The 69,882-nt window shown below is 51.5% G+C and overlaps 2 protein-coding genes across 2 annotated transcripts; one reads left to right on the top strand and one right to left on the bottom strand.

Moving 5' to 3' along the window:
* Positions 1–23,126: 23,126 nt before the first annotated feature.
* Positions 23,127–56,123, top strand: Znf362 (zinc finger protein 362). Its single transcript, XM_028855810.2, has 9 exons — positions 23,127–23,293; positions 34,497–34,620; positions 39,099–39,162; positions 39,299–39,545; positions 43,302–43,629; positions 44,357–44,581; positions 51,796–51,874; positions 51,995–52,153; positions 54,372–56,123. The coding sequence occupies exons 2-9, from the start codon at positions 34,583–34,585 to the stop codon at positions 54,486–54,488; spliced, it is 1,257 nt and encodes a 418-aa protein (XP_028711643.1). The 5' UTR covers positions 23,127–23,293; positions 34,497–34,582; the 3' UTR covers positions 54,489–56,123.
* Positions 56,124–62,393: 6,270 nt separating this feature from the next.
* On the bottom strand, positions 62,394–68,751 carry A3galt2 (alpha 1,3-galactosyltransferase 2). Its single transcript, XM_028855807.2, has 5 exons — positions 68,508–68,751; positions 67,062–67,145; positions 66,816–66,905; positions 66,394–66,531; positions 62,394–64,083 (listed from the first exon to the last, which is right to left on the bottom strand). The coding sequence occupies exons 1-5, from the start codon at positions 68,618–68,620 to the stop codon at positions 63,396–63,398; spliced, it is 1,113 nt and encodes a 370-aa protein (XP_028711640.1). The 5' UTR covers positions 68,621–68,751; the 3' UTR covers positions 62,394–63,395.
* Between the last annotated feature and the right edge of the window lie 1,131 nt (positions 68,752–69,882).

Raw genomic sequence — 69,882 nt, 5'->3', positions numbered from 1 at the left:
CTTTCAGGACCTCCAGCATCCTCACTCACACAGGCTCTTTGGAGGTCTTTGTCTTGTGCTTCAACTATACTGCGTGTCTCAGGACCTGCTGTGGCGGCCTTTCTGGGCTCTGGCAGAGACATATTGTCCTGGGTTTTCTTAGTTGTGTTTTTACACTAGTGTTTAGGCAACTGGGTTTGGAATGATTGTTGTTCTAGGGGCTGCTGTCTTGTCTTGTCTTTGTTGGGTGTGTGTTCCATTCCTCGGTTTCTGTTGCATTCTCTGAATCTTCAGGAGAGTGTGGTGGCTATGGGTTACCTGGTAGGTGTCTTTATTAGGGTTTTATTGCTGTGAAGAGACATCATGGCAACTCTTATAAAGGAAAACATCTAATTGGGTGGCTTACAGTTCAGAGGTTTAGTCCATTATCACAGCAGGAAGCATGGCAGCGTGCAGGTATGGTGCTGAAGAGGTAGCTGAGAGTTCTGCATCCAGATGGGCAGGCAGCAGGAAGAGAGAGAGACATTGAGGGGTCTGGCTTGGACTTCTGAAACTCCAAAGCATATCCCCAGTGACACACTTCCTCCAACAAAGCCATACCTACTCCAACAAGGTCACACCTCCCAATAGTGCCACTCCGGGTGAGTTCATCAGGGCCATTTTCTTTCAAACCACCACAGTAGGGAATGCCTCTGAGATCCTGCCAGGTTTGGTCACTGGGGGTTCCAGTTAGAATGTGTTTCTTGGTATTAAGAGATGACACTTGGGGGAGGGAGATGGGGTAGAAGTGAAGTGGAGGGATATGCTGAGGGGATCCGTGGAAGGATGGAGGCAGGGTGTGCCACCAGGACCTGCTCCCCTGCCCAGTGTGTTCCCGGAGAGTGGCTGCAGAAGTTGGCAGCTGAGACAACGGGATGGGGTGGTGAGGGAGGCTGCAGGGAAAGAGCTGGTCTGCTGGAGATGGGAAGAGGGAGGGTGAGAAGGTCGCTGCAGGTGGGCTGCTACAGAGCTGGGGATGATTGGATGTGGAGGCGAGGAGGGAGAGGAGAGGTCTGAAAATAGCCTACCTGCTTCCCTAGCTTTATCAGGTCCCACGGCTGGCTAATCTATAATGGGCTCACGGCTCTAATGCATGCAAAGTCTGATATTTGTAGTCAGATTTTTCTTTGGGCCAGCAGCTCACAAATAATGACACAGAGACTTATTATTAATTATAAAAGCTTAGCCATTAGCTTTGGCTTGTCCCATTACCTCTTATAACTTAAATTAACCCATATTTTTATTAATCTATATTCTACCTCATGGTTTTTACCTCTCTTCCATTCTGTGTGTCTGACTCATTCCACATCTCCATGGCATCTCCTGTGTGCCTCAATTATCTCCTCTTCCTCTCTCTGCCTGGAAATCCCATCTATCTCTCCTACCTAGCTATTGACTGTTCAGCTTTAAACTACACAGTCATATCTTCACACAGTGTACAAATATTCCACAACTTTCCCCCCTTTTTGTCTAAATAAAAAGGAAAGGTTTTAACTCTAACATGGTAAAACTATTCACAATAAGAACAATTACCAGGTAAGGATTACATTCACAATGTCCAGTCCATTTGTATTTGGCAAATTTGGAGAAATTATTATCTATTTTACCTTGATGAATCCAGTGTTTCATACCTAAACTATTTTTATCATAACTTGTATTACCATCCTAAAAATATCCTTTTAGACCTTAAAACATCTTCTTTTTTTTTTTTTTTTTTTTTTTTTTCGAGACAGGGTTTCTCTTGTGTAGCTTTGCCTTTCCTGAATCACTTACCCAGCTCCTCGAACTCACAATCCACCTGCTCTGCTCCCGAGTGCTGGATTAAAGGCGTGCGCCACCACCGCCCGCCCGGCTTTAAAACATCTTCTTAGATAACAGCTTCAGCTTAATCCAGCACTCAGCAGAGCCAGATCTCTGTGAGTTCGAGCCAGCCTGCTACCAAGTGATCCAGAAAGCGCAAAGCTACAGAGAAACTGTCTTGAAACCAACCTTCTGAGAGTGCTCAGAGTTAAGACACTGACATCCTTTCATTCAGCAACCACATGGTCTCACAACCATCTGTAATGAGATCTGTTCTTCTGGTGCAGACATAACAGCAAGAACACTGATAAAAAAAAAAAAAAAAAAAAAAAAAAAAAAAAAAACAGCTTCAGCTTCTATGTCTCTCAACCTTTATAAACGTTAGGTCTCTTATGTGAGTTTTTAGCATCCATGAGAGCAGTCTTGAAGCGTGATAATACAGTGGAAGGGGAATGCAGAGAGACCAGCTGCCTCTTTTATAACAGTCCCCCCATGACCCTCGAAGCCCCTGAGACGTCATCACTTCTCAAAAGTCTCACCTCTTCATACTGGTTACAATGGCAATTGAAGTCCAACTTGAATTTTAGAGGGAACATTTGAATCATAGACTCTAACCCATGCCAGGATCATTTATTATCTACATTTTTAAAGTATGATTCCTGTTTTTTAATAAATAAATAAAATCCTTTAACTAAAAATATAAAACAAAACAGAATTCCCCTTGAAACTGGACTTGCCGTCTCTGGATCTGTGGAAAGCCGGCTTGAGTCTTGTTTCCTTAGCTAGACCAATCATGTTAGCTGAAGAGAAGTGAAGTGCAGTGATTGGCTACCCTTGGCTCGGGGTATACTGGATCATATAGCTAGAGCAAAGGGAGAGAGATACTAAGGACTCTCGTCCCTTAATCATATATTGAAGTCCTAGACCCAGGTAATTATGGCTAAATGAGGTCACAAGGATGGGGTCCGGATCCCACAGGACTGATGTGAGTGGGGCTGTCTCTGACTCTTTTGCCTGCTCTTGGGACCCTTTACTTCTGTTTTAAGGTATCGATTGCTGTGAAGAGGCACCATGACTATGGCAACTCTTATAAAGGAAAAATATTTAGTTGGGGTGGCTTACATTTTCAGAGGTTCAGTCCATTATCTTCATAGTGCAACACAGTGGCATGCAGGCAGGCCTGGTGCTGGAGAAATACCCAAGTGTCCTACATTTTTACTTGCAGGCGACAGGAAGTGGTCTGAGACACTGGGCATGGCTTGAGCATATATGAGACCTCAAAACCTGTCTCCACACCGACACACTTCCATCAACAAGACCACACCTACTTCAACAAAGCCACACCTCCTAATAGCGCCATTCCATTTGGGGGCCATTTTTTTCAAACCACCACATCCTCCTACTGGGTTCCCTCATCCAGCCTGATACGAGGGGTTGTGCCTAGTCTTATTGCATCTTGTTATGCCATGTTTGGTTGATATTTCTGGGAGTTCTGCTCTTTTCTGAAGGGAAAAGGAGGAACAGTGGATCTGGGGGAGGGGAGATAGGGGGAATGGGAGGACTGGAGGGAGGATGGAGGAGAGATTGGAGGTGGAGGGGAGATGGGAGGCCTGGAGGGGAGATGGGAGGACCGGAGGGGAGATGGGAGGAGGGGAGGGGGGTGGGGGGGGGGGGGGGGGGGGGGGGGGGGGGGGGGGGGGGGGGGGGGGGGGGGGGGGGGGGGGGGGGGGGGGGGGGGGGGGGGGGGGGGGGGGGGGGGGGGGGGGGGGGGGGGGGGGGGGGGGGGGGGGGGGGGGGGGGGGGGGGGGGGGGGGGGGGGGGGGGGAGGGGGATGGGAGGCTGGAGGGAGATGGGAGGACCGGAGGGGAGATGGGAGGACTGGAGGGGAGATGGGAGGACCGGAGGGGAGATGGGAGGACCGGAGGGGAGACTGCAGTGGGAATATACTGTATGGAAATGACTAAATAGAAAGCAAAAGAGGGGGAGAAGAGAGGGTGTGTTGCTCACCCCTTACCCGCCTCTGTGCATAAAGAGAAGGGGGAAATGAAGAAATAATGGGACAACTTTCCTCACAGGCTGCAGAGACGCCTCCTCAGAATCCAACCCTGTGGGACCTTGATACTGAGTTTCCATCCTCCAGGCCTGTGGAATGGAACACTTGCTGTCTAATGTACTTGGTCTGTAGGTTTTTGTTATGACAGCCCGAACAGATGGATATAGACGTGGTTTCCCAAAGTGCATGGGTCACCTGAGGGCGGGGGTGGGGTGGGGGTGGCAGGGGTGGGGTGGGGTGGCACAGGTGTGCTGGCTTAGGGCTGGGAGAAGCACTGGGAGCCAGGCGACTCTCTACTCCAAGTCTGTGCCCTGCAGCACTATCGCCAAATGCTGCCAGTGGGGGAGTACATCCGGGAATATGGGTAAGGTGAGGCAGTACCACACTCCAATAGGGGTCTGTAGAGGAGGTGGCCCTCACTTGCTTTCCCCCAGTGCTCCTGCACATGGGCTCCCACAGTGACTCCACACACTTCTGGGGTCCTTTCCCCACGGTGTCGGGCATATACACACGGTGTGCTCAGACACACACTGGTTCACACTAGAAAATCAGGAAAGTGTTCAAAAGACTGTTGGGAACGTGTCAAAGGGCAGAGGCGCTAACCCGAAGGGGTTTCCACTGGCCAAATCAAAGACAGCTTGAAATCAAAATTAATAATGATAGGGCCAGGGAGATGGCTCAGGGAGTAAAGTGCTGAGCTCACAAGCGTGACATGAAGTTTGTCAGAATTCCCCATAAACCTGACACACAGAGAAAACTGGAGGTGGTGGCACACACCTGTAATCCTAGCACCGGGAGGCAGAGACTGGCAAACCCTCAAGGCCTGATGGTCAATCACCCTAGTGAGAGACCCTTCTCAGAAAAAAAAAAGAAAAGAAGAGAAAGAATGAAAAGGAAAGGAGAGAGAGAAGAGAAGGGAGAGAAGAGAGAGAAGAGAAGAGAATAGAAGAGAAGAGAAAGAGAAAAAAACAGGACCTGAGAGACGGCTCATCAGGTTAAGGTACCTGCGGCTGTCCCTGACCTCCTGCACCCCATCTCCAGAAGTCACACGGTAGAAAGAAAGACCAGTCCCGGCATACAGTCCTCTGACCTCCACATGTGTATGGGGCATGCATAACCCCCCCCAACAAAAACAAGTAAATTTAATCTTAAAAATGGACAGCATCTGAGGAAGGACACTGTGGTTGTCCTCGAACCGCCTGCTACACACTGACATGGACACACATACCTGAACATACACATTCACACACACACACACACACACACACACACACACACACACACCACATAGAAACAAATACACAGTGATAGCAATGAATTAGAAGCTACTGTAAAAAATAAGGATCTATAGGCCCACAGTGGTAGAAAAAAGTCAATAAAGGGAGGGGAAGAGTCCTCTGTGTAGTGGCACACAGCACTCACGAGGCTGAGGAGCAGGATGACAAGTGTGAGATCAGCCTGGACTCCACAGCAAGACCCTGAGTCTTGCTGTCAATCAAGGAGCAAGAAATGTTTTTCCCGGCCGGGCGGTGGTGGCGCACGCCTTTAATCCCAGCACTCGGGAGGCAGAGCCAGGAGGATCTCTGTGAGTTCGAGGCCAGCCTGGGCTACAGAGAGAGTTCCAGGAAAGGCACAAAGCTACACAGAGAAACCCTGTCTCAAAAAAAAAACCAAAAAAAAAAAAAAAAAAGAAATGTTTTTCCCTTGCAATGAAATTCCAACTACTAACTACAGAAAGACTGAGTCAGAACGTCTCCAATGGACAGGAGAACTCATAGGTGACAGACTAGCATGGGACAAGATATCAGAGTGACCTCAGAGGGTCACTCCGTGTTACTAGCTACAGAGGGGAACATGGTGGCTTTAGAGAGGACTCCGCCCTCATCAAGGGGCCAAGCCAATATGACCTGTCTTGGGTCAAACTCCCATCAGCACTTCCAGATAGGTACACGGCATCATGGCTGTGCCGAAGGGAGGCTGCGCTTGGGAGTCCTCTCATGTCCGTACAGCCATACTGGATCCACGGTGCTTTCTAAGAGTTTAGAAAATGGTCTTATTTTGGTGCATTGTGTGTGTGTGTGTGTGTGTGTGTGTGTGTGTGTGTGTGTGTGTGTGTGTCTGTGAGTGCTTGCACGAGTCACCAGAAGAAGCCAGATTTCCTGCTCTAACTCGCCACCATATTCCCTTGGGACAGGGTCTCTCACTTGAACTTGTTAGGTTTCTAGCAATCCCACTGTCTCCATCCTCCACAGCCCTGGGGTTCCAGCCAGGGGTGGCCAGGCTCAGCTCTTTCGGTGGGTGCTGAGGATTCACACTCAGGTCCTCCTGCTTCTGCAACAGGGAGCTTTACCCATCGAGCTATCTCTTCCGGTCTCAGATTTTAAAAAATCTAACAAAATGGACTAAACTTCACTTGCTTTTGATGACTGGCGTGTGCCGAGAATTTGGTGATAGAACAGCTATCCTTGAAAACATGAAGCAATTTCTATAAACGACATGCACACAACCGCATCGGAGCGCTCACAGCCCACACAAGGGTTAGCAAGGGTTTTGGTTGTTGTTTTCCTTTTGCAGTGTAGGTTGTAGGGACGGAGCCCAATGCCTAGTACGTGCTAGGCAATGCTACCCTACTGAGCTCTTCCCCAATCACCACTGGTACATTTTTTTTCTTTTTCTTTTTTCTTTTTCTTTTTTTTTTTCTTTTTTCTTTTTTTTCTTTCTTTTTTTTTTTTTTTTTTTTTTTTTTTTTTTTTTTTCTTTTTTCTTTTTTCTTTTTGGCTTCTTGAGACAGAGTTTCTCTGTGTAGTTTTGGTGCCTGTCCTGGATCTCGCTCTGTAGACCAAGCTGGCCTCGAACCCACAGAGATCCGCCTGGCTCTGCCTCCCGAGTGCTGAGATTAAAGGCGTACACCACCACCGCCTGCCTAAATTTTAATTACGTATTTAGTAAATGCTGTACTCAAAGTGCAGGTGTGAGTCTAGCTTGGTATCTTTGTGCATCCCATAGTCCCAGCAGCCGAGGCTCATGCAAGAGCAATACAAAGTTGAGGCCACTGTACGTTTCTTTTCATAGTGAGACTCTAGCATTAAAAACAAAAACAAAGAAAAAAAGCCAGGCAGTGGCGCAGGCCTTTAATCCCAGCACTCGGGAGGCAGAGACAGGCGGATCTCTGAGTTTGAGGCCAACCTGGTCTACAGAGTCAGTTCCAGGACAGCCAGGGCTACACGGAAAAACCCTGTCCGGAAAAACCAACCTCCACCCCCCAAAATCATGAGGCTATGATAAGCCCAGATTCATAGTCAACTGTGGTGGCATATGCGGATTCTGCAGAAAGGCCTGTGTGCTTTTCATCTGCTTTGTGACGTAGCTCAGTTGCCTTCTTTCGGGCAAGCCAGCTCGGGTGCAGACTGTCCCCAGCCCCTGTTGGTTATGCATCCCTGTGTGTAAAGAGGACACTGGAAAACAGGCTAGCAGAATGATGACCAAGAGACTGAAGATTCTAGCATCTGTGTGACCTGGAGTTTTTTTTTCTCCCACAGGTGACCTCGCGTTTGAAGTGCGGTGTCGTCTGAAGGGAGAGCCCTTCGAGTTTGCGAGTTTGCGCTCTGCCAAACCAGATGGCTTTTTCCACCCACTGAGCTGTCTTTTTTTTTTTTCAAGTGGGAAGTTTCAGGGGAGGTCAATCAGACACAAAAATATTCGGGATCCACTGCAATCAGCCATTTCAGTAAAACAGCAAGCTTTGACGAAATTGCTCCTGGGGGTTGGTTCCAGCGGTCCGCTGGCTACGCACTGGACGGCAACGTGAAGGAAGTGAGCGTTTACACAGTAAGAACAATCAGCCGGCAAAGGGAAGCTGCAGAAAAACAGCAGTGCTAGCCTTAGGCTGTCCGAAGAGATACCAGGGAAGTCCTGATAGGCACAGGCATCCCCAAGAACTGGATCCTCTTAGAGACTAGGGAGGATCAACTAATCCAGGCTGGCCTCAATTAATAACCAGTGTGCAGCCATTTTTAATGTTCTTGAAAAAGAGAAACACAACAGTCTTTTTAATCTATTTATGCATGTGGGAGTTTTGAGTTAAGAGGACAACTTATAGGAATAGGTTCTCTCCTGCAGCCAGGTTGATCCTTGGGATTGAAATCAAGTTTTCAGGCTTGGTGGCAATATTTTTGCCCACTGAGCCATCTGACTGGTGTGTGTGTGTGTGTGTGTGTGTGTGTGTGTGTGTGTTTTATTGTTTTTTTTGTCATTTTTAACCATATAATAGAAATAGTTGATGAATTTGTGGTGTACATTAAATTAATTTTTTTTTTGAGACAGCGTTTCTCTGTGTTGTTCTGGTGTCTGTCCTGGATCTCGCTCTGTAGACCAGGCTGGCCTTGAACTCACAGAGATCCGCCTGGCTCTGCCTCCCAGAGTGCTGGGATTAAAGGTGTGTGCCACCACTGCCCGGCTATTAATTAATTTGTGTGTGTATGCATCCGTGTGTGTGTGTGTGTGTGTGTGCGCGTGTGTGTGTACACAAACACTTGTGTGTGTTTGTGCATGTTTATAGAGGCTAGAGGTTGACATTAGGTTTATGTATTTATGTTTTATTTGCTGAGACAATATCTCCCACAGAACTCAGAACTCACTGATTGCTGTTTGAATCTTAGGCAGTCTTTTAATAAAAAACCCAGAGCCAGATACAGGGTGAAAGCTGAAAGATCAGAGAAGCAGAGCAAGCCACAGCTACCACCTATCACCTCACCAACTCCACGAATCCTCAGACTGAAAGCCTCTGAGTCCTCACCCGAAAGGATCTCAGCTGAACTGCTTTAGTTCCTGTCTCCTCAGCCTTATAGACCTTTCTCTGCCCTTCTGTCACTTCCTGGGATTAAAGGCCTGTGTGCTTCCTAGTACTGGGATTAAAGGTGTGTGCCACCACTGCCTGGCTCTGTTTCCAGTGTGGCCTTGAACTCACAGAGATCCAGACTGATCTCTGCCTCCCGAGTGATAGGATCAGAGTGATAGGATCAAGAGTGTGTGCCACCCCCGCCTGACCTCTATGGTTAACCTAATGGCTGACTCTGCCCTCTGATCCTCAGGCAAGCTTTATTAGTGTACATAATATATTACCACATTTCCTCTTTTTTGTCTAAAATAATAAAAGGTTATAACTAATATAAGAAAACTATATACAATAAGTACAATAAATATATACAATCAAGACTTGCATTAACAATGTCCAGTCCATAAACATTTGACAAGTTCAGAGAAAATACCTATTTTGGTGAGTCGAAAATGTTGTTCCTAATTCACTTTCTATCCTAACTTGTATTACCAACCAAAAACTATCTTTTGATGTCTTTCAAACTTATACACTTTATACATCCTTAGTGAGTTTCTTTTTTTAATTTGTTAACAAGGAAAACTATAACTATTTAATCTTCAACTCCCTCAGAGACCCGAGGAGGACATAATATTACCTAAGTAAGCAGGAAGTGCAAACAAGTGACTTCCAAATAATGTGAGAAATGACAGAAACAGCTGGCGGCCTGGACAGTCCCCAGAGGTTCCTCTGCAATGTTGGGGCATCCATCTTTGGGCTACAGGCCTAGCATATCTGACAGACTCATCCGTGAAGCAGGATTTTCTAAAGGGTCTTCCTACCTTGTCTTGACAAGGTTCATCAGTCCTTTCTTTTGTGTCCTGCTTGCCCGTTTGGACAGCATACTGTCAGCAATCGAGGTGAGGGCACTTTTTTGCCCAGTGGCTAACTTGCCACAAAGAAAGTAAACTCCATAAGGAGTTTCTTTGATGCTCATCATCTTATCTGAAGCAGATTGGAGCAGAGATGTCTAATTGTCATTAAAAAAAAAACTATGTTATTAAAATATCTTAAATACCATATTCTGTAGACCTCTGAAGTGTTTGAATATGACCTATTTATCTTAAATATATTTCTGTTTAACCTTGAAAACATACCTAATATGACTATAAGTTTGATTGCAGTAACTACTAACTTTCATTTCTTTATATCCTAATTAGTTGGTAATAATAAGTTTCAAGGACTAACAATTTTTATTACATTATTAAGTGAACTATACAGGTACAATACCTTGAACAAGATTAGAAGTATATGTACAGTGTGTTCTAACAAAATTAATCTCAAATTTGTATCAATATACAAAATCTGTATACAATATACAAAAATCCAATTCAGTGTAAAATATTTAAAACAAGTAGTTGTTTTCTAAAAGTAGATTCAATAATCTACCCTTTTATTGTATCAACTGACCCCACTATAAGCCAGACATACTTTGTCTGGCTTATAGTCAGACATACAAAATGGGACAGAGGTAAAGGCAACAAGCCTTGAGACAGTACACGGATTATTAAAAATGGGTTAAGTTATAAGAGCTAGTTAGTAATAAGCCTGAGCCAGCGGCCAAGCATAATTAACATAAGTCTCTGTGTAGTAATTTGGGAAGCGACCACCAGGTATAATCAAGTGTACTGGACAGAAAGTTCTGCCTCCGTTGGTACAGTTTTTGAAAGGAGTGAGTAAATGTAGACCCACCAGTCTGAGAGACACGTTACACCTTGTTGGTACAGTTTTTGAAAGGAGTGAGTAAATGTAGACCCACCAGGCTGAGAGACACGTTACACCTTGTTGGTACAGTTTTTGAAAGGAGTGAGTAAATGTAGACCCACCAGTCTGAGAGACACGGAATAATCCCACACACTCTGCTTCTGTGCCTTCTCCTCTGAATTTCTCATGCTTTCATCATAATTGATATTCACACTGAGTAAAAAAGCATGGTCACATTAATGATCTATATTCTTGGTTGATATGTTTTTTATTTAATTTTAATTTTCATGATTCATTTCACACGAACCTAATTGTTTGATGTATAGACAAAAAAAAAAAGAAACCTTAAACATTGTGGTGAGTCTCAAAAACTTTGATAAAAATTTCCTTTCAAGAAAGGCATGGTGGCTCATGCCTATAATTCCAATACTTGGAAGGCTGAGGCAGGAGGATTGCAGCTAGTCCAAGGACAACCTGGGTTACATAGTGAGTTCCAGGTCAACCTAGACATTGTGTGACACTCTGTCTTAAAACAAAACAAAAACTCCTTTCAAAATATTTATTGTTGTGCTTGTTAGTTATGATTATTTCTGTGATAGGGACTGACCAGGGCTTCTAACATGCTCTACCCTGAGCAATACCTCCAGCCCCTTTCCTATTAAATGGGGAAAAAAATATGATGCTGCTCATGGCTGTTTCTTTGAAACTGATACTGATTCAAACACTCCCCACCCCCCCACCCCCCCACCCCCGCTAAGCAGTTTCCACTAAAAATACATTCACTACCCAGCACTCAGGGGGCTGAGGCAGGAGGATCATGTTTTAGAGGACAGCCTGGGCTACATTGTGAAACTTTGTCTCAAAAATAAATAAATAGGGAGCTCAGTGGATAAAGTGCTTGTCACTGCAAGCATGAGAACCAGAGTTTGGATCCTCAGCACCCACATAAAAAGCCAGGTGGGTATGGTGGCACGCTGCCCTGCCACTACTCAGTGACCATGCTTTTTTTCTCTGTCTGGCTTGCAACTCCTCTCCCGGCTCTGCCCTCTTCTCTCTGTATCTTTGACTTTTCTGCCCAGCTTCATTCTGCCTGGCTATTGGCCAAATCAGCTTTATTATCAACCAATGAGAACAACACATATTCACAGCTACAAGGTTGAGAATCATAAATCTGGGCTGGGGAAATGGCTTGGTGGGTAAACCATTTGCTGGGCAAGTATGAAGACCTGAGTTCGAATCCCCAGAACCCAGGTGAAGTTGTATGGAGTGGCATGTGTCTATAGACTCAGCATACTCCCGGGGGAGACAGGAAGGGGAGACAGGAAAATCCCAGGAGCTCACGGGCCGCTTCTCCTGGCATATGCATGAGCGAATAGTAAGAAACACAGTGGATACCTAGGGCTGTTCTTTGACCTCCATGCTGTGGCTCAAGTGTGCCCACACTCACACACACACATACACACACCATACACAGGTGAGCACACACACATCATAAAACTGTAAAACATCACAAATCTGTTATTTTGTGTGTTTTAAAAATATTTTACTTTCTGCTGTTGTTACTGGCACCTCTGTGTTTCTGTTGTAGCCATTTATCAGTCATGTAACTTCATGATTAGTTCTGAAAATATTGGTGTCATATAGAAGAGAGTCTCTGACCTGGGTATTGAATGCCCTAGAACACTCACCAAGGATGCAGTTTTTGTCCAATACCTATGAAAAGTGTACAGTCCGCTTCCCTTCTGAACACAAGGACAACAAACTGAAGGACATTTATAAAGTGACTGGCCTAGAGAACCTTCAAAATGTCAAGTTCGAGAAAGACAGAAAAAGGTCAAGTTGAAGGAAGATAGAAAAGGTCGGTAACTGTTTCAGATTAAAGGCGGCCAGAGAGAGTTCAGGAGTAAACGTGGACACACCGTCTCGGATTATACTCTCAACAGGAGACCGATCGTTGGCCAGGGCTGTGCTGAGTGTGGGCTGTGGTTTAAACAACAGCGCTGCAGCCCGGCTCCGACTCCCATTTTCTGTGATTGTATTTTTGTTTCTTCTGGGAACTTTGTTCTTAGGGAACACAGTCTGAAACAGTTAGTGGAAAGTAAGCACGACGCTTTCCTATGCATATTTTTATGTGAAAAATATGTGTTTAGAGAAAGTTGGAGTGAATGAGGCCAAACCCGGATAAAAGACACTCGGGGGTTCTTACGCTAGCTTGCAACTTTTCTATAAAATCGAAATTACCTTAACATGAACGGTTAAGTCTTCCACAAACGAAAGAAAACAAAGCAACCCAAACCCTAGACAGACTGTCCTCGGTGGTGTGTGACACTGAGCCGCTTTTGTTTGGGTTCAAGGGGAGGGGGGTACAGGCTGGCTACAGTGGGTTCTGCGGTTTTTCCCCAGATACGTGTTCACATCCTGCCTCCCAGAACTGGGGGAGAAAAAGTGAATTTATTTGGTAAAAGGATCTTTGCAAATGGAATGAAGGTGATCTTTTAAGACATGTTTTATTTATTATTAGTGTGTGTCTATAGGAGTACTCAGTATATGAGCGCAGGCATGTACATGACAGACCACATGAGGTCAAAGGTCAACTCTCAGGCGTTGATTCTCCTCTTCTTTCCTGGGGCTTGAACTCAGGCCACCAGGCTACCAGTAAATGCTTCTACCCACTGGGCTCTCTTTCTGGCAGGAGTTTAGGGAATCTTAAGATGAACTCATTAGGGAGGGTACATAGCTCAGTGGCAGAGTATTTCTCTAGCACATGCAAAGCCCTGGGTTCACCCTCTAGTACCATGAGAAAGAAAAACAAAACAAAACAAAACAAATCATTCTGAATTTCCCATTTGAATCCTAACCCACTGACTGGAGTCCCTAAGAGTAAAAAGATGGAGTGGGGCCATGAGGAGACGAAGGTCAGAGGTGAACCCACGTGAGGGCTAACGGACTCTCTTCCGGAGCCAGAGGCTTGAGACACCTGCATCTGGCCTCCTGGCCTCCAGAAGTGAGAGAATAAGTCCCATTGTTTCCAGCTGCCATTATGGTAACTTACTGTAACAGCCCTCGGACGCTAACCCAGCCACCCATTGGGAAATTTGAATGTAGCCAAAACAAGGGAGAAGGACTGTGGCGTGGCCGCACTCTGGGGCAGCTGCAGCCAGGCAGGGAGAGACAGCCTCTCCATCTGTTGTTTCAGATGGGTGCTTCTGGGCCCGTGGCTTTGGGCGGCTCCAAAGGAAAAGCCAGAAAGATGGCGATGGCTACCGGGCTGGCCTGTGTCCCGGGATCCACTAGTCCCCACCAGAGTCATTCCTGTGGGCCACAGGGAAACCCCGAAAGTGGTTCTCTCCACAGTGGGTGCCCGGCTAGGAGGCGTGGCCTCCCTTGGAAGCCTCTGCTCCCCTTCCGCCTCCTGGGTACGCCTCTGGTATTTCTGCATTCCTGGAAGTGTCTGTTGTCACTTTGGTTTAATGACACTCTGCCTTCCCCAATGGGCAGGTCACAGGCAGAACATTTATTTCAGCTGTGAAGACCCCTACCTTCGGGCTCCTACTTCTTTTGGCCCTGGCCTCTTCTCTTCCCACGGTCCTGAAGGGACCATAGGGCACTCCAAACGCTGCCCAACTGGCTGCAGGTGGTCCCCGACTCAGGCGCCAACGACAGCAGACGCCCTAAGGTGTGGCTCTGAACTGCAGTTTTCAGGTAGAGAGTGAGAAGTTTCTCTGAATCTCGGGCCAGGAGAGTTCAGTTCACGGTCTGATGGACGCGGGGCTTTTGGACCACATCATGGCAGGAACGCAGGGCGGGACAGCACTTCCCACTCCCGGAGAAGAGATGGTGGGACCAAGGTCTCAATATCCCCCTCAAGAGCACACACACAACTGCAGAAGACCCCTCACTAGGCCTCACCTCAAGTTCCCACCCTCCCCAAGAACACTGGATGGGACCGAGCCTTCACCGAGGGCCGGGGGTGGGGGGGAGGGGAGTCCACATCCAAACGGGAACGTGGGACCCTCGCTTTGTTCACGGCTTTGCTGTTCACCCCCCTCCTCCTTTTTGGATTTCGCTTTTTGGCCACCATAAGAGATTTCTGTCTTCTGCAACATGGAAGGTGCAAAAAGATGGTGTGTGGGCAGAAAAAACCCAGCACCATCCCCGGTAGCTAGGGAAGGTGGCCGGGAAGCCACCATGGCGGCCTCAGCTCACTCTGCAGGTCAGGGAGCCGAGGCCCAGAGCTCGGAGTTGACCTCCCCAGGCCACAAGCATTTGCACAGGGCACCTCCAACACAGGTGCTCACTTGCCTGCCACTCTGAATCTCTTTTTCAGGACTTCCTCTAACTCAGGGATTTGTGTGTAACTTAGGGTGGCCGGCTATTTTTCTCTGCCTCGGTTTCCCTATCCTGTCCCTATGGGCTTTCCATTCCTGGTAGAAGGGAGCCAGATGTGAGCGGGCAGGCTGTTTTTAGTTCTCTGGGGACAAAGGCCATTATTATTTAATTACTGTGAGTGGTAATTAGAAGGGAAAGTAATTGCCTGTCCTTTCAGTATGGCACTTGTGCCCTTCTCCGCTCACAGCCCCAGGCCAGCCATAAAAGGGAGCCGAAGCTCTGCTGGGAGACTTCCTCCAGAGGACATGGCCCCGCTCTGGAGAAAGCTGTGAAGGTTACTGCTAGGGGCCTCACCTCCCAAAGGTGGTTTGTGGGTGACCCACCCTTCCGATGCCCAGGAGTTCCTCCAATCCCCTAGGCATACATAGGGGGCCCTGAGCATGTCCAGGGCACAGGCATAGGTACCCCTTTCTCTGGGCAAGATCCTTCCACCAAAAGCCCAATAGATGCCTTGCTTACAGCTGATGCTTGGCATATGGTGGTGTGTTCTAATCCCCCGCTGCCTGCTGATCACTGCACCCATTTACAGACTAGAAAACTAGTATCTCAGGGCTGGAGGAAGAGCTCCCTTGGCACAGTATCTGCCTAGAGGCACAACATAGCTTGCCTTGACTCGCTCAGGGATTTAACAGTGTTGGGGCCTAGTGTCCCGCGTCCTGCCCTGTCTGGATGAGGCTCTGGCCTGTCGCTGGCTCTGCTCTGTTGGTCTGCCTTCTCCCCAGCCACTCATCTCAACCCCCAATCCCAGCCCTACTGATGTCGGAGACAGGAGGATGACTAAAATGAGAGCTTTGCTTCTGGGCAAGTGAGAACCGAGCTGAACTACAGAGCTGGAGTCAGGGACTCCTGGTGGCTTCTGGGCGGTCACTGCAGGCTGCAGGTGGCAGCCATCACTAACCGGCGAGAGCAATTCCTCCCGTTCCAGCCCTGACTCCTCAGCCTTCCAGATCTGGGTAACAGTCAACTGGAATTTCTTACCTGTGCCTTGGTGGAAATCCAGTAGCATGCTCAAGTGTGTCTTCAATTTCCAATGATTTACAAAGTCCTGATCACTTCCGGCTCCTACAGCCCGTCTCCACCTGTCTTTAATCTCAGCTCAACCTTCCCACTCCACTCCCCAGCGCCAAGCCAGGCCACCTGATGCCACCTGAACACAGTGTGTGGCTCATTTCGCTAACTATTCAAGGCGACAGGTGCCGCTTGCAGCTCATCCAGGCAAGGGGCAGCAAGCTGAAGAAGAGATCTGCTCTCTCTTAGAGGTCACTGAGCCACAGACTCCAGGCCACCGGTCTCCCGGTCTCCCCTTTCCCAGTCACCCCATCAAGTCAATGTTGGCTCACAGATTTCAGCTCATTCATTCCGAGCCCCTTTCCCGCTCATGGTTTTGATACCGATCACGTTCTTATGAAACGAATGAGCACAGAAGTATTGAATGTGTGATCTGAGGGTAAGTCCAACTGCTAGTGATCTATCTGAAGGCGGAATTACGGATGGAATAGTTGTGCAAGAAGAGGAGAGGCCTGTGAAGCTATGGGAGCAACCTGAAGGTGGTATAAGGCTGCCCTTAGGATGCAGCTATGGGCCGAGATACGGTGGAGGAGCAAAGGTTCCCTAGGTCAAGAGACTGTGGGTGTGGTCAGGTGGCGCATCCGTTCTGAGCGGAGGAGGGAGGGCTGCACGTGGAAAGCCTTGCTGTAAAAGGAAATGATATGCTTTGCTCGGGTTTGGCAATTGTAGACGAAGACAAAGAGATCGGTAGGGGCCAAGGTATGAGATTTTTGAGGCCCATCGTGTAAATCGATGTAGATCTTTTCTCGTTCACCCCGCAGACAACAGTGATTTATCCCAAGTTCTGAAGACGTGCCTGCCTAATGAGGGGCCGGAGGGGTGGGTGGGGTCGGCTCAGTGGGTGAAGAGCCTGCCCCATGTGATGGTGGACAGCCTTAACTGTCAGCTCAAGCTCATCACAGGGAAGAGGTTCGCAGTGAGGGGTGGCCCGCGTTGACTGGCCCCTGGGCATGTCTGTGGGAGGTGTCTTGACTGCCTTAAATGACGAGGGAGGACCCACCTCAACGTGGGTGGCACTTTCAGCTCCCCTGTTTCTGTCCAAGCCGATTCCTTTGCTGATATTAAAACTGGCTTCTTCAGGCTTCCAACGTGGACTGAAGGCCAGCAGCTCTCCAGGAATCTCCTAGGCCTGGTTTATCAGGCTTACTCACGGGAGTGTGGGTGAGGGGCCCATTGGTGATCCCCAAACAGCCACATCACGAAAACGCCCTTCTCGACCAAGGGTGATGCTCTTTAAAAAAAAAAAAAAATTAAATTAACAAAAACAAAGCTTTATTGGAGTGCCCATTTAGCTAGCCATCACCTCTTATGAACTCTAGGTGGCACCTCCCAAGGCCAGACGCAGCTCAGGCAGGATTGCATGTATCTTGGAGGGGTCAGGCGGGAGTGGGTCTCCTTTATCTATTTCCTTATTTCTATAAAACAGAAGCTCTAAGCCCTCACCTCCCGGGGCCCACACGAAGCATCCTTCCCTTGGTATCATGTCACAGTAGCCTCACTCAGTCTCTTCCCTGTGACAAGCTCTTCCTTGCTCTGGGCCTCCACATGCCATTCCCTCGCCTAGAATCACTGTTCTCTTCCTGGTTTCAGTTTAAACCTCTTTTCCTCTGGAAAGTTCTCCATGACCTCTTATCCTGTCCCCCAGGCACTTCAAATCTCTCCTCTGTAGCGCTCATGGGCCCTAAACATAACCAAGTAAAGTAATTCTTTGCTAAACCCTATCTATGTCTGGGAACAGACTTTTGGAGAGTTCACTCACATCACAAATACCTACCTCTCTTTCTCACAGGGAACTCTATCTCCCAGCCTCCATTGTGGTTGGGCAGGCCATGTGACTAGTCTTGGCCAATGGATAGTGAGCAGTGATGAGTCACTCCCAGGCAAGAGCAGTAGAAAACCCATGCGCATGGTCATTGAGACAGTCTTAAGTTCCAGTGGGTACTGTTCAAAGATGTCAGTGACTGGCCAGTCTAAAGTCCTAGGTGAGTAGTACAGAGGATCCATGTGGGTCTGTGGTACAAGCCAGCAGCAAACTGCTGTTATGTTCAACACCTGAGGTTTGGAGTTCTTTGCTACTGCAACACATTCTGGCTAGTACTATGTTCTATCTGAATGTGTGTAGCTAGAGGTTTCCTGCCTGGCCCACAGTCAGGACAAATCTTTGTCACCTGCCTGTCCCACAGCCACTCAGACGCAACCAAGTAAACACAGAGACTTATATTGCTTTATAAACTGTATGGCCATGGCAGGCTTCTTGCTAACTGTTCTTATAGTTTAAATTAACCCATTTCTACAAATCTATACCTTGCCTCGGCTTACCGGTGTCTTCACATGCTGCTTATTCTGGCGGTGGCTGGCAGTGACTCCTTCTGCCTTCCTGTTCTTTCTTTTCTCCTCTCTGTTAGTCCCACCTATACTTCCTGCCTAGCCACTGGCCAATCAGTATTTTATTTATTGACCAATTAGAGCAACACATTTGCCATACAGAACATCTCACAGCAAATGTGGACCAGGGTTTATCTTCTGCTGCCTTGGCAGAACCTGGGTTCCTGAATGAGACACCTGAGTAAGCCCTTCACAAATGTGTTCTGGATTATTGAAGATGCAAAACACGTTTCCTTCTTCAAACATTTTACTGTGGCCTGGTATGAGGGCACGTGCTTTTAATCCTAGCACTCAGGAGACAGAGGCAGGCAGGTTTCTGTGAGTTTGAGGCCAGCCTGATCTACATAAAGAGTTCCAGGTTAGCCAGGGTTATACAGTGAGATCCTGTTAATTTTTTTGTTCTCTTAGACTCAGACTCAAGGAACAAATACATCTACACAGCAGATAGAATGTAGTTAGGCAGTACACTCTCTACATTTGAGAAATGGGGGATCTACCTCAGCCACAGAGGGCTTACACTAAGGGAGAGTAAGGAGACTTGCAGAATCAGAGAGAATGTGCATAGGTTTGCCTCCCCTCTCATCATTCACCCATCGGTTCAGTGATCATTTATTCTGATGTACCACAGGCAGTTTGCTAGCAGGATGTCTAGTGGCCCATGGAGGTCTGTAGAACCAGGGGAAGCTCTTCTTCCACGCAGGAGATCTACAGTGACTTCACAGAGAAGATGCTATTGAGCATAGGCTTGACAAATAGCTGTTTACCAGACAGAAGAAATGGAAAAAAGGATTGAGATCCCAGACAGATGGAGGAGCGTGCACAGAGACGGAGAGGTGAACAATGTGTGTGTGTGTGGGGGGGGGACAGACAGACAGAGAACCACCTACCTGGGCTTTAGCGGGAGGAGATTGAAGGCCAGTGGCAAAGAGCTGAGCATCCTCATCCCTGGCTGCCATATGTCTTGCCACATCATGTACATTCAGGCCACACTAATAGCATTCTGGAAGGTCCTGGATGGATTTTATTTTGTCAATTTTGTGTACAACAAGTGTGTCTGCGTGTGGGTTTATACGTATGAGAGTGCAGCTGCCCACGGAGGCCAGAAGAGGGCAGCAGATTCTCTGGAGCTAGAGTTACAGGCAGCTGTGAGCCTCCCATATTTGATCCTCTTAACAGCTGAGCTCCCTGCCCAGCACCCCTCCCCCATAGCTCTTAAATGTCTCAACTGTAATCTGAAGGATGAGTTGAAGGTAGTGAGGGAGGGTGTTGTGGAGAGACAGTTGAGTGAGTGATTCCCAGGTGGAGGGAACTACATATGAGAAGGGATATGGCAAGGGTGGGTTGGCAGCTTGTGTTGGCTGAAGCAGCTTTCTAGGCCGTCAGAGAGGAGGCTGGCAGGGCAAGGATGAGGCAGGCGACAAGCCCTGCACTCCACAGATCTCCAAAGGCCCCAGCTCAGCGGTCAATGCCTTTGGTCTTCTGTACCCTTGATTGTTGGCCCTGGTACCAGGGATGTTCTGAGGGCCGGTGATGGTGACACAGTCACTTTTGAAGCCTCCAGAATGTTTAGCGCAGTGGCGAGTTGAACCTTTCAACAATGCCACAGTTATCTCACTCAGGATTTCTTTTCCTTTTTGGACTTAATATTTATTGATTTGAGATAGGGTCTCACTGTGTAGCTCTGGTTGGCCTGGAATTGGCTATGTAGATCAAACTCACAGAGGTCCTCCTGTCTCTGACTCCAGAATACTGGGATTAAAGTCATACAACACCACCCCCAGTTAGACGTTATTTTTAAAGGATTTTTTTATATTTACCAAAATTTTGGGTATATGGTAGAAGTTCTCCCTTTATAGACTTTTATACACTCTCCCCATTAGTATCATATTATGACTATGTGATGCAATTTTCCACAGTTATTGGTAGATACTTTTATTGACATAATAACTAGAATCTATAGTCTATTTAGAGATCTGCTCCCATACCTCACCTAGGCCAATCACATTACATTTAGATGTCACTGCTCTTCAGACTCTTCCAGGCTGAGAGTTTCAGACTCTCCTTGTTTTTTTTTTTTTCTTAGATGTTTTTATTTATGTATATGAGTGGTGTTCTACTTGCATGTGTGCCTGCGTGACAAAAGAGGGCACCCGATCTCATTATAGATGGTTGTGAGCCACCACGTGGTTGCTGGGAATTGAACTCAGGCCGGGCGGTAGTGGCGCACACCTTTAATCCCAGTACTCGGGAAGCAGAGCCAGGCGGATCTCTGTGAGTTCGAGGCCAGCCTGGTCTACAGAGCGAGATCCGGACAGGCACTGAAACTACACAGAGAAACCCTGTCTCAAAAAAACAAAAACAAACAAAAAAAAAATTGAACTCAGGACCTCTGGAAGAACAGCCTTAACCACTGAGCCATTTCTCCAGCCCCCCTTGGTTTTTTTCCTTTGTTTGTTTTTTGTTTTTGTTTGTTTGTTTTTAATGATCTTGACAGGTCTGAGAAGTAAGCTAGGTATTTTGTTTTTCACCACTAGTGGAGTGTCTGATATTTTTTCTCATAGGAAGAAATACTACAGAGGTAATTATTTTTAAAAAGATTTCTCTGTCTCTCTGTTTCTGTCTCTGTCTCTCTGTATTTTTTTTTTTGTGTGTGTGTGTGCTCGTTCGCGCGCTCGCAAGCACCCATGGAGGAGGGCCAGGGAGGCCAGGAGAGCGTCAGATCCCCTGGAACTGGAGTTACAGGCAGTGGTGAGCTGCTGAACATGGGTGTTGGAATCTGAACTTCAGTCCTCTGAAAAAGGAGCAAGCCCTCTTAGCCAGGGAGTCATCTCTCCAACCCCTAAAGTGTTGCTTTTAAAAAAAGAATGTTTACTATTTTTAATTATGTTTAGGGGGGGCAGTGTGTATGCACATCGGAGTACAGGTTCTGAAGGAGTCCAGAAGAGGGCATCAGATCCCCTGGAGCTCAAGTTCCAGGCAGTTTTGAGCTACCCGACCTGGGTGGTAGACACCACTCACTCAGGTCCTCTACAAGGGCAGTCTGTACTCTTACCTGCTGAGTCATCTCCCCAGCCCCCAGAGGTGTTGCTTTTTATCACACGTCAAGTGTACACACTACCAGCATGATTCATGACTGTTGATGTGGCCTTCATCGATGATTCATGACTGCTGATGTGGCCTTCATCCCTCGGCTGAGGTGGCAGTGGGCAGGCTTTTCCACTCTGACGTCACATTTCCCTGCCCTTCTCACACTGTGCTCCTCAGAAGGAAGTCCCTGTGAAACCCACACCTGTGCACCCCCCCCCCCCCCCCCCCCAGCACTCATTCTCCTGAGGGGGGATTTGTCTCATCACTCTGGTTACTTGCAGGCATGTTTCCTCACAAAACTTCCCAACCACGGGCTAGTAATTTTTTCACCCTTGTTCTGGACACCAGAAGGCCTTCCTCTCTCCTCCACCAGGCTCACCCCAGAGCCATGTTTGAAAACAGGCCCCATCTCTCCAGAAGAGTGGCCTTTTCTGTGTTCTCAATACCGTATCATTCCCGCTAATTCGTGTCACATGCTTATTGTGCCTCTGCCTAATGCCAGGAACTAATGCTTGAGAAGGAACTAACTACCTCTGTGGGTCCCACCCTCCAGCTGTCTCAGCGTGTGACATCCTGTGCTAGACTGGAATCTCCAGGAGGGCAGGGACTTTGTCCGGTCTTCAGAACTGTTGCCCCCAGCCAACTAGCCGCGTCTCTACACTTTTACTTCCTAGAAGACAGGATGGTTGATGTGTCCATCTTTCCCTGGGGTGCTTCCTCGGGGGCAGAGGCAGCCTTGATCTTCTAGGCCTGCAGGTGGATGACAGACTGTATTCAGAAATCTAAGCCGGTTTGGAGTCAGGAATGTCCGCCTCTTCAGGTAGAAGTGAAGTTTAGAAGTTGACACAGCCCGCGAGACCGAATCAAGAGGACTTGGTGACTGATTGGCTGGGGAGGGTGAGGCGGGAGGAGGAGTCACGCAGATGGCTCTGAGGTCTGGAGCTGGGGGACAGCCGGTGCCACCTCTGATAGACTTGGAGAACTGCTGTCAGCCCCAGGCCGCCCCACGGCTGCGGCTCGGGCCTAGGGCTAGGGCAGCGGTGTCCTGGCCTGTGCAAACTTCTGCACCTCCCGCCCCACCCCCGCCCCCATGGCCTTGTTCTTCAAAAATAAATAACATTAATCTTAGTCTGCATTTTGAGCACGGCCGTTGGTCACTAGGTGTGGGGGGCCATCCTGGAGGGGGGGGCCCGCACCAGCCTGCGGTTTCCCAGGGAGGGATACCCTAAGCCCCCACCCCGGGGGCAGCCTAGCTTGCCAGTCCGGATCCCCAGGCCACCGCCACCCGGGAGCGGAGTCTGGGCGGGACAATGGCCGCGGCCGCCCGGGCCCCGGGAGCCCCCGTGCTGGGGAAGGGGCTGTCCTAGGGCCGGGCGCCGGTGCCCTCCCCGCGCGGCTCGGGCGGGCGGAGGGGGGCGCGGAGTTCCTTTGTGGCTCAGCCTCCGGCGCGGCGCGGCGCGGGCAGGGGGCGCCGCGCAACTTTGCTTGGCGGCGGCGGCGGCGGCGGAGAGCGAGACGAGGCCCCGGGCCGAGCGGGGGCCCCCAGCGCGCGGCCCGTCCCCGCCCCGCCGGCCCCCTCCCCTCGCCGTCGCCAGCGCCGGGCGCTGCCCACTCGCCAGAGCCCCGGGCCGGGCGGGCTGCGCAGCCGAGAGGCGGGGGGCCGGACGCGGCTCGCTCGCGGGGCCAGCGCACCGGGGCCGCGCGGCTGCACACCGGCCTCCACCGCCGCCGCCGCCGCCGCCGCGGCGCCTGCAGAACCCAGAAGTGAACAGCAGGCGACCCGGAAGGTTTGCGCGCCGCTCCGCACCGAGCCCTAGCCGCGCGCCGCTGCCGAGCCGGGAGCCCCCAGCCCGGCCCTGCTCGGGCCGCCGGGCTCGGGCTGCGGCCACATCCCGGAGCTCCGCCAGCACTGCCAGGTCCGTGCGGGCCCGGGGCGCGCGGGGGAGCGGGCCCGCCCGCGGGAAAGTTGCGCCGAGTTGCGGGGCGGGGGCCGGGCCGGCGCGAGCGCTGTCAGCGCGGGGCGGCCGCGCTGCGAGGGCCCGGGGGTCGCCGGTGCCTCGGGCCCGGCCCGGGGCTGCCGCGGCGGCGGTGGCGGCGGCGGCTGCGCGCGCGGGGTAGGCAGCGTCTCCCGCGGCGTGTCTGGGGCTAGTCTCCGAGTGTGTGCGTGTGTGTTTTCCTAAGCCGGGCTATTCAAACCTGCTGCAATTCTCCGGTAAACAATGATTCATGGGGCTTAATGCAAATAAACGGATTGCAAACGGCGCGGTTCGCGCACTTTGCAGCCGGCCGGGTGGAGCGGCCAGTGCCGGATTTCTCCGTTTTTTTGCAGATCTGCAGAATATGGCGTCCCTGTCCTGTTTTAAAAATAAGCCAGGCTGCCATTTTTGTTTTTCTTTTGTCTGAAGATTTTAATAAAACTGTCTGAGAATGTGGGAGAGGCGGCTGGAAGCAGAGGGGGCACCCGAAGGGTTGGCTTTTTTCCTTTTCTTTAGAGAGAGCCGGGAGCCTTTCGGGGAGGTGAGACACAATACAATTACACTTTAAAGGAAAAATAAGGGGGAGAGAAGCTGCTGGGTGATTTGGGGGGAGGGGGCTGGGAATTTAAAGTTAACTCTGAAAGTTTTCTTTTTCTTTTTTTTTTTTTTTTGCTTTTTTTTTTAAGATTTTTTTTTCTTCCCCCGAGGGCTGTGAGATGCCGCGAAAGGATGTGGGGGCCCATTTCTCTGTTTCTTCTCCTTGCTAGCCGCCTTTGCAGGGTTTTTTGGAAAAGTTAACTGCCGGTTTCCCCAGAGCTGCGTGGGTGGGGGTGGGGAGTGTGTATGTGTGTGTGTGTGTGTGTGTGTGTGTGTGTGTGTGTGTGTGTGTGTGTGTAGGGTTGAGGTGAGAGTTTTTGGGAGGAATCGTTTGGACGAGGCTTTCTATCCAAGGGGCATTGTAAGGAACTATACTCTTAACCCCAGATTTGGGGGAGGTGGCTGGCACTGGGGATTTAGAGTGGACCCAGGGTTTGAAGTTAAGACCCCTGTCATGACGACATGACCCTTCTCTCTCACCACCCTGTCCTCCAGCAGGGTGGCTCTTTTAGGAGTTGTGTGTGTTGGGGGTGGAGGGAGGCTTGTCCCTTCATGGGTGGCCAGAGCCCCTTGTGGACAGGAAGTTTTGGTAGGCCCCCTCTTGGGGCAAGTCTGGTTGACTGCAGTTGAAGAACCCTCTCTAGGTATGGGTGGCCTTCTTGGCCTCCAGAGATGGCTTCTGGCGATGAATGTTCTTGGTGGTGGGTTTTTGGCTAGGTGCAGACCTGCAGCTCCCGTGGGTCCCAGTACACACGGGGGTAGCTGGTTGTCTGGCCCCTGTAACGTGGGCCTGTCCTCTGTTTGTGTTCTTAACCCCTTTCTGTCACCCTGCCTGCCACTTTTGAAGTCTTACTGATTGGACATCAATTGAGTTTCTGAAGTGTCCGGCTGGACAGGTCCGAACCTGCTGCCTCTGCCGGCAGCAGGGTGGCCTGAGGCCAGGCCTATAACATCTGAACCTGGGCTTTTCCCCTTTTGGGAGAATCTGCCCTAGGGAGGATCCTGTGCTGTGCTCAGAGCCTTTGTGCTTATCTAGTGCCCCCTCCCCCCCATTTCCTGGAGGGAAAACACTCAAGTCTCCCTCTAGATCTGTGTCCTGGCTGCACCGGACTGTGTGAACTCTCTCCCTAAGGACAGAATCAGGGGTGCAAGGTCTGGGAATGTTAAGCTGCAGAGTGCAGCTTGCCTAGATCACAGGGTTCTGAACCAACAAGGTTCTAGATGGAGAAACTGAGGCCCAGAGTCACAGTATACTGCCCAGTAAGAAGAGAGCTGCAGCCGGGATCCGCTTGGTTCCCGCCACTGTTCTCTCTTCGGGAGCTCTGACACCAGGATGTTTTGTTTCAGACAGACCTGAACAGGAATGGGAGGACAGTGTGACCCCTTCCTTTTCCCCAGGCCCTATCACCCTAATCTTTCAGGAAACTGAACTTTACAGTTTGCACAGTTTGTACAGTGTCAGATGTGGTTACTGTGTCAGGCTCTCCCCAAAACTGAGTTGCAGACAGACGTTCAGGTAGGGACAGTTGACTCCCGTTCTAAAATCTAAGAAACTGAGGCATGGAGAGGTTGAGCAGGGTCAGAGGAGGGCTTTAACTCAGGCCTGCAGACTCCCTGTGTGGGCCTTTCCTAAGTGGGTGGTGCTGTGGGCAGGACCTTTCCCAACTTCTAGTTTTTGGTCTGAAATTCTTCTGCTGACCCCAGTGGCTATGTAAAAATCCAGAGGCTCACCCCCACCCCAAAGAATGTCAGAGATGGAAAGGTCCTGGGAGGTCATCTGGAGAGAGGAAGCCACTGGCTGTAAGTCTGGTCCTGGACTGGAGACTGGAGCCTTGGTCTCCTGTGAAGAACTCAGACCCACTGGGCCCTGAGGAGTGGTGCTAGCTGGCTTAGGGGTCAGGGAATAAGGGCCACACTAGATGGAGACATAGGTTGGTCCCAGGGGCTAAAGGGTCATCTGCATGTGACCCTGGGGAATGGAGGCCAGCCTGGTCGAAGGTGGGAAGCTGGTGTGGGAGTGAGCTGGGGCCTGGGTCTGAAGCTAGCATGGCCCCCGGCCTTTCCCTGGGCGAGCATGTCCTTGTATCTCTCCGGGGCTTACAAAAGTCTTGCCATTTGTAGATTCGTTCATTTGTTGTTAGGCCATTCATTTATCCTCCCACTGTCCACTCATTGGTTTATTGGTTAGTCGTTTCAGTAGTCTGCCTGTCCGTCTGTCCGTCCGTCCATCCATCCATCCATCCATCCATCCTCTAGCTCTCCCAGCCCAGGCTGGACAGATAGGAGATGCAAATGTAACCCTGTGATTCTCTAAAGCCAGCAAGGGAGAAAAGCCAAGGTTTCAGGTGAGTCCGCAGGGATTGTCTCCCCACAGATCAGAGTTTCAGAGACTCTCCGCAGTGGGCCTGCGTCCTAAGATGAGGTCCCCCTTGTGTCTCAGGGCTCTGAGCATGCTCCTTACTTCTGTGAGCTTCCGGCTGCGCACCTGTAAAGTGGGGTGCTCTGCTTGATCTCACTGATAATGGGGGAGATAATAACAGCATCTTGGATGTCTCCCACCCCTGGCCAGGCATGTACTAGGATCTCTGGACATGTGCCTTGACCCATAAGGATGGTCACCTACTTTTCTAGGCCCTGTCTTGACATCGTAAACCATAGTGGGGGTTTTCAGAACACCAAGTGATCTGGGGACCCTGACTAGCGGTTCTGTTTCTTTAGTCCCTTGCTGAAAGTTCTGCTGTTTCCTAAACATTTAGAAGAAAATAAATAACTGAAAATCCTCTTTGGGCCCACAGGGCCTTTCATGGTCCCAGCTTTGCTCACTTCTCAACCTAGGCTTCCCTGCTCTTGTCCTGCCCTGCCCTGCTCACCCCCTTCTCTTAGCACCTCTGGCCACGCCAACTTCTTTGTGCACCGTCCCTGGCCTGGCATGTTTTTTTTTCCCTGAATCCTTGCCTAGCTGGTGGCACCATGGGACATCACCTCCTCAAAGGGGCCTTTGCTGACCGTTTGCTGTGAATAGATTCCCCACTGTCACATGAGCCCCTTCTTATTTTCTTTTGTGGCTCTGGGCATCTGAAACCTTCTCATCCGTTTGTTTATTTGTGTTTCTGACTGTCTGCCCCCCCCCCCCCCCGAACGTGTTTTAAGTTCTAGGCAGGCTTAAGCTCACCTCGAGCTTCCAGTGAGGTGTGGCTGGGGCTTCAGCAGAGGTGAGGAACAGCTGTGGAGCCAGGTGTGGTGGCAGCCCTGGTGTCCTGGCAGTGCCTGGGAGATGAAGTTACACTGAGGTCTGCCATCTTCCCCTGGGAGTCTCGGGGTTGTTGTTAGGAAATAATGAGATGATTAAATTGTGGAATCTCAGAATCTTAGCCTCTCCCAAACTCAGACCTGTAACATCTGAGCAGCACCTTCGACACTTTGACCGTGACCCCATCTTGGACTGTCACAGGTGTGGTTGGAGTGGATGCAGGAGTGTTTGCTTTGGGCTAGCACATGCCCTCCAAGGCTTTGTGCACATGGAAATGTGTAGTCGTCGTTGTTATCATCCTCTTTTGCAGCCTAGGAAGTGTAGGCATGGAGAAGTCAGGGAACTTATCCCTGGGGAGGCGAGGGTGGGGTGGGGATGGAGGTGGGGGCACTCCTGGGTCTGGAAGTCAGTGCTGTGTGGCTGCGTAAGATCCCACGGCTGTTGTGGAGAAGGCCAGCCTTACCCGATCCCTGCCCACATCCTGACCGAAGAGCCTCTGCTCTCTCATAGAACCCCCCTCCACTGAGCTCCCCCCGCCCAGGATCCTTGTCACTGCTAGGACACTTTACTTCTTTCCAAACTTAGAGTTCCCGAACCTCCCAGTGAACGACCCTGGGAAGCCAAGTTACAGGAGCAGCTTCCGGGAGCTTTGACCCTGTGGTTTCATGGGCTTCGGTGGCTTCTTTCTCTCCCCTGGGCCAGTCTCCATGGCCTTGGTGCATGGTATTGAACATGTGAGAAGTGAATGAATGAATGAGAAGTCCACCGAGACTGCTAAGTATTTCCGGAACCCCTCCGGTCGCTGTGGCACCATGCTGACTCTGGTTTGGGGTCTCTGGACAGGCTTGATGTCCTCGGGGAAAGGAGACTCGCTTTCCACTCCTGTCGTGGGCCTCTGTAGTTTTATAAGCCAGACGTCTTCTTCCCCACTGGGGAGACTGCAGGGTTAGGGGAGAGGAGGGGGCTGTGTCCAGTATGTATCTCCTGAGGTTTTACCTGCTGAGCTCTCCGCTCGTCAGCTTTCAACAGGCTGCCCAGCTTTTGCCTTGGGGTTTTAAGGGCAGGAGGAATCACCGGTTGGAGTAGCTGTACCCCTTCAGTACCACCCTCTTTTCCACCATGGGGCAACATTCCTGGTGCACAGGGCTACACCTGGCACTGAGGAAGCTAACTGGTGTGGGAGTGTGTTGGGGCTGAGTTGGTGAGAGGGTTTTCTGGAACCCAAGACCTGAAGTGGGCTTTAGAGACTGACCTGGTCTGGGCAGGTGCCTGAGTAGTGCCATTAGTCGATCAGGTGTGAGGGACAGGCTGAGGGACTTGGCTCTGAGGCCTAAGGAGCCCTCAGAGTGTTGGTTCCTGCCTCACCCATCTGGCCCGCAAGAATGTTCCGTTTTGAGCTTTGGGCAAAGGTTTTAGGCTCCTCAGACTGCAGTGGTTCTCAACCTGTGGGTCATGACCCCGTTGGGGGGGTTGAGTGACCCTTTCACAGGGGTTGCATATCAGATATCCTGAATATCGGATATTTACATTACAATTCATAGCAGTAGCAAAATTACAGTTATGAAATAGCAATGAAAATAATTTTATGGCTGGGGGTCACCACAACATGAGGAACTGTATTAAAGGATTGAGCATTAGGAAGGTTGAGAACCACTGCCTTAGAGGATAATCTAGTTAGCCAGGTACTGAGGTTCTGACGGGGGACACCTGGCTGTGGTAGGGAGACTCCCCATCACACTCAAACATACACATCCATACATATATAGTCATACATACACATCCGTACATACACATCCATACATCTATAGTCACCATTCCTGAGCGAGTCCTCAGTATCCCCTTGCGTTCCTGTGGGTAAATGCCCACTCTCTGCCTGCATCTGTCTAAAGAAATGGAGCCACTCACAAACACGAGAAGACAGTAGCCCTGAGAGCCCAGGGTGGGTGCAGGTCACCAGGTGGCGTTGGGGATAGTGTGGTCCAGTTTGTAGTTGATCTTCCCTGGGCTCGCCCCTACCCACATGGCCACCCAGTCCTGCTTGGGCTCCATACTCTTTGCTGGCCCTGAGCCTTGCCTAACCTGACCATACATCGCCTACACGGGAGAAGGAAGGGACTACTTCGTGGAGGGGTTGTGATCACATGCTGGGGTTCCCAGTTTGGGACCTGTCTTGAACGACAGATGGATCCATGTTAGCAGAGCAGCCCTGGTATGGGGAGAAATCAGAAGAACCACAGGAGGCTCCTTCACCCCACACACCGGGACACTAATGTAAGGCCCCTTATACTCAGGTGAGCGTGTGCAGTGACGGCATACCGTGAGCAGGCACCATCCTGCAACCTTAAACATGTTAACCTGTACTGTCCTCACAGCAGCCTCACACATCCCCCACTCTTACCTGTCAGGTTACAGATGGCAGCTTTGCACTCTGGGCTTTGCTGCTATTCCAAGGCCCAAGCCTGGGCTCTCTGGCTGTAAAATCCATCTGCCTTCTTGTGAAGGCCTAGGCGCATCCCTTCCCAATTGTGACTGGTTGAGCCCACTTCCTTAACAGGAACTCAGAAGACCCAGAAAGGCTCGCCAGAAGTTTCTGGTCCCTCAGCCCTCACCAGCTCAGTACTAATGTGGACTTAAGTGGTTAGTACCCACAGAGCCTCGTTCCTGACCCCAAATCAGAGGGTCCCCTGAGAACCAGGCGGGCAGGGCTTGGGGGCTGGGCAGAATTGTAATGGAAGGACAGGGTAAGGACCCCCCCAGGTTCCCTGGCAGTATGCTTTTTGATACATTAGCGTGGTGCTCAGGTATGTCTTAGGCATCTTTCTGGGAGCATGCCACATTTCAAACTGTTCATAGATTCTTTCTTGTGAGGTTGGGAGGAGTTTGAGAATTGCCCAGGAATCATCTAAAGGGACCTAGGTGGAGGAAGTGTTAGTCACTGTCACCCTCACCCACCTGTCCTCCCTGGGGCAGCTGGCAGCAGAGGAAGTCCCATGCTCTGTGTCTGTGAGATGGTGGTGTCTCGCCTGGAGAAGGTTCATGGTCCGGGACATCTCTGGGTGTCTGGAGGTGGGAGTGGAGTTGCTGAGGATAAAGGGATGGAGGATCAGGGAGAGCATTGGGTGCAGACATCAGCTCTCTCTGCCGTCACAATGGAAACAGCCCTTCCAGGGCCTGTGGGGCTGCAAAAACCTGCCCTAATTGAATCCAGGATCCCTAGCCTTGCTCATCACAGGAAGTTCCCAGAAGCCAGTTTCTGGGGCTGGCCAGGCTGGAGTCTTAGAGACAGGATCGGAGGAGCAGCAGCGAGGGCCTTGGGCTTCATGGAATGGGGGAATGTGGAGGGCAGAGGTGCTGTAGGAGGGAGCCTTTGAGCATCAGTGGGTGAGTGGGTCTCACAGAGCCAGGTGGAGTCAGTTTCACCTCAGCCTCTGTCTTGCAAAGCCTCTTGCCTGTCCTTTCTCAGCCATTCCCGTGGCCACAGAAGGGTTTGTCTGCTGGAAACCTTGCCCTCAGTTGCTCAGGGCATCACCTTCCTGCCTTGCATGAACTCTGGCTACCAGCCTTGTGCCTCCCCTATACCCTACCTACTCCAGACCAGCATGCTGCTCCGGGCCCTCCTGCCTCCTGGCCTGTGTAGTTCCTTCTGTTCATCTGGGGATCTAGCTGTGTTCCCTCTCTGTCCTGGGAATGATCCTGCACCCCTCTGCTCCATTGGCACAGAGAGACCCTGCCTTATGGAGGGTCCTCAGGGCCTTGTGGAGTACTAATGTGGACTGGGCCCTGCCCAACTCTAATTTGGTGGGTGCATGGCTCTGCCACGATCCTAGCCTTGAGGGTAACTCTTGGCTGCTGGGGAGACTAGTATATTTAGAGGTACGAGAAAGGAAAAGTAGAAGACACAGGAGTGTGGAACTGGGGGGCCTGATTCCTGTTAGGTAGGGAAATGATCAGAAGAAATGGCCTTGAACCTAAGACCTGTCCGTTGAGCCTTGAGACCTGACTGAGGAACAGGGAATGTTACCACGAGCCTTCAGATAAGCTGTCTTCAGCCAGCCCGCTGCTTACATGGGCAGCTGGATAGACAAATGACCAGACCATCCACCCATGGCAGCGTGACCTGAGCTGAGGTCCGATGCCAGGGTTCTAGCTCAGGATGTAGCCTTCAGATGGATGGACCCGCTGGCATAGGAAAGCAGCTTGTTTGGGGTGGGAGCCGCAGGAGCTATAGGGCAGAAGGATGAGGGCAAGGCTGGGTGATAGGGATGAATGTGGCCAACGGGACCTTGCAGAGGCCTTGGCTGACCAGCTGTGGGGTTCCCCCAAGCAATGGCACCTATAAAGAAAGGGCTTTCAGTGGGAGAATGGGTGACAGGCAGGCTGGCTGTCCCTTGGTCTGTCTGCCTGGCTGGAGCCCCTGGAGTCCCTTCCTAACTGCCCCGCCCGCCGTGTGCCTGAGAGCCTGGTGGTGCTGGAGCTTGTAGTGGGACCCTTAGCTTATCTTCTGGGGACATTGGGAGAGCGTGGCTCTTTGAATAGGAAGCCAGGGTGCCTTACTTTGCCAAACAAAGCTTACAGAAGCTTTCATTTTATTAAAAGAAAACATTCCTCAAGACAGCTAGGTAGCCACACTGTAGGAAAGTCATAAAGATGGATGTCAGCACTTCCACCCCCAGCCCCGTCTCCGCCCTGTTCCTAACCCCACGCTCCCCCACTGTTAGCACACAGGTTCTCTTTCCTCCCAGCATCCAGTCTTGGGTGGGATTTTCTCTTTTGTCGTCCTCCTGGCTCTTATCCTGAGTGTCTCCTAACTGCCCAGGGAGTTTTACCAACCATGCTTTTCAGTGGGTGTGGTAGCCTGGGCTCCACATCCCATATAGATAGTCTGGATCAGAATCCCACATTCCCTGCTTGGCTTTGGGCAGTTGCGTAGTCCCTCTGTGCCCCTGGTTCCTCTTAGCCTCATGTGCACGTTGAACAAGTGACAGCAGTGCCACTTTGGGCTGTCACAGAGGAGAACCATTTCAGGGCCATCTCCCTATTGCTGGCAAGTTGGGCCGTTCCAGGTCTTTGCTCATGAAAACCCATGGACACGGGCAGTGTGGTGCATGGATCTTTGGGCTGTTTTCTAGGGATGGATGACCAGGACTGGGCACACTAGGCCAGGAGGTCTGACTACTTTTAGAGCTCTTGACACACTAAGGGTAGATTCTGCTCACAAATGTGTGTTCCAGTTTACACTCCCACTGATCATCACGGGAGTGCCAGCCTCACCACATCTTCGCCAGTGTGGGATGTTAGCATTTTCATAGTTCTTTTTGCTCCTGTGGCAGGTGAAGCTCGTTGACTTTTCGTGGCTAGTGAGGCAGAACTGGTGACTGTGTTCACCAGCTGTTTACATCTTTTAGGGTCAGCGCACAAGCAGCCCCCTCCTCATGTCAATCAGAATGAGATCAGGTAGATATGGGCCCCAGGACCGAGTGTGATGCAGGGGTCACTCAGGGGGGGACACTTTCTTCTGTCTAGGCTGTAATATCTTTAGTTCTTTTCACTAATCATGCATGTACACTGTCATTCATTCATTCCTTCATTCATCCATCCATTCATTCATTCAGGCACTAGATGTTGCCACCTTAAAAGGCCTCTGCTGTGGACAGTGCTCTGATGATGGACATGCAGGGCACACAGGGGACAGATCCCACATGGGGTAGCAGACCCCATATGTTTCCAGGTAGAACAGCCTGTGCCCCAGGACCCATAGGAGGAGTTGGGATCATTCATCCCCTTCGAGGATGTCGGAAGTGGACACTGGTGAGAGGAACCATCAGTTTGGCTGGTCAGTGTACAGTGGGACAAGCAGTGAGTCCAGAAGGTGGTAGGAGCTGGTCCATGTGCCTAAGTCATCCTCACCGTGTCTGCCGTAAGGAGCCACGGAAGCTTCTAGGTAGGACAGGATACAGTGACTGCAGTAGAGCTTAGGGTAGGCTGAGGGTGGAGATAGAGAACCTGTGGGAGGTAGCTGAGGCCAGAGCTGAAGGCCTGGACCAGAAGACTGGGGGAGGGACAGAGACCTACTCTGTGTCCTCTCCCAACCTGTGGAATCCTAATCAGGGTCCAAGACATTCTTCCGCAGCTGGGTCTTACTTAGGAGGAGGCTGTCAAAGGCCTGATGTGTGGTGGCCCTGGAGTGCCCCCATCAGCTGAGCTGACTTTCCCATGAGCCTCCTCGCTTCCCCCTTAGGCTCCCAAGCACTTTCTTTCTTTTTTTAATAATAAATTTATTGTTTTCATTTTAAAAGAAACTGAATGCCATGACTGAGAATTTGGAAATCAGAGAAACAAAGACAAAACCCCAAGCAGCGGACGCTAGCACCTCCCCCTGGGCTCCCGGCTCCTTGTGGGCGTGGTTCCCTGCAGCCTCCTTATAATCACAGAGTCTCGCTTTAAGGGTCCGGCTCCTCCCACTTCCCCATCCCTACCCACCATCCCCACCCCCTTTTGCTTTGTTGGAAGCCTGCTCCCATGTGGCCATGGGGACGGGGCAGATCTCAGTTTTAATGTCTGTGGCTTTGGGGGGGCAGGGCCTAAATTGTTGAACTGACAACACCCACTTCCTCCACCCTGGCAGCAGTGACCCCCCTGTCCCCACCCCGCTCCTTACAACCCACTGTGGGCTGTGTGTCCTCTGTGTCTCCCGGTCTAAGTCTATGTTTTCCCCACGCAGCAGAGCCTGGCAGAGAGCGTGCCCTTCTTTCTGGAGTTTGCTAAACTAGCCTCTTTTTGATCTCTGGGAAAAAGTGACAGAAGGATCTGCTTTGAAGTCTGTACTTGGTTCCATAGCCTCAGCCAGGATGCTTAACCTCTCTGGACCTCAGTTTCTTCATCTGTACCATGGGTCTATTGTTGCAGTATGTAATAACTGTAACTGTCCTGCCACAGCCCCCAGCCCTTTGCAGGTGGCCACCTGGGGTCAGGTGCTGGCCCAGGTGAGATACCAGATACCATCCTACCTGGGAAGAGCTAACAGATTCTCCCAGCCGCTGAGTAATAACCACACCAGAGTGCATGCGACTCTACAGGGCCGGGTCAGGGCTGGGTGGCCAGCCTTACTCCCTCGCTTACTGTGTGACTGGGCAAGTTGATTGACATCTCTGAGCTGTATTTCTGTTAAGTGCTCATTTCACAGAGTCATTGGGAAGATTCAGTAGCTCGAATCATAACTATGCTCAGCACATTGGTGTTTGAATCAACAGTAGCTGTCATTTTATTGTTATTGTTATTGTTATTCCCATATACAAGGTGCTGTTGGGAACAAGAGAAGTGGCTGACTGGGGGTTCAGGGAAAGCTCCGTAGAAGAGGGAACACTTGAGCTGGGTCTTGAAGGATGAGTAGAAGTTCACCAAGTGGGAAAGGACCCTCTAGGTAAGGAACCTGTGATTCTAGGCTGCGGGTCTGTCGATAAGGGGTTTGTTCTTTGGGGATCAAGGTGTTGTGTTCATAAAAGTCCTGAGTGTCCCTCACTGCTATCCTCTGGGGGTGTCACGGGGGAGGTATGCTTGCCCTTGTAGTGTTGGTGGCTTTGGCTTCCTGTGTCCATGGGTCCATGCTTGTGGCCACAAGTCTGTGTCTGTCCCTTGTCTGGGTCCGGTTTTGTCTGCATGTTGTGTTGACTGTGTTTGTCTCTGTCGATGTCCAGAGATCTGGGCCACACTGTGGGGACAGCCTGTATACTTCCCCGGCCACCAGCTCCTCTGATGACTCCCCTCTGGGCCAGGTACAGCCCTAGCCTCACACCTCTCATTGGGAATTCCCCTGCCACCAACTCCTAGCCTTTCTAGAACCTGCTACGTCTGGTAGTCATAGGGGTCTTACAAATCACATATTCCACCCCTTCACCTACTGCTGCAAACATCTGGACTCTGGGCCTAAGACCTAGGGATGAGCCTCTGAGCAAGGCCCTGGCTGACCGTCCAGGCTGATCTCTGTTTGCCGGTCTCTCTGGGAGGCCCCCACCCCCCCCCCACGCTAGTGCATTGCTTGTCTACAGGCATCAGCTAACACTGTCACTTACCGGAATGCCTGCCCCCTCTCTTGGCTCACTCCCACTCACTCTTGGAGACTCAAGGCAGGCCTTATCTCCCCCTGAATCCTCCCTGGTTCACGCCTGCAGGGTGGGCCAGCCTCTAGGCAGCGTATCCCTTACTTGGAAGCTGGGCAGGTAACTTGGCCAAGGACACACATTCAGTGAAGTGGAATCAGGATTTGAACCAGAGCCTGCTGTTCCCTGGTGGGGTGGGGGGTGGGGGCATTCATAGCCAGGACTGGTGGGGAGGCAAGGGTGGATTGGAGGGTGTCTGGAAATGGCCTCCCCACCCCTGTCAGCTGTGGCTGGTCTGAGGTGGGAGGGTCACTATGTGGTCTATGACCTGTTCAGAGGTGAGTGACTGGAGGAAAGGCTTGCCACAGAAGACAGTCAAGGCCAGCACTGGCTGACTGAAGCAGAGACAGTCTGAGGGAAGGGCAGGGGCAGCAGGGAGCTGCCCTAGATGAGGCTTAGGCTTGTTGGTACTTAGAGTTCCCAAGTAGATGGGCCATTGGTACTAGGGAAGAGGGAGTCCTGCTCCCTGCTGCCGGGGGCTGGGCAGGGAGTTACGAAAGAGATCGAGAAGGCAAGAAGCCCCAGACACACAGGAACCCCTTCAGTGGCCCAGGTGCTCTGAAGGGAGTGGTCTGGTGATGTGTAGAAGGCCCCAGAGGTGGAGGCTCTTTCCCGTGAGTCTCCATTCACTGTTTTGGAAGACAAGGCACTGGCCCAAGATTCCCTGGTGCTGGTCTCTGGTTTGGCCCAGTGTTTGTGAATCGGCTCCAGGAGACACGTCATTCATCCACAGTTCAACTTTCTTTACCTTTGAGAACAAGAAAAGCAAGTGACAGTTGTGGGTGGATCACGGGGGTCAGGGTGGGTGGCTCCTGGCTCCAGGCTTGGCTTTTGCCCAGTGCTGAAGGCCGCCACTGCTACACCAGTGTGTCGCCTCTGCCCACCCAGTGTGGACACTCAGCCCTGGGAGACTTGGCCCCTGCCTCGACCCCAGTGTCCTTCCCCCCGACCTTGGCATCCCCTCTGCCACATTGCCCCTTGGCCCAGCATGCTCCTTGTTGCCTTCCCACCATGGGTGTCTCATCCCCTAGCTCATCCTGGCATTCGAGGCCCTAGAGCTGGCCTCGGTGTCCCATACCGCTGTGGCACTGGGAAGGTGTTCACTCTTTTTCACACTGCTACACACCCCATCCTCCTCCATCTGTCCCGGATGTTCACCCGGTCTTGCCTCTCTCCTGCATCATACCTTCCTCAGGGCAGGGCTTACCCACATGCCAGTGAGTACCAGGCAATGGTGAGGGCTCAGTAGATACCCGGGCCCTGTCCTGCCCCTGCATCTGGCACACAGTAGGCGGGTACCAGGGCCAAAGTCATGGACAGACTTATAGCTGGAGACGGGTAGAGAGGAGAGGGCTGTGTGGAGTAGACTTGGTACCCTGGGCAAAGTTTCCCTTGATGTCCTGGCTCTGCAGCTAAGGCAAGCGCTAGCCCTGGCTACTCAGTGGCCTGATAGATGGTAGTGTATACTTGATCCCAGCGATGGGACTCTGGGCAAGCCCACAGCTCCCTAACTGGGTTGGGATCTGGAAAGGCTAGACCTGGCCTTGAATCAGAGATGAGGGAAAGGAGGAGGAGGGGATTGCTTCCCCGGAATCGTCTGGAAGCAGCCTAGTGCCTGGGGCAGGGCAGCCTGCCTCACCCCATCTTAGTGATGAGGAGAACAGTTCAGGGGGCTGCAGTCAGGCCTGCTGCTACCGTCCCTCAGCCCGAGCAGGTCTCCATCTGAAGACTGATGAGTTCTTCCATGGAGTGGGCACAGAAAGTCTACCCTGCTGCTGCCATCCTCCTGGGCTTCCGAAGAGCTCCCCAAGAGGGCACTCGGTAGACGGAGCAGCTAGAAAGCGGGTGGCTTTGCCTTCCGGAGAATTCAGAATCAGTCTCCATGCAATTACTTCATTCAATTCCCGTGTGTGCCCATTCCCAAGCTACCTTAGGTCAGCTCCCCAGTCTCCCCTCCCCCATCTCTGCCTTGTCCACTCACGGGGTCACGGCCATGCCACCCTCAGGCAGGACCGACCCCCCCCCCCAAGCCTACAGCCAGAAGCCCGCTCTTCTTCTCCCTGAATGCACTGGATTTGGAGTCAGGCTGAGAGAGTGGAGTCTCTGGCATGCTCACTTGCTGTGTGATCCTGAGCCAATCGCTCTACCTCTCTGAACTTTTTCCTCCCTCCTAAAAGTGGGCATGGTGAGAGCCCCTGCTCTCAGTGTCAATGTGCCCAGTACAAGGTGGGCACTGGTAACTCGCAGCCTCCTCACTGGCTGGGTGAGCAGCCCCAAAAGCCTGGGGACAGTCAGGGAGCGAGGCAGGCCGAGCATTGCTTTTTGTCTGTAAGAGGCTGCCACGGGCTTTGATGGACAGAGGGGAGGGCCTCCTATGCCTTGGGGACCGAAGGCTGGCAGGATGGGAATTGTCCTGGTCACCCCCCACCCACCCCGAGTCCTCTGCTCTCTGGTTGAGAGCAAACTCTCCCCAGGATGAGGGTGAAGAGTAAGGCCACTTGCTTCCTTGTGGGGCCGACTTTTGTTCTGCTGAGGACGAGAATTTACCAAGCAAATGGCCTGGGAAAGCCGTTTGAGTAATCTGACTTCCCAACCCTAGCACCCTCGAGGTGTGGCGCGGCCTCTTCCTTCTCTCCAAGCCCCTGTTTCTTCACCTGTATGAAGAGATAAGGCTGCCTTTTGTGCCTGCTTATCAAGTCAAGATCACAAAAGCGGATCCCTCCAAAAGTTCTTTCTGGAAACACTCACATTGGATTGTGTGCGTGTGGAGGGCTCTCTCCTCAAACTCCACCACGATTCCAGTAGGGACTTCTCGAGCTCTCTGGAGCAGAAGAGGTCGCAGGCATTCCTTTTTGGTCTAAGGCTGCAGTACCAGGTAGGGAAGTAATTTTTGAAAGATGACTCAGTCCACGTGGATAGAAAGCAATGAATAATACCCCTGTGCAGCCTGAGCCTGTAAGTCACTTCTAGACTTGTTCTAGAGTCACAGAAAACCCCCCCTCCCCACCCTTGCCCCCTCCCCAGAGGACAGAGCTAGCCTCAAGGGCCTGGCCTATGTCTTGGCCTGCTTTGATTGAAAAGGCTCTCCAGCCCACAGGCTGCCATGGAACTTGCCAGCTGTGGGGCACTGGTGCCCTGGTCACGCTGTGCTGACCCCTGGGCTTCCCAGCCTCCTCCCCTTAAGCACAGCACTCTGACACCCCCAGCTTTTCAGGTCAGACCTTACTCCTGTCCACCTGTCCGTGTTTGAATTTTGCAGAGGGTAATTCTTGAGTCAAAGGGAATGCTCATTTGGGTCTGTGGCAATCGTTCTGCCACTGGCCCTCGGAGAGGCTGTAGCTTTGCCCCATCTCATGCATTCAGATGAGGATGTCTTCCCTCGGGAGGAAGTGGGAGGGCGAGGCTCCCACACGGGTAGATTCGTGGCTGTTTATAAAAGTGTTCTCAGGGTTCTCCAGGTTGTCTCAGGTCGGGGAGGGTTCTATGTAGGGCCCACGGGGTTGGCTCTAGGGGATGGAAACTGGCCTGGCAGCATGGGCGGTGGGCAGGTACTGGGAGCTCTCGGGTCTGAATGTGACCTTTGCCCCTTGAGGTCCTCCCAGGGAGACACTGAATTCCTGACTTTTGAACCTGGGGATGTGGGTCTCTGGGCCTGGTGGGAGGCCCACTTGGCTAAGGAATTTGGGTCCCAAGGGGTAAGGAGATCTCATAGCTGATAGTGACAGCCATTCTCTTCCTGCAGGATGGCCGAACCTCGATTTAACAACCCCTACTTCTGGCCCCCTCCTCCCACCATGCCCAGCCAGGTAAGACTGTCGCTCCCGCTGCCTGCCTTCCGCATTGAAGCTGCTATTCTTTGCCTGGGTTTGGGCTGCAGCTTGCAGCGAGAGGGGCCTGGAGTGCGGCCCACCCACCCCAACCTGGCTCCTCCCCCTTCTGCAGCTGGACAACCTGGTCCTGATTAACAAGATCAAAGAGCAGCTGATGGCCGAGAAGATCCGGCCGCCCCACCTGCCGCCCACCTCAGCCTCATCACAGCAGCCACTGCTAGTGCCCCCCGCGCCCGCCGAGAGCAGTCAGGCCGTCATGTCTCTGCCCAAGCTGCAGCAGGTGCCGGGGCTGCACCCGCAGTCTGTGCCGCAGCCCGACGTGGCGCTGCATGCGAGGCCGGCCACCAGTACTGTCACAGGTAAGCTGAGTGGGCGCGGCTGGAGGAGGTAGGGAGAGTAGGTGGAGTCTGTGGAGTGGGCGGGGCTGGAGGAGGTAGGGAGAGTAGGTGGAGTCTGTGGAGTGGGCGGGGCTGGAGGAGGTAGGGAGATAAGGTGGGGTCTGTGGAGTGGGCGGGGCTGGAGGAGGTAGGGAGATAAGGTGGGGTCTGTGGAGTGGGCGGGGCTGGAGGAGGTAGGGAGAGTAGGTGGAGTCTGTGGAGTGGGCGGGGCTGGAGGAGGTAGGGAGAGTAGGTGGAGTCTGTGGAGTGGGCGGGGCTGGAGGAGGTAGGGAGTGAGGTGGAGTCTGTGGGAGTGGGCGGGGCTGGAGGAGGTAGGGAGAGTGGGTGGAGTCTGTGGAGTGGGCGGGGCTGGAGGAGGTAGGGAGAGTGGGTGGAGTCTGTGGAGTGGGCGGAGCTGGAGGAGGTAGGGAGAGTAGGTGGGGTCTGTGGAGTGGGCGGGGCTGGCAAGGTCTGTAAAGAACGTTGGGGCAGGAGCTGGTCCAGGTGGGACTTGGTGATGGTAGGACCTGACCAGATGAGAACAGAGTGGGCAGGAAGAAAAAGAACAGAGTTGTAGGGGAAGCTTGGTGGAGGGGCTAGTGGGTACTAGCCGTAGCTCCCAGGCTTCCTCTGACCTTGAGCTATGAGAATCCCTTCCCAACAGCTGGAAGCTTACTAGGAAAGTGAGATCCTCAGAGGGCTCAGAACCCCGTAAGTTTCAACAGATAGAGGAGAAGAAAAGGAAAGACTCAAGGCAGACTTGGGTGGTGGGGCCGGAGGATGGAAGGGCCCTGGCCGAGGGAGCAGTGTGTAGAAGGCCAGAGGGCAGGTTGTTTAGTTGGGGAGGGCTGGGGGATTCTGGTGTGGTAGTGACTTCAGTTAACACCTGTGTGTGCCTAGTAACAGTCTTTCCTCACAGCGGCCTGGTGAAGGGGTTTGCCAGTGCTGGGGTGAAGAACAGGCAATGTTTGGTAATTAACCAGCATCTCCATGCAATCCAGCCAGCCTGCTGTCTCCTTCAGCAGAGGAGAAAAGCAAGGCAGAAGTCACTGTGGTCCACACTCAGCAGTTTGGAAGCCCCCCCCCCTAACAGCGGGGAGGCAAGGCTTTAGGAAATCTAGTCTGGTCCTGAGGTGGAGATGGGGTTCTGGGCCCAGCACAGAGGCAGGGAGAGCTTCTGGAGAAGATAGTGAGGTGGACCACATAGAGCTGTGGGGATGCGGAGAAGTGGATAGATCCTTACAGTGAGAAGGCGTGGAAAGGCATCTCTGCTGGTCAGGATGTAAAGAGTGCAGAGAAGGAGGTGTGTGGGAGACTCCCAGGGCTGTGATCCTGGGATGGGATCAGCCGAGGAACAGCTCAGTGTTAAGTAGGTTGAGACTGGGGTGCAGGGGGAACACCCAGCGAGAGTCAGGAGGCCACCAAGGCCGGGTCTGCTCCCTCAGCGGCTCACCTCTGCCACCAGCCAAGTGACTTTCTCCCCCTTCTCTTAGAGATGCCCCCAAATTGTGGGCCTTGTGAGCCTCCCCAGGCCCCAGCTGCACTCTGCACATCTCCCGTTATGATTTTATTAAATTTATTTTTTCATTGTAAAAGTAATATTAAAAAAGCAATATAAGCAAATTAAGGGAAATTTGGAAAAAGGAGGAACTAAGAAAAAAATTACTCATAATCCCCAGTGCCTAACCCAGAATCTTTTTTTCCCTCAACCCAAAATCTTAGAGACTCTTTTAAGTGCATTTTTTCCTTTTCCATATTTTTGTTTGTTTTTTAATATGTACATGTTTGCTGTGTGTGTGGCAGGATTGTGTCGGTGATTTAACTTTTTTTCCTATTTGCCATTCTATCCCAGACATCTGTATTGTACTTTCATTGTAAAGGTAATAACATGGCCATTACTGAAAACCTAGAAATATCAGAGAACCTGAAAGCAGAGATGTTTAGCCTTGGTTCTGCTATTGTTACCATTCTTATGTATATTTCCCCTGTAATTTACTTTATCCTTTAATCGCAGATGTTTAAAAATGGGTGACTTCACCAAGTAAAAGATTCAAATAATTTTGAAGCAGACAAAGTATGAAAATCCCCCATGACCAAAAATTCCCCTCCTTTGTTACAGAGAACCGTGTTAGCCGGCGGGAGCATCTCGGGTCTGCCTCCCTCCATGTTGGCACACTCATGGTGTGGTGTCTGCTTGTGTAGTTAGCGTGTGCTTTCTGGGGTAGATGGGCCCTTGTGAGCTTGCACAGTCTGGCATTTCCCTGTGTGCCTTGCATTACAGCTGTCCTGTTTTGGTGACCGTAAAGGTCCCATTTCCATATCCGCAGCCCCTGTTGAGGAAAAGCACTTTATATCGTGTGTGTGGAATCCCAGCTTTGTGTGGAAAACCCCGCATCTTTGTGCTCAGGCACAATTGTTTCCTTATGGTGGTTTCTAGAAGTAGAATCAATTGCCCGGTTAAAAATTATGAGCATTAATTAAACTTTTAATATCTACTGCCAACTGTCCTCAGTGGAGGCTGCATAAGTATACATTCCTGCTACCAGTGTGTGGCCCAAATGATACCCACACCAACCCTGGATTTTATTTTGATGCACAGATTTTGGCATATTGAAAAATATATAGAAATAGATTTTAAAAAATGAGTCAGATGATACATACTAGCATCATATTTTACCTACTAAAGTTACGGTTACAGATGTTCGTGGTCCCTTCTTTCCTTCTCCCTGTGTCGTCTAGGCTGGCCTGGACCCGGCCACCCCGAGCTCAGCCTCCCGAGTGCATGGACTCCAGGCAGCCATGATGCCATTTCTACCTTCTTCTTTCAAAGAATGACTTTTCACCTGGGCGGGCACAGTAGTTCATGTGGGAGACCGAGGCAAGAGGTTTAGGACTTCAAGGCCAGGCCAGCCTGAGCCACACGAGACCCTGTCTCAAGAAGCAAAACTAATAAATAGAAACTGTCGTTACGGAATTTGGGGGGTTTTCTCCTTCAAACTTCATTGCTATGGGACCGGAAAACAGTTAAGCCATGGCTTTTACATCTTGCCCTGCCCCCACACCACGTTTGTGCGCGTCGGCTGTTTGTTTTTCCTGTGCATGCATACACAGCCTTTTGAAACAAAGATAATGGGAAGTTAGGGAGAGCAGGCTGACCACTGTTTACCCAGCCCTTCCCCAATTTGCATAATTCAGTTGCCTCTGAAATTTTGCTGTTATAAATAACACGGAGGTGAATGTCTGCGTGCCCGGGACTTTTTCTGTGGGTGGAATTATCTCTAGAGTGCTTCTTGGTTTCTGTAGTGCTGGGGATCAAACCCAAGGTCTTGTGCTGGACCAGCACTCTACAGTGAGCTAGACCTCCAGCCCTTAAACTGACTTCTTAAGCCGGGCGGTGGTGGCGCATGCCTTTAATCCTAGCACTCGGGAGGCAGAGGCAGGCGGATCTCTGTGAGTTCGAGGCCAGCCTGGGCTACCAAGTGAGTTCCAGGAAAGGCGCAAAGCTACACAGAGAAACCCTGTCTCGAAAAAAAACCAAAAAAAAAAAAAAAAAAAAAACTGACTTCTTAACCTAACTAGCCTTCAGCTTCTCTAAGGCATTTTACACAGCTGTAAGCTGTCGTACCTCTGAATTTAGGATTGGGAAGAGCTCAGAAGGGCAAGAGGACCTGTCAGTCACAGAGCTGGGTGGCCTGTGCTAGCTGTCCTCATCCTGCCCCCTTGTGTGTGTCTTGCCAGGTCTGGGCCTTTCCTCTCGGACCCCTGCTGTGAGCACGTCTGAGTCAACTCCAGGCACTGGCACAGGCACCAGTACCCCGTCCACACCGACCACCACCAGCCAGAGCCGCCTCATCGCCTCATCCCCCACCCTCATCTCAGGGATCACCAGCCCCCCCCTCCTGGACTCCATCAAGACAATCCAGGGTCATGGCCTCCTTGGCCCCCCCAAGTCTGAACGCGGCCGCAAAAAGATCAAGGCAGAGAACCCAGGAGGTCCCCCTGTCCTTGTTGTCCCCTACCCCATCCTGGCCTCCGGTGAGACCGCAAAGGAGGGCAAGACATACAGGTGAGGGTCTCTTCAGACGGGGTCTGGGTGGGGTTGTGCTGGAGATGTGTGCCTAGAGCTAGAAAGTGGGACCCCAGGGGATAAGGGTGGGGAGCTAAGATTCGAAGAGCAGGGTAGAGTCCCACCAACATACGGGGCCATCAGGGAGAAGGCGGGAAGAGGAATAGAGTTTAGCTCCATCAGAGGTGGTCCAGGGCAGGTAGCACCCTGGAGTTTTACGAGTCCTGGCCCTCCTTGTCCCATGAGAGTTGTCTGGACCATGTGAAAACATCTGAGGAGCTTTCACAACATGCTACTGCCAGGGCTGGACCTCCACAAGTTCTGAGTTAGTTGGGTGGCGGGAGGGAGCTAGGCATCTGTACTTGTCAAAAGGTTCCAGAAGATTCTAACACACAGCCAGGTCAGAATGACTTAGCCTGTGAGAACCTCCTCCCCGGGGACCACAGGTGTGGCTGTAGGCAGGGTCTTTCCTGGCTTCCCTGTGGTTGTATGTAGCCCTGTTCCCCAGACAGCTGCAGATGTTCCCAGATGTCAGAGCTCCCTCCAGACTAGAAGGTGCCTGGGCTGGAACTTGCCTCTGACTCTCCCGAGTGGATCCCTGTCCTCTGGACTCCACAAGTAGACTCGGCCCCAGGCACGTGGTCTCTTGGCTAGAGAAGGTCTCCCTGGAGATGGACCGAAGCGGGTGGGGAATCTTCCCAGGCGTGAAGTTGCCTCTTGCCTGCAGGTGTAAGGTGTGCCCGCTCACCTTTTTCACCAAGTCAGAGATGCAGATCCACTCCAAGTCACACACAGAGGCCAAGCCCCACAAGTGCCCCCACTGCTCCAAGTCCTTCGCCAACGCCTCCTACCTGGCTCAGCACCTGCGCATCCACCTGGGGGTCAAGCCCTACCACTGCTCCTACTGTGACAAGTCTTTCCGACAGCTCTCCCACCTCCAGCAGCACACCAGGTGGGTGCCTCCTCCCCCCCTCTGCTGTGCCCCCCCCCAGCTCAGCACCTGATGCTTGGTGCTGGAGCTGCTGCAGGGAGGGGCAGGGACTTTCAGGGGTCTGCTGCCCCCAGGGTCAAGTTCACATTCCTCTGATGCGTCTTTTAGTCCACACTGGATAAAGCTCCTCCTCCACTTCCCCGAGCCCTGCTCTCCGTCCTACACTACCCTTCTCATCTCCTGGTCCCAGCACTTATCAGTATCCTTTACTTGAGATACCCTGGCTACCTCCTCTGCACCCCTGGGTCCTGCTTCCTCCATCGTAGCTGGTTCAGGTGCGGCTTCTGTGAGCCCATAGGTCCCAAGCATCCAAGGACTGTTGGCCTCCATTCAGTCAGGGGTGGGCCGTCTGATACTTGCCTGTGTGTTTTTCTACTTCCGTCAGTATTTTGGGAGCTGGGGAAGGCAAGGGCTCGGTGTCCTGCATTTCTGTATCCCCCGTGGGTGGCAACGCACACGAGTGTTTAGGCATTTGTTAAGTATTTGTGGACTAGATAGACCTAGTTTGAACAGAGAACATGATTCATCCGTTTAACAGACATTACGGAGCCCCTGAGCTGTGCCAGATGGAATTCTAGGAACAAACCAGACAAAAATCCCTGCCTGGTGGCGTAAGGTGACATAAGGAAATCAAAGCATGCGTGAGGGAGAGTAGAGACTAGATACAATGACCAGAGGAGTTAAACCAGTTCGGAAGACTGGAGTCAGTGTGTTCCATGTGCTCCGGCCCGACAACCAGCTTGTTCATGTGACTATCGTGTCTGAAAGTGAGGTCGGGTGTTTCCTAGTGTCGACTGGACCAATGTCAGTGAAGGGACTGTTTGATTGTGGAGCCTGTAACTCCTGACAGCTGAGGTTTCCCTTTCCTGGAAGGGACCAAAGCTATATAGGGAACTCTGTATTTTATTCTTAGTATTACTCTAAAAATTGTCCTGTGGTGTTGGGAATCAAAACTCTGGCCTCATGTGTGCTAGGCAAGGGTTCTACCACTGAGCCATATCCCCAGCCCTGGTAAATTTTGTTGTGATTTTTTTTTTTTTTAAAGCAGGGATAAGCCCAGAGCTTTGTGTGTGCTAAGCAAGTTAGGTACCATGGAGCTACATCCCAGTTCTTTTAAAATTTCTCTTTTTCTTTTGAAACAGCGACCTGTTCTATACCCAGGCCAACATTGAACTTGCTTTCTTCCTACCTCTGCTTCCTAGTAGCTAGGATTATGGTGTGGGCCACCAGGCCTGGTAACATTGTTGTTTGTGTTTATCGTCCTGGTGACCTTTGCATCCTTTATCCCAGGGTGCAAATGTTTTGCCTTGTGTGTTTCTCTGGTGTGGGGCATAATATGTAGGTTTAATAGTAAGAGTGAACGACAGTGTGGCCCAGGGCAGACTGTCAGCTTGATCTCCCATTTCCATGCCTCCTCAGGCACAGTTCGGACTGCGTAAGTGTGTTTCAGTCATTTTCTGATTTTGTCATGCCTTGATTTTTAAAAATGTGGCTGGTGTGATGCGCATAGGTGTGCAGGACCTGGTACTGATGAATAAGCAAAGATCTGCTGGTAGCCTGGGTTGTAGAATTATAGCATATGATACAAAATGCTGTCAGAAGACTGCCGAGCCCCTGGGCCAGAATTTTAATCACTGTGTGTATGTGAATTTTTCCCTTATATTATTAGGCATCAGTGTACTGAGATTTCACCTCTGCCAGACTGTGTGACGGGAGGACACCTCCCTTTTAGAGACTAAGTCTCAGTGTATCAAGGCTCCTGGATTATTTTCTTATTTTGTTTTATTTGTCATTATAAAGGGGTGATAACACACAAGTAGCAGAGGCAGGAGGATTGGGAGTTCAAGGCTAGCCTCAGTTACATAGTCAGTTCAAGGCTAGCTTGGGCTGCATGAGATGCTGTCTCCAAGGCAGAATAAAACCAATCAACAAATGTAAGTGGGGGGGGGCGCTTTGACACCACACAATGTGGAACAGGTCCAGCCTTGTGCCAGGCAGCCTCATTCTCACGAGGTACTGTCATGCCTAATTAAATGAGATTTGTCTTTAAATGTGACATTTCTGGCATGGTCACGGCTACAAATTTGATTTAGACAATTATATCCCGTTAGGAAGGAGAGCAGATTCCTTTTGAGCCTACTTAGGGGACTAACGATGGTGGAAAGGAGGGGTCTCTCTCGAGCAGAGAGGGACCCTGCCCAGCACTGCAGTTGTTCTGTGTGGGTTTGTACATGAGGTCGGTCATATGTGTTGTTTCTGAGCGAGGTATGATTTTAAATTTTCCTTGATAATTAGCATATAGGGATGGGAAATTTCTGTAGCCCTTCTCCCACATGGATCTGAAGGGTTAAGTGAAGCAGGTCATCTATTTGGAGACTGTTTTATTCTATTTTGTTAAATATAGCTTCCTAAATGAAGGGTCGGAGACAGACCAAGTAGAGGCTGCTTCTCATGGGCCCTTTTAAAAAATGAAATATTAACCGTAATGAGATTAGCTTCATTCACCTTGGTGACAATTCCTGTCCTCTTACCCCATGTCTGTCAGTCCACTGGGCTGTGCTGCCCTCATCTGGACCAAAGTCTCAGGCAGTGTCTGGCCTTGGACTGGTGTCATATTCGAAACACAAGGAACCAAGGTCTGTTCCAGGCTTCATTCACTTGACGTTCTTCAGGAAGATTCCAGAAGTTTCTGACCTGCTGTTCAGAGGAGAAGCCTTAAGGCAAATATGAGCGGGCCCAGAGGCCTGTTGACAGGACCGCATAATTCTGCCCAGTCCACTGTAAGAAGCAGTTAAGATCAAAGGGGGAATAGAATCTGCCACTCAGGGCTCGTGCATGCCACTCACTGTCTAAAGACATGATGCACACAGCAGGGCTCACCTTCAAGGCCTTTAGTTTATCCCGTATAGTTAGTTGAGAGAGGAATTTTACATTTAGAAAGCATTTTTGTGTGTGTCTATGGTTCAGGAGATCAAACCCAAGGCCTTGGGCATACTAGGCAAGCATCTACCACTGAGCTGCATGCCTGCCCAAGACATTATGTGCATGCATGGGTGGGTGGTAAGAGGTGGGTGGTATGTGTGTCTGGTTTATACACATATGTGTATGAGCACAAGTATGGAGGCCAGAGGGTATCTGGCCCGTCCTGTCTTCTTTAGTCTCTGGCTAAGCTGGGAGTTAGTCTGGTATCCAGCCAAGCCTGGCAGTCCTCTGCCTCTGCCTCCACCTCCAGCCCTAGGATCATGAGGGTGTGTGTTTAGCTAGCTAGATCCAGCTTTCATGTGAGTGCCGGGGATTCATGTAGAAGAAACTGGGGCACTTTATTATTCTGAACTAAGGGTCTAGACCTGAGAAAGGCCACCTAGCTCAAAGTTGGCAGAAATGCGTGGAAGCATTAGTTAAAAATAGACACAGCCTCGGTGGTTAAGAGCACTTACAGCTCTTCTGGAAGACTTGAGGTGAGTGATCCCCACCACCCACATCAGGTGGCCCACGACTGCCTGTAACGCCAGCTCCAGGAGGATAGAATTCCTCTGACCTCTCTGTGGACACCTGCACTCACATGCACAGATACACACACACACACACACACACACACACACACACACACACACAAAGTGCATCATTTTTTTAAAGTTAATAAAAAGAAAATAGATACAGTAGCAAGAAGTAATAATGACTAAGAATTCTTTTTTTTCATAAGTAGACTTTGTTTAAGCATATTTAAGAATGAATATGGGAGGGCTCATATTAGTAATCCCAGCTCTTGAGAGGCAGGAGGATTGCTGAAAAATTGAGGCCAGCCTAGAGCTGCAGAGTAAGATCCTGCTGGAAATAAGTAAACACATGAAATGGGGGGGGGGGTAGGGAGGAAGAATGTGAGCGAGAAAACAAAACGAAAATGAACTGGCCCTTGAAGGGGACTGTTTTGCCAGAATATTCCCAGACCCTGGGGATCCCTTCTGTTTCTGAGGGCTTCTTTCTTTTTTTTAATGTCTCCCCCCCCCCTTTCTTTCCCTCGTTTGTGTGACTCAAGTTTGAAATAGGCAGGAAACAAAACAGCATGAGAGGAATCTGTCAACACTTAGGAGATAATTACAAGTCACAGGGCACCAGCACATACAATTAAGCACCATGTCTTAACCCAGTGGCAAAGAGATGGGTTTATAAGGCTCCCCAGCCCCAGGACCCCTAGACAACCACCAGATCAAGGAATCAACCCTGTTCTGTCTGCAGAGACCACGTCCTGTCTTCCTGCCCTTGACAACCAAGCCACCAGGGCCTGTAAGAAACCCAGCCTGCACTCCCAGTGTTACTGTCAGGACGGGAGTGAAAGAAAGAGGGCGAATCCAGAGCAGAAGCTGTGCCGGACACACCACAGCTGCACAGTCAGCAAAGGGCCGTGCAGTGCACCCTGGGAGCTGAAGGAGCCGTCCCCAGACCACTGTTGGGATGCTCCTGTTTAGTGACGCTCAGAAGAAACTTGTGTTTGAAAGGGAGGCACATGTGACGAGCAGATGACTCCCAAACTGTCCCACAAGCCCAGATTCGGGACGATCGTCTGACTAAATGATACACACCCCATGCATGTATCAGCATTGTAAGCAGGACACTCTCTACTATGGTCTGTTTATGGTGGGCTCACAGCACGCGTCTTACGCAGTTGTGACAAAGAGATGCACACGGGAAAGGTACCACATGTGAGCAGGTACCAGGGTGTGAATGTCGGGGATGAAGCTGCTTCAGGAGGAACTGAGTCCAGAAGGGGGCTCGGAGTCTGTCTATTTATGGAGGCTAGTGCCAGACAGAGTGACACTACCTGTGTGTGTTTGCTTATGCTGGGTGCAAACTGTCTCTTGGGTTTGTTTTTCTTTGCCTGGCGGTGTGATGTGATGTACATATATAATCATAACCGCAGCTGGGAACAGTGTCAATTGGCTTTCTTGAGTCTGATGACAATAATTATAATATTAAGAACAGCTATTCAGCATCAAAGGGCTCCCGTGTGCTTGACACACAGCGCTTTAACACGAGGCGGGCCCCGGAAGTCTTTGTACGAGCTGAATGTGTGTCTTCCTAGGAGAGATAGAAAAAAGCCACGGAGAGGGATTCCCGCTCCGCCAATATTGACTTTCGCTATGTCTACCCTTGTTTTAATTATGAACTACAAAGTGGTTCGAGCCATTCAGTGGAACCTGAGGGTGGAAGCGGACCAGCTGGGTGTTGTGGGGCCTCATGTCTGCCATCCCAGCACATAGAAGGCTGAGGCAGGAGGACTGCCTTGAGTTTCAGACCAGCTTGAGCCAGAGTGAGACCCTCAAAAAATAAAACCAAAAGGAGGCTGGTGAGCTGGCTCGGCTGGTCAGGGTGCTTTCCAGCAAGCTTAATGACCTGGGTTTGATCCCTGCAGCTCACGTGGTGGAGAATCAGTTTTCCTAACACTGTGAAAATGCTGTCTGTGGGAGCAGCCTTAGATGGAGTCTTCTTTCCTCCTCACAGTCTTCATCATTATTTTAGATATCCCTCCTATTTTAGAGATGAGGAACTTGGGACTCTGGGCGAGGAGAGGTGGGAGTGGATTCAAGCGGGGTACACACACAAAGGAGCAGCCTGGACTCCACGTGGAAGGGAGGGGGTGTTCTGGGTCTGGTGTGGAGGGGGTGAGCATTAGGTAAGGGAGCAGATCTGGTTTTGAGTCCCCACACACACGGGGCTGGGGCAGTGGGGGTGGGGAGCAGGCAGGGCACCAGTTGCCGCTGGCTTTCCTTGAAGAGGCTGAAGAGGGGCTGCCTGGGGTCAGGCTGAGCATCCCCTCTCACGGATGTGGGGGTCAAGGCTGGAAGCTCTGCTAGCGGAAGATGCTAGGGACAGGATCCTGGCGATGGGCGTGGCCTGGAATTCAGGGCTGGAAACTGAGAACTTTGTGCATAGTGGGAGAAGGCAGCCTGGTCCTTTGTCCAGTGGCCAATGGTCTCCTTGCGTCCCTTTCTGAGGAGCCCTGTGCTGGCTGCCTCATAGAGACAAGTTAGTGGTTAGAGGCAGGCCTTGGCCCAGAGGACCCCCGTTTTGACCCCACTGTGACAAAGCCTGTGTGTGTGGACCTGCCTGTGAAAGAGGCACGGAAAGGTGGACCATCTGGGATGAGTATTGAAAGGCCCCACATGCCAGCCAGAGGGCAGAGGCCTTCCTTTCTGGTAGAGGGAACAGAATGGACAAAGGCTCGGAGGCTTGAGGCTGTGTGTGCTGGGGAAGGAAGGGGGATACAGGAGGCTGGCCGTGAAGGGCCCAGAAAGCTGGGCAGGGCTGGGGACTGCTGAGCTAGGGCACCACCAGGGCAGGCCCCAGGGGTGATACCATAGCTGAAGTCAGAGGGTACCGAGGCTGAGAACCCAAGGAGAAAGCTGGATAGTTGGCATAGTTGGGTGGATGGAGGCCAGTGGGGTAGTTTGCTGGTCAAGTGGTTTGGTGTATCTCTACAGAAGAACCTAAGTCCTTAGAGGACTGTCTGTTAGTCAGTCAACAAACACTTGAGAAACACCTGGACAGGAGGCTGATGACAGAATCGTATTTCCGATGTTAGTGGCTAACTTTTGAGCTGTCAGGCTGTTTATTGAGGCCTTCCTGAGCAGAACTTGTGTTAGGCACTAGAGAGGTAGCAGTAGATAAGACCAAGGAGGTCGTGCTTTCATGGAGAGAGAACTGCCAGGCCACGGTGGCACACGCCTTTAATCCCAGCACTCGGGAGGCAGAGGCAGGCGGATCTCTGTGAGTTCGAGGCCAGCCTGGTCTACAGAGTGAGATCCAGGACAGGCACCAAAATTACACAGAGAAACCCTGTCTTGAAAAACAAAAAAAAAAAAAAAAAAAAAAAAAAAAAAAAAGAAGAAGAAAGAAATAAAGAAAGAAAGAAAAGAAAAAAGAAACCAGCAAACAGAGACCCAGCACTGACACTGAGGTTGCCACAGGGATTTGGGGGAGTGAGAAACTGGCCAGACCAGCAGCAGAGGGCAGAGAACGGTATGGTGGCTCTGTAGGACCACTAGAGGACGTGCGTGGAGGGGAGGTGGACACAGGTGCCGGGCAGCAGAGGTCTGGCTGCGGCCAGGCCCGGGCTTGGGGACTGGAGCTGCCGGGCATGTGTCAGAACCAATCCCTCACCCGGGCTGCTCTTGCAGAATCCACACAGGCGACAGACCCTACAAGTGCCCACATCCTGGCTGTGAGAAGGCTTTCACTCAGCTCTCCAACCTCCAGGTGAGTGCCTCCCTGCCCCCCCCCAGGCGTCCAGCTGTGTCCCCACTTCCCCAGGGCCAGGAAGGGGGCGGGGTGGGAGAGAGTGGCCGCCTTACGACCTCCTTGCTATGCTCTTCACAGTCTCACCAACGCCAGCACAACAAGGACAAGCCCTACAAATGTCCCAACTGCTACAGGGCCTACTCAGACTCCGCCTCCCTCCAGATCCACCTCTCCGCCCACGCCATCAAGCACGCTAAAGCCTACTGCTGCAGCATGTGTGGGCGGGCCTACACCTCGGTGAGTCCTGCTGCCTGGCCCCAAGTTCCAGAGCCGCCCGCAAGGCCGGGCTGTGGGCCTAGATTCTGCTCTTCTGAGCTGGGGAAATCTTGCTTGGGGCAACTGTAATCCCTGCCAGAGCCACCAGAGGGCACAGTACCACAGCCAGAGCTACCCATCCTTCAGGGAAAGGTAGCCAGAGATGGGTCCTGGGCAGGGGAAAAATCTTCCAAAGAAGGGCCTTTGGGTACGCAGGTAACTCAGTTGTGTGCACGTTTCTAGTTCTTTAATTATTCTGGTACCAGGCCCCCATAGCCAAGAGTATTCATGAGTATCAGTCTACTCCTCTATCAAGTGGCTCCTTCCAGGGAGCTGGCTGACAGGGCTATCAGTTTCTTCAGTGTCCACTGGCCACTGAGTCAGGCACTGAGGAAGGAAGCAGGAAATACCGATCAGACATGGAAGTTAGGGACCCCGATGGAGACAGGGAGTCAATACATAATTGCACATATGCGGAGGTTGCTGCTTCCAAGCAGCACGGCTCCGTTCTAGCCCCACACACCCTAGGCAGGATGCCCCTCTGTGGCTGGACACTTCCCTGTGTCTAGTAGGACGTCCATCAACCTCTGCATCGACCCACTGAGTGCCAGCAGCATCCTCTCCTCCCCAGGATGAGATCACCAGAAGTGTCTCCAGACACTGTGTATGTCCACTAGGGGCAGCATCCTCTCCTCCCCAGGATGAGATCACCAGAAGTGTCTCCAGACACTGTGTATGTCCACTAGAGGGCAGCATCCTCTCCTCCCCAGGATGAGATCACCAGAAATGTCTCCAGACACTGTGTATGTCCACTAGAGGGGCAGCCCTTCCTTCTGTCACAATAACAAAATACTTACGAGAATTGATTTTAAAAGATGAAAGGTTAGTTTTGGCTCCTGGAGTTGGAGGTTTCGGCCCATGGCCGGGCCCTCACATTTGCTTAGGAGGCTTGTCACTGACAGTACTGTGTCTTCAACTGCTGCTCTCTGAAGCAGAACACAGGCATCCTATTATTTTGGTTATAAAAATCTTCATGTCTCACCAGGCAGTGATGGTGCACACCTTTAATCTCAGCATTTGGGAGGCAGACACAGAGGCAGGCAGATCTCTGTGAGTTCCAGGCCAGCCTGGTCTACAGAGCAAGATCCAGGACAGACACCAAAACTACACAGAAAAACCCTGTCTCAAAAAAACCAAAGAGAGAGAGAGAGAGACAGACAGACAGACAGACAGAGAGACTATATTGCCCTGGGTCAGTGTCTTTTAAGCCACACCCCCTCTCCCCGCCCACCCTTCTCTCTGCTATGTGCTCACTGGAACGATTCCTGGCTTGGCTGTTGCTGACTTCTTCTGGCTTATGTAGCAGCTGACCACGTTCACAGGCTCTCTGCCTGACTGCCCGTCTTGAGGTGTGAGGCCTGGAGTGGCAGCCAGGGACAGGGTATGTGTGTTACCTTGCTCCTGGCCGAGGCCAGGGGAGAATGTGGGCATGTAGACAGCCCAGGTCACATCACCCATCTAATCATGGTGCCTCAGGGCAGGCTTAGTAGAGCCAGTGGAGAATGGGGATGACTCCAATGTGGCCTCACCCCCAGAGGATCAACCGGAAGTTTACAGAGGCAAGGATTCCTGCTTCCAACTGGAATAAAATGTTGAGGCTGGGGAAGGAGTGGCCTCCTTGTCCCTCACTGTATGCCAAGGGCTCTAGGTAATGTCCTTGCTTATAGAGGAGGAAACTGAGGCTTGGGAGCAGGTTGCGGGAGATGACTTGTCCTAATGCTAAAAAATGGCAGAACTCAGCTCCAGCCAAGCCCCTGCCTCACAGGAAACCCGAACAGATAAAGACGTGGATGTAGGGTGTGATGGCACTCAGGGCTGGGTTCACACTGTATATCTCCCTACCGCTGTTGATGACGAGCTGCCAGCTTGGCACTTGGGAGGTGCAGGGTTTGGGGTGGGAACTGTTGATGGCGAGCCTCGTTGCCTGTCAGCCCTGTCCCGCACCTCCAGCCAGCACTGAGTAGGACTGGACTCCAACAAAGAGCAGAATCACCCCCGGCAGCGGCAGCAGCCCTAGAACCCATCCCATAGGGAACAACCGAACCCCAGGGCTGTGGCTGCAGCCCCAGCTGGGCTGCCCTCCGTGGCCGCTTTGGGAACTGCAGCCTCTGTTGTGATAACGTCTTCCATCTGCCTGCAGGAGACCTACCTGATGAAGCACATGTCCAAACACACAGTGGTGGAGCACCTGGTGAGCCATCACTCACCCCAGAGGACGGAGTCCCCCGGCATCCCGGTGCGAATCTCCCTGATCTGAGCCCACCTGTGGCGCCGCCCCGCCCACTTGGCCGACGCAGACCCAGGCAGCACCCAGCCTAACTCCTGCTGGGCCTCCAGGAACCACCAAGCTCTCTCGTGACGACCTTTCCAACCTGCCAGAAAGCTTGGCCCGCAGAAGCCCTGCCTGGTCCGGCTCCTGGGCAGCCAGGCCAACTGCAAGATTCTGGACTGTTCTGGTGGCATCCAAAGACGATCTCAGAGCACTTTGAACCTGTCTGTTGGGTTTTCTTTTTGTTTCCTCTCCCTCACTTGCTTCACTGTTTTCTTGGTTTTTTTTTTTTTTTTTTAAGTTTGTTTTGGAAATAACAAAAAGGATATTTATTGGCCAGAATGTTGGTGCTGCTAAGAACGAGAAATTAAAAGGACTGGACAGACGGATACAGAGAACCGGAGGGCAGCGTGGGACCTTCTCTGGCCATTGCCTCAGGTCTTGAGGGGAGGCTCAGGCCTGGGGTTCTGAACTTCAAAGGGGACCCTCCCCCAGGTGGGAGGAGACAGGAGACAGCTGGAATGAGCCCTTCAGCCCCGTCGCCCAGCTCAAGCTGCCTGAGCCTTGTCCTAGCCTTCCCTGGGCGGAGGGCTCGGCAGCTGCCAGGGCTGCCTGTCTTCAGGGCATGGAAACAGGAGGGGTCTGGAGAGCCGCGGGACCAAAGGGTGCAGTGACGGCTGGGTGGTGAGCCCAGGGAAGTGGGTTGGGGAGGTGCCTGGTGAGGCCTGGCTCCTCCCCTGCTGCCCTGAAGACCACCCCAGTCTACCTCGGTGCTGGCCAGGAAACCTATCGGCTACCTCTCCCACCACTGCAGACTGTGGGCAGGGGGATGGGGATGGAGTGGGTCTGGGGCTAAGACTTCCTTCAGAATTCCCTCCAGAAGGGGACAGTGCCCAGGGAGGGGTTGTCTTTCTTGCCACAGAAGAGGACTCCCCAACCCAGACCCCAGGCCCTGCAGCAGGGATAGGATCCTCCAAAGGAGGTCCCAGGAGCAGACCCTGCCCCCAGTCCCCCCAGACATCCCAATCCGAAAGCCATGCGTGTCCATGTATATAGGAACTATGTACAGAGCCCAGAGAAGCCCTTCCACACCCCCCCAGAGAAGAAGAAAACTAGACAAAACTCATCTATATATTCTGTATCTGGAGTCCGTTTGAATATTAACTGTGTTATTTTTATACACTTTTTAAGCCTTAACTCGCCATTGATTTACCAGTTTAACGTTTCCTGGGGTTTCTTTTCCACTGGGGGGCTCTCTGCCCCCCACCCCACCCCTTTGTTTGCGTCGTCGGATACTCAGTATTGTAGCTTTTCGTCCGCATGTTACTACCCTGTAAATACGCTGTTCCGATGCTGTTAACACCCTTGGCTTTTTTTCTATGGGACCTCCAGGCCACCATATTTAGAAATAGTTACCTTATTAAAAAAGAGAAAATGGTCTGTGGCTTCTCAGTCTGCATCTCGGTGGCAGGGAGGCGAGGGCAGGTGGCCCTCGGAGCTTCAGGAGAGAAGCCGAGGTGCTGATTAAGGAAGGGGGTGGAGCTAGACGAATCGGATGTGGGGGAGGATCCTTAAAGGGGGCTCTTTGTATCTCTGATGTGAAGAATAAACTGAACCTACACACCCGGGTGGTGGAGGCGTCCGGAGTGCGTGGTGCTGTGTCGGGTGCTGTGTGGGAGAGCAGGCTGGACCACCGCTGCCCTGCTCCGCCCCATGGTTGGGAAGGGAGGCCGATCCATGGCCACGTGCTTCGTGCTGGCATGCTACACAATGCCCCGCGGAAGGGGCTGCAACCCAAGAGAAGCATTTTGTGTCCAGTTAAGTGGCAGGGATGTCGTGCGTACCCGGTTTTTCTGGTTTTGAAACTTGTGTTAGGTATACTAGGTTCTGTTTCCCCCTCGGCCTTCTGGTCACCCATCACAAGAGCCTGGTCTGTGGAAGCTGTTCTAGGGTTGGGGTAGGGATGGGCTCATGGAGATACATTCACATACGTTTTCCTCCATGGTGGAGTCGGTGTGTTGATGTCTCGGAGGGGCAGAAGGGGACTACAAGAGCAAATCCCCCCAAGTTTATCAAGGTTGGCCTTGCAAAGGTGTCCTAGTGGAGACTGGTGACCCAGCTCCGGGTCACCAACGGAGCCTCTCTGAAGCACATCTCCCCAGGAAGGAAGCAGAATGTCTGTCAGACTCTCAGTGCGACAGATACCTGGGAGAGCTCATAGGAGGACTGATTGCTTTCGGCTTACGGTTCTAGTCCACTGGCTCTTGGCCGTCAGGTTAGGACTGAGGCTTGAGCCTTGAGGAGAGCGGGCTGTATAGAGGACATATTCACTCTGTGGCAGCCAGGAAGCAGAGAGACAGAGGAAGACGTGGGGACAAGACATGTCTTCTATTGTTTCTGGGCCTGTGTGGGGCCAATCAAGCCTCAGTGTTGAAAGGTGTGGACGTGGGGGGCGGAAATGGGCAAATTCCCCGCCTGGCTGTAACGCGAGTGAGCTCCAGCACTTTGCAGCAGTGTGCCCATCCCCTCTGAAACCCAGCGCGCACAGGGCTTTGTTTTCACAGTCCTGTCCTCATTCTGGGCTCTGTTGAAACTTCTACTAACTTTTCCAAATTCTTCCCACAAACCCTTCCCAGATAGTCACAGCGGTGACCTAGTTCTCTGGTAGAAATTGTTTTGTGTGCAGACTTTTCATCCTGTGACAAATGGCAGATGGTTTACAGGAAGCGAGGTGGGCTTGGGCCGATGGTTTCTGTCTGTGGCACAGCCCATGGCTGGCTGGTTCCATTGTTTCGGGGTCTGTGGGAGGCAGAACAGCCCCATGGAAGGGCTTGGAAGAGCACAGTTGCTCACCTCAGAGTGAGAGAGACAGAAAGTTGTGAGAGGCACCATGCCCTTCAAAGGCCTCTCGGGGGGCCTGCTCCCTCCAACCAGGCTCCCCCCACATGTCAGCAAATCATGAGTGTGAATGGATTAATCCAATGACTAGGTCAGAGCCTTCAAGCCACAGTTGTGTCTCAGGAGTTGGCTCCACCCTTGAGGACCAAGCCTTTTGGGGATGCACTTCGTATCGATGTGATATCAATGTTTTACCATTGAACCAAGAATGGATGTGGTCTTGCACAGAACCACCATGGTTTTGGTAACCTTACAGGCCTGGGGTCTTTCTCTAAGGTTGATCTTTGTGTTCAGCTGTAATGGAAAGAACTGGACTCTGGCAGCCATATCTGTCACGTTACCTCATTACCTATGTTATCCACACTTGATTGGCCAGAGGTGACTCAGTAAATACACACACACACACACACACACAGAGCTGGAGAATTCTCTCCGGGTCCCACCAAGCCCCAGCAGTCCGACAGCCCACTTACAAAATAAACACACAGATGCTTATATTATTTACAAACTGTATGGCCGTGGCAGGCTTCTTGCTAATTGTTCTTATATCTTAAATTAACCCATTTCTATAAATCTACACCTTGCCACATGGCTTGTGGCTTACCGGCATCTTCACATGCTGCTTGTCATGGCGGCAGCTGTCAGTGTCTCCCTGACTCAGCCTTCCACCTCCCAGAATTCTCCTCTCTCCTTATCCCGCCTACACTTCCTGCCTGGCTACTGGTCAATCAGTGGTTTATTTATTAACATATTTTCCATACAGAACGATATCCACAGCACACACACACACACACACATACACACAGGCAGCCAGTGGTCCAGCAGCTGCCCTGGCCCATAAGATCAGATGGTACACACCTCCCCAATTACACATTCAGGAGTGTTAGTGGTTTGTCCTCAGCCATGACCTGTCCACGTGTCCACCAGTGTGGAGGCCAAAGGCTAACCCTGAGTGCCAGTCTTCAGGCTCTGTCCACTTCCTTGGTCTTTACTTTTTTGAGCCTGGCTCTCTCATGTCCCGGAGGCTCACTGACTACCCTGGCTGGCCAGGAGCACAGGAACCTGCCTGTCTTTGCCTCCACAGCCCTGGAGTTACTGCTACTCCCCACACTCAGCTTTTTGATATGTGTTCTAAGGATGAACCCAGATCCTCACGCTTGCGCAGGAAACGCTTGACCAACTGAGCTGTCACCTGTCTTCCTGAAGAGCCAGTGACTAAAGTATTTACCAGCTAGTCATTGTATGGCACTGCCTCTCCAGTCAGCCTCTCCATTCCACGTGTCAGGAAGAAGTTAGGAGATGGTAGACAGCTGTACTGGAAGACCCTAGAGACTAGGTGCTGGCGTGGCTGTGTTCGGCCAAACTCAAGCAGAAGAGAAAGGAGGCAGAGAATGTGGCCAGAGGATTGGCCCCAGGAGACTAGAGCAGTGATTGCCTCAGTTCCTGAGACTTTCGGTCTTCAATCTCTTGCCATATTTCATTTCCTGTTTGTTCTGGCCCTCTAGTACCTGGGCCACACCTAGATTTTGCCTGTAGTGCTGATGCTCAAGGAACCAAGATTCTGATTTTCATCCCCTCCCCTGGGTGTAGCTAGAGTTTTCCTGCCTCGCCCACAGTCAGGACAAATCTTTGTCACCTGCCAGTCCCACAGCCGCTCAGACCCAACCAAGTAAACACAGAGACTTATATTGCTTACAAACTGTATGGCTGTGGCAGGCTTCTTGCTAACTGTTCTTATAGCTTAAATTAATCCATTTCCATAAATCTATACCTTGCCACAGGGCTCATGGCTTACCGGTATCTTTACATGCTGCTTGTCCTGGCGGCGGCTGGCCGTGACTCCTTCTGCCTTCCTGTTCTTTCTTTTCTCCACTCTGTTAGTCCTGCCTATACTTCCTGCCTAGCCACTCGCCAATCAGTGTTTTATTTATTGACCAATCAGAGCAATTTGACATACAGACCATCCCCCAGCACCTGGGAATGTGTGGGCAAGTCCTATAGATGCAAGGGCCGTGGTGGCAACCAGAAAAATCTCTGTAGAAGTGAGGTTTTCCTCCTTTCCTGTTCCCGAGAAGGTGCCATCCTGTTCCACCCTGTAGTTTCTTGCATCCTCTCCTTGCTCCTCAGAGGGTCTCCTTCAGCAGCACATGGCTGCCCATGGTATCGGTCTGGGAAGTCCTTGCTCATGCTCCTTACTCCCCTAGAAATCTGGGATCCTCTATTCTTAGGAGAATCCCTTACACTCCATGGCAATGGGGACAGGCAGAGTGTGTGGGGGGGAGGGCAAGATGTTTACTGAAGCATCATGGCAACCCACCACCCACCCCACCCCACCACACCCCACCACACACACACACACACACACACACACACACACTGCAAGGAGGATGATTCCTGCCTTCCCCATGTTTCCTGTGAATAAGCTGATACCCTGCACAGGTAGGAAACTTGCCTACATCACACAGCGTTCATAGACTTGGGAAGGCTTACAAGATATTCCTGGCTCGTGGTCAGTGCTCCAGTGGGGCGGAGCTTGTTAGAACTGGTGAAGGTGCAGGGTGAGGTGGAGGGTGAGCATTGTCCCACGAGAGAAGGACTGTGCCAGCTCATAGCCAGCACCCACCTGCCTTTAAGCACCCTTGGACCATTTAGCCCCTCGTTCAGTGTCCAAGGGGCTTTGTTGAATACTCACTATGAGGCTTGGCATTTATTCACCTGGTGAAGACCCCAGGAAGCAGAAAGGATGGATTGCTCAGTGCTGGAATCCATACCAGAACCGGCTTGTAAACAGTATCAGATTGTAAAACATCATTGGGGTGGGTCAGACGAATAGCTAGAGTGACTGCCCTACTTGAGAACAGTGGAGGCTGCTAAAATACAAAGTCAGGCAGGATCATCCTGTCTCCACAAGCTTGTGCCAGTGTGCCTGCTAGGGCCCTCGGATCTGAACTCATGCGCTCATGTTTGCTAGCAGACACGTAATTGAGTCTCCTCAGCACCCTGTGTCTTTCTCACAGAGAATGAGAACAATAGTGCAGGCATGCATGAGGAAATTCAGCCACCACCTCTTCTTCCTCCTCCTCCCTCTTTCCGACTTTCCCTTTTCTGTTTTTTTTTTGTTTGTTTTTGTTTTTGTTTTTTTTTAATGTTCACTCTATAGTAGAAAATACTATAAGGATCTTTTTGGTTTTTCGAGATAGGGTTTCTCTTTGTAGCTTTGGTTCCTGTCCTGGAACTCACTCTGTAGACCAGGCTGGCCTCAAACTCACAGAGATCCACCTGCCTCTGCCTCCCGAGTGCTGGGATTAAAGGCGTGCGGCACCGCTGCCCAGCTGCTATAAAGACCATTTTTAAATCACTAGTTTCCTCAAATATGCACACGCCACACTGCAGACTGGGGGTGATACCACGGCAGAGCCCCCGACGGGAATGCCTGCCGAACCTTCTCAGTGGCTAGTTCCTGAAGGGAGTTGGGCTGGGCAAGAGGGATTAACCTCACTCTCCTGCTGCTGACATCAAGAACTTGAACAGATCCTGTCTGGGCAGTTTGGGTCCCTCTTTGTGCCCAGGTCTCTTAATTACTTCAAAAGATGCACTCAGTGAGGTCAGAGGTGAAAGGGACCGGGGAAGGGGATGCATCCCTTCCTGGGGTCCTGGGTAGTGTTAAGCAATGTCAAAAATCTCTTAAAATTACTGCCATCATTAATGGTAAGTTCTTGGAGCCCTTGTAAACATTCCCTCTGATGTTCACTGTCCTGTAAATCAGCAAAGCCGTAGGGGAGGGGCAACTTGACTCCACCTTACCAGATGTTGGCCTCTCCCTAGCTGCCTAAGCAAAGGATGTCAGCCAAACAGCGTCTGGACGCCCTCATGCCAGCACCAGCCGCCTTGCACAGTCCACGGACACCTTGAGAATGCCACACAACAGCCCCAACTGGTGACCGGCTCTTTGAAGGCACAGCTTTAACCATGATTATTTGAAACAGGCTTTTGGCTGTCAAAGCCTTTGTGAGTTCTAGAAGACTCCATAACTATTCCCTTACAGAGAGGAGGTCTAGCAGAAGGGACACTGTGAGTATGGTAGAGACATAAGGCTGGGTTGGTTCAAACATCTCTGTAACACAAATTGCTAAACGTTCTTATTAATAAAAAAAAAAAAAAAAAAAAAAAAAAAAAAAAAAAAAACCTGAAGCTAGATATTGAGGTAAAAGCTGAAAGATCAGAGAAACAGAACAAACCACAGCCAACCTTATCTTGCCAACTCCTCAGACTAAAGAGCCTTTGAGTCCTCACCCAAAACGGTCGTAGCTGAACTGCTGCTAAAAGGCTTCTAGTTCCTGGTCCTCACGCCTTATATACCTTTCTGCTTTCTGCCATCACTTCCTGGGATTAAAGGCATGTGTCCTTTCCAAGCAAAGACATGAGATCTCAAATCCTGGGATTAAAGGTATGTGCCACCACTGCCTGGCTCTGTTTCCAGTGTGACCTTGAACTCACAGAGATCCAGATCTCTGCTTCCCAAGTGATAGGTGTATGTCACCAATGTCTGACCTCTATGTCTAATCTAGTGGCTGGTTCTGTCCTCTGATCCCCAAATAAGTTTTATTTGTTAAGAGTACAAACAAAATATCAACACATTTCCCTTTTTTGTCTAAAATAAAGAAGTTATGACTAATATAAGAAAAACTATATGCAATAAGTACAATAAGTATATACAATATATACAGTCAAGAATTATATTAACAATGTCCAGTCCATTAACATTTGACACATTTAGACAAATAATTTCATTATTTATCCTATTTTGGTGAGTCCAATACAAAATTTGTATACAATATAAAAAAATCCAATCCAGTGTAAAATATTTAAAACTAGTAGTTGCCTTTTAAAAGTAGGTTCAATAATCTACCTTTTTTTATCTTATCATATCCATATTCTCTCTTTTTTTCATTCAGAGTAGATTTAATAAGCAACCTTTTATCTTATCATTTATCTTCCCTTTTTTCTTCTCAGAATAAATTCAATAATCTACCCTTTTATCCTGTTATTTATCCTATATAGAACTAGATGTCCAGCTGCTCTTAGTGAGCCGGTGGGGGCGGAGGTGGGGTGGGGAAGACGATACTCCCACGCTGCTTCCCTGACATTGCACTGTTAGGCCCATAAAGGGCTTCTCTTGAATGGTCTTGCCAATGTTTAAGGGTGAGGGCTGATCTAGTAGCATGAAGGACGAGTTAGCATAGCGACCCGCAGAACAGTGGAGATGAAAGGGGCGGTTACAGCTAGCCGTGGTCATCAGGCCACGCCACACCAGCGACAAGAAGCCAGCTGCTTGGGAGCCCAAGGCGAAGTGTTCCCTGGGTCAGCCAGGCAAGCTGCACAAGTGGGAAGCCAGCAGCGGGTTGATGGAGGAGGAAGAGGCAGTTGAACAAGAGGGGCCACAGAGCATGAACAAGACGAATCGCGGAGGCAGAGAGGAGGAGGAGCTGAGGACCAAGGGAAGAGAAACGGAAGGCCCTGGTCACAGGAATGCTTCCAGACAGCTGTCAAGCCTCAGATACTGAAGGCTCAGAGGCTGTAAGCACTGTCAAGGTCTGGGGAACCCTGAAACCTAAGACCACGTAGAAGCTGCAACCAAGGACTAAGATAGGCAAAGTTTTAACACCAGAAAGCGTACCTTGCGACCCCCACCTGCTTGCTGAGGGCAAGCTGACATGCTTGACCAACACCTGCCTAAGTAGAGCTTCCTCTCGCCTTTCCATAATTTGCATCTGGTTAGAGCAAAGGGATTCTCCAGCCAGCTGATTGGTTAATAGAGTCTACAGGTCCCAGGAACAGGAACCTCTTTTGAAGACCTCTGAGCTCCACAGTCCCCTTCCAGGGGCACTGTAACCGGCCTCCAGCTGGCTCCATGGTCTTGAAACATCATGTGATCCCCACTCCACACCCGCAGTGCCCAAGATGCTCCTGGCCGCCCGGCCCGCCCAGGGGAGCCTGCTAGTTTCGCACTAATGCATACTCCTTGGGCTCCCAGAGCAGGCGAGGGTAGTGGATCTCTGGCTTCCAGCCAATTTGCTGGTCCCAGCAGAACTCAGGCGACAGCAGCTTGGTGGGCTTGTACAGCCAGAAGAACTTGTTGAGGTGGCTCTCGTCGTGCCAGAGCGCCTCGATGCCACGCTCACGGTCCCGCTGCTGGCCAAGCGCACAGTGGGCCGTCAGCTTGCGCAGCGCCGCCACACTGCCCCCGAACACCGCCGCGTGGTAGTAGAAGTCGCCCTCTCCCAAGCCCAGCGCGGCCGCCGATCGCTTGTCCCGCTCGTAGGGCAGCAGCCACCGCGGCCAGCGGTAGTGCCAGGCGTGCAGCTGCGCCACCAAATCAGACAGCGCCTCGGGCCCGAAGTTACCAGTGAAGTGCTGGTCTACGTCCAGGCAAAACACATAGTCAGCTTCCTGCCCCAGCGGCCCTCCCAGGGCCTCGTGTAGCGTGTGCATGCGCGCCATGGACACGTCCTGCCAGCGGCTCTCTCGCAGCACGGGTTCCACCCGCAGCAGGCGACCCTGGCCCAGGGCTATGTAGGGCACGGCTTCCGGGCGATCAGTGAACACGTAGTACACCACGCTCTGACCCACCATAAAGTGCTGCTCGGCAGATTCCAGGAAGTGTTCCAGGTACTTCTCCAGGTACCTGCCAGGAGTCAGGCCAGAGTTAGTCCTGCCATCCTCCACCCCTGCCCACACCGGGCCAAGCAAACCCTGATCTCCAGCCTTGGAATGGTGGATCAAAGGGGATTGAAAGCTGTCTATCACTTCTGGAAGGGAAGAGTTGCTCTGCCCTGTTCCCTTGAATACCGACTTGTTCTGACTCTTCTGACCCAGGCAGTAACTGAGGATGCTGGACCATCCTTGGAGAGCAGGAAGTGTTTGCAGTACTCTGAGCCTTGTGGAAGGGGGTCCCAGGACCAGAGACTGCTATGATGCAAGGAAGCCTGTGCTGTTTAGGTTTTTTTTTGTTGTTGTTGTTTTTTTTTTTTTTTTTTTTTTTGTCAACTTGACACAAGTCAGGGTCATCGGGGAAGAGGTAACTTCAATTGAGCAAATGCCTCCATCAGATTGGCCTGTAGGCAATGATGTGGGAGGGCCTAGCCGACTCTAGGTGGGTCCATCGCTGGGCGGGTGGTCCTGGGGTATATATAAGACAGCAGGCTGAGCAAGTCTGTGGGGACCAAGGCGGTAAGCAGCATTCCTCCATGGTCTGTGCTTCAGTTCCTGCCTCCAGGTTCCTGCCCTGACTTCTTTTCCTGGTCCTTTCTAACTGAAGTAAGATGAAATAAACCCTTTCCTCTCCAAATTGTTTTTAGTCATGATGCTACCACAGCAATAGAAATGTAAATTAATACAAAACCCAAGCCAGCCATGGAGGGAGCTTGTTTGGAGTGAGAGGAATCGGTGGGTTTTTGATTGTTCATCTTTCTGTTGAGACTCAGACCGCTGGTGGTGAGGAGCCCTTCCTGGGAGGTCCTGAATTCCTGACTAGCAATTTATTTTAAGCCATAATGTTTTTGGCCATTCTTTACACTTGACAAGCAGAGTGCTCAGAATACTGACAGTTTGCATCCCTGGTAACCTGGGTCACCAACCGGAAGTTTGAAGGACTAGTAATCAAGCCTACAGCTTAGAGTTGGGGGGCCAGACTCTTGACTTGCCTATGCTCTGCTTCTGGCGGACCTGTGGAGATCTGGACTCACAGGTCAGCATCTCAGAGGGTCGGATTCACACCAGGAAGGGGTCCTGAAATCTCACTTTCTGGAGCCTCTGGCCCCTAGAGTATTCTCTTGCCTCCCTCATGGCTGCAGGCACAGAGGCTGGAGGAGCTGCCATGCCTAAGTGGTCCAGCCCACCTGTCCCCTTCCTCACCCTTGGGCCAGCCCTGTGGATCTTTCAGCCACCTTGGGTTACAATGACCCCAGAGGCTTTCTCTCCTTTATGTGGGGTTTGGGATGCAGTTAGAGAAGAAACCTGAACAGTTTTCTGGGGCATCCAATGGCCCAGAATTCTTTGCCCAGGGCTTTGGGTTTCTCTTCCTGGGTGGGCATTCTCAGTTTAGTCCGCAGGAGGCTGGCCCACTTCCCGAGCTATCCTGCACTCCACTGCTCTGTGACTTAGGGCTGTAGGTCCGATTCGACAGGCGGCAGGAGTCTCCTTCGCACCACTTTGGAAAGTAGCCGCCACCTTGGACCGTCTCTCCCCCCCACAGTGGGAGGGCAATGTCCTATCTTTTGTCCCTCCCACCTCCCCAGCTCCTCCTACACCTGAGGCCCATCCTTTGGGAGCCTCGCCTGCCACCATTTTGTCCTCCTCAGTTACCTGCTTCTGTGGCTGCTCCCTTGACATGGTCACCCGGACTGTGTCCCTGTGTGGGACCCTCATGCATTCAGCTCGCTTACCCCTCTCTTTCACCCACAAACTGTCCCGCCTCACTCAGCTCTGTGATCTGGCAGTTGCCTGTCCTGTCACTCTCCAAGTCCACCCGCGCTCATGTCCTTCTTTACCTAGCCTGGGGTCACCCCGTTCCACATTCCCGAGCTCCCAGCCCTTCTCTTCATCGGGCTTCCCTGGCAAAGCCTCACTGCTCCTGTGTCCTCTACCCTGAGTCCCTTCCTTTAGCCAGAGGCTAGCCCCTTCCCCCTCATTAGCCCGAGACGATCTTTTTTGTCCTCACTACAAACCCGGTGTCTCGGTGTGCGCCAGACCTACCCCAGGCATGTTCCTTTTTAGGAGTAGTTCTGAGCCCTGGCTACTGGGCTGGGGGGCTCTGGCATTGCTGTCCAGGAAGGAGACAGGAGACGTGCGTTCGTGCTCTCCCGAGGGCCTGAAACAATGGGTGTGGCCTGTAGCTGCGCTAGGAGTTCCTATGACGTGGAACAAGGCTCCGTGAATCCCTGTGCCCACCCTCCTGCTCGCTACCTAGAAGCACGGTCCCCTCCCTGGGCCTTACCTGCCTACAGCAAAGACTGTCAGCCCAATGGTGAGGTTCTGCCGTCTCGCCTCTTGCTGGGCTTCGTGTGGGTCAAAGATGCCATCCCAAATAATCGGCGCTCTCCAAGAGGTACAGGTCAGGACTTCAGGTCGGGCCCTGGTCATGAGCACGAGGAGCAGGAAAGACAGTTCTGTCCACCCAACTGCTTGGCACCTGCTCCTTGCCACGTCCCCATTGCTCGGCGCTAGGGACCCACAGACCTGTCCCTAAGAACCCTTAGCTTAGAACCAACCAAACACAGACGGGGGGGATGTGTGACCTGGTGGAGCTCCTGGCCTCCCAAAGACAGAATGCCTGGGTGTGGGTGGGAGAGGCCAGAGCCCTGGGGCAGACCTGTATAGTCTGTGGACATTCTGAGTGGGAAAGTGGTGGCTGCTTACCAGTGCCGCAGGCCACCTGTGAAGTTGTCCCTCAGCAGAGGCCTTGTATCTGTGGGGCAGATGCCCATGGGGACTAAGCCTTCTAAGTACCTGTAGGTGCAATAAACAGGAAGGGGCATTTGGCATGTTCCTTCTTTGGTGAGGAGGGTCAATGGAACCTTTGCCCAGGCTAAGCCAGCTACCGCCTTCCTTCCCTCCTGGGGGCCCCTGGAAAGATGCTCTTTAACCCTGGCCCTGGGGGAGTACCTGACAATATGGAGCCTGTGTAGGAACAGGCCTGAGACGCCGAATGCACACAGGAGGAGTTGCCACAGAAGTCTCTTCTTGGCCCTGGGGGGGGGGGGGGGAATGGAGGGCTTCAGTGACGAACTTCACAGGAGAAATCATTGCCTGATTTTCCCGCTTCATTGGCTTTCTGAGTAGGAACCTGTTATTCTCGTCACACAGCACAGACATTCAGAAAGGACTCAAGAGTTTGCCTGGCGCACAGCCTTTGCAGTTCTGCATGGAGGTGGCCAGTGGTATCAGTCTCTCAGATGAGATGGTCTGAGCAGAGAAGGCACATACAGATAGCACAGCCCCTTCCTCCTCTGACTCCCCCACAGATGGTGGCACAGTGGACAATCTGTCCTAGGCCTTGCAGGCGTTGCTGACTATTGTATCTTTCTGATAATATATAACACATCTTATATCTCGGAGTTTAAAGACAACGGGTCTTCACAGTGCTCGGGATCAAACCCAGGGCCTCACACATTGGATAGCATACTATCATTGAGCTGCAGCCTCTCTTAACTCCCCCCCCCCCCGCCCCCTTCATCTCAGTACTTAAAGAAGTTCCCATCCTCTCCCCCAGCTGCCCCTCATGCCTTAGGCTGGAGAAGCTCATCTGCCTAGCAGGATCTAAGGAGCACTGAGTCTGGATTTTGGTTTGGACAGCAGTGTGTCAGGGTATGAGTTTAGGTGGGCCTGGGGAATAGTAGCGTTCAGGTTTGCTGTGCTTAATGAGTTGGGGTGAGGCTGATCTTGTGGGGTGAAAGTTCAAGAGGAGAAAAGAATTTGTGGTTTGCTGGGGGGGCGGGGGCGGGGTGGACGGGGAGAAGGGGAGGGGGGGGGCATGTCGGTGGTGGCCTGTTCTCCCTGGACTACTATTCCTCCAACCAAGCTCAAAGGTCCTGGCTTGGAGGGAGTAGGTATTGAGATTTGTTCATGGCTAGCTGTCTTTTGTAAGAGCCCCATAGGAAAGAACAGATATGGGGACCAGGTGCCTGTTTGGAACTCTGGTCACTTTTTATTAGCAAGGCTGGCCCTCTGGGCATCACTCTTCATTTGTGAGATGAAGTAATGAGAATAATATCCTTGGAGGCTGAACCTGATCTTGGAGTCAATATCAGCTAGATGACCAGAACTCGTTGAACTTCAGCTGCTAAGGGCACACACTGATAAAGCTTCCTACTTACGGTCTCTTCTGATAATCTCTTATCTCTAGTCTCTGCCTGCCCTGTAACTCCCCTGCCAGTTTCTGTGGCCTCTTTCAGGAAGGCCTCCTCTATCAGATTCCCTTATCACTTGGAATGGCTCCACACCTATGAACCTAGGATTTGCTCAAAGCAGGTGTGGGTACCCTCTTACCTGCATGCAGCCCCCGGCCCCCCAGGCGTCCACCCTCCCCCCACTCCGCGCATGCTCACCTACCGTGGTAGTCCCCAGGTTGGCTTCCCTTGGCCTCTTTGTCTCTGTCCTTCCTGTTTTCTGTAGCCTCCATGTGACCCTGGCCAGCTCAATCCCGATTCAACCCCCAGAGCCATCTCCTAAAAGACCAACCTCGGGTAGCAAGGTTTGTGTCACATCAGCAGCTAAATCCCCAAAGGGGAAAAATGCATTTAGTAGTCAAATACATGGAAAAATGTTCACCCTTACTACTAGGCAAAGACATACAAATTAGAACCCAGTAGCAGGTTTTGTTTATAAAATGATTACAAAAAAAAAAAAAAAAAAGCTATGATAAAATTAGCCAGGTTGCCAGCATACCGTGTTAGAAAGGGGGCTCCTGGCTTGCTGGTGGAGTCCTAGGCTTTGGGGGAGCTACTTAGCTTTCAGTACCCGCGGGTTGACAGCCCCAGGTCAAGACGTTGGTCAGTGTCGGCTTGGCTCTGCTCTTGGCATTATATTTTGGTCACAGTGTGGCATCAAGCTTTGTGCTGGGTCCAAGATGTCAGGGTAAGTGAGATGGTCGGAAAAGTCATCTTCAGGATGGGGGGGTGAGGATGATGTGGTCACATGGAGGAACGTGGAGTGAGAGCAGACCTCTGCACAGTGAACCCTGGGAAGAGGCTACACACAAGGACTAGTCCAGTGTGGTACATCAGCCTGGGAGGAGAAGGAGGAAGTCAGGAGGCTTTCCCGGACCTCCTGGAGGACTGGACCTGTCAACCAGCTTCAGAGAACTTTTAGATAGGGATGTTCGGAAAGGCTAGTCTACAGTAAGGAAACACCAGTGCACCCAGGGAACTCCCATTATGGAAAGGTTTTGTGTGAGAAGGTGTTGGCGTAACTCCATTTGAAAAAAAAAAAAAAAAGTGGAGTTACTCAGACTCAACTTTGGACCAGACATGGTGGCTGGGTGGGAGGTCATGACTGGAAATCCAGTTAGGGGCCAGGAGTTACTGGGGTGTGAGGCAGAGCGTTGGTGGCTGAGTGGAGAGGAACAAGTAGTGGAGGGCTGAACGATGGGCAGGGTGTGGTCGTTGATGGCAGAGATGTCTAGTATTTGGATCTGTCTGGTTGGGGGTAAGGCCTGGAGCTCACCGGAGAGTCCTGGGGTTCACCAGGAGGGCAGGAGTGTCATGGAGAAGAGCACAGGGGTGGAGGAGGCCAGCCCAGGCATTGAGTGCTGGGTCTGTCTGTGCCAGGTGACGGGGTGGAAGCTGATGTAAGTGGGAGCTTGTAATAAAAAGGCGTGGAGGGATATGGACTATTTTCCTAAGGCTGGGCTCTAAAGAGCAGACAGATGGAAGCTGAAGAAGTCAAAGATTTGCAGTTGATGGAGACATGGTTTCCTCTGACGGCT

The sequence above is a fragment of the Peromyscus leucopus genome, chromosome 2, assembly GCF_004664715.2.
Source record: "Peromyscus leucopus breed LL Stock chromosome 2, UCI_PerLeu_2.1, whole genome shotgun sequence".
NCBI classification, from domain to species: Eukaryota; Metazoa; Chordata; class Mammalia; order Rodentia; family Cricetidae; genus Peromyscus; species Peromyscus leucopus.
The sequence above is the reverse complement of the archived record's forward strand: the minus strand, read 5'-3'. Positions and strand labels throughout refer to the sequence as shown.

Coding starts and splice junctions, on each gene's coding strand:
- Znf362 (XM_028855810.2), top strand. CDS start 34,583: ATGAGTAGAAGTTCACCAAGTGGGAAAGGACCCTCTAG. Junction 39,546..43,301: donor GGCCACCAGTACTGTCACAG/GTAAGCTGAGTG, acceptor GTGTCTTGCCAG/GTCTGGGCCTTTCCTCTCGG. Junction 44,582..51,795: donor CACCTCCAGCAGCACACCAG/GTGGGTGCCTCC, acceptor CTGCTCTTGCAG/AATCCACACAGGCGACAGAC.
- A3galt2 (XM_028855807.2), bottom strand. CDS start 68,620: ATGGCTCTGGGGGTTGAATCGGGATTGAGCTGGCCAGGGTCACATGGA. Junction 67,146..68,507: donor CCAACCTGGGGACTACCACG/GTAGGTGAGCAT, acceptor CCCCCCCCCCAG/GGCCAAGAAGAGACTTCTGT. Junction 66,906..67,061: donor CACAGGCTCCATATTGTCAG/GTACTCCCCCAG, acceptor TTGCACCTACAG/GTACTTAGAAGGCTTAGTCC.